Source organism: Ornithodoros turicata, unplaced genomic scaffold (genome assembly GCF_037126465.1).
Source record: "Ornithodoros turicata isolate Travis unplaced genomic scaffold, ASM3712646v1 ctg00001048.1, whole genome shotgun sequence".
Lineage (NCBI taxonomy): Eukaryota > Metazoa > Arthropoda > Arachnida > Ixodida > Argasidae > Ornithodoros > Ornithodoros turicata.
The window spans coordinates 62,475-134,318 of NW_026999447.1; the positions used below are offsets into that span (position 1 = coordinate 62,475).

At 45.9% G+C, this 71,844-nt stretch overlaps 3 protein-coding genes and 1 pseudogene across 3 annotated transcripts; 1 reads left to right on the forward strand and 3 right to left on the reverse strand.

The window, feature by feature from the left end:
- Positions 1-3,185: 3,185 nt before the first annotated feature.
- On the forward strand, positions 3,186-5,667 carry LOC135376160 (zinc finger protein 501-like). The gene is made up of 4 exons (XM_064608757.1): positions 3,186-3,247; positions 3,553-3,769; positions 4,624-5,300; positions 5,457-5,667. The coding sequence occupies exons 1-4, from the start codon at positions 3,186-3,188 to the stop codon at positions 5,665-5,667; spliced, it is 1,167 nt and encodes a 388-aa protein (XP_064464827.1).
- Positions 5,668-27,370: 21,703 nt separating this feature from the next.
- Positions 27,371-28,543, reverse strand: LOC135376161 (uncharacterized). The gene has a single exon (XM_064608758.1). The coding sequence runs from the start codon at positions 28,541-28,543 to the stop codon at positions 27,371-27,373; it is 1,173 nt and encodes a 390-aa protein (XP_064464828.1).
- A 5,731-nt stretch (positions 28,544-34,274) lies between these two features.
- Positions 34,275-38,409, reverse strand: LOC135376162 (putative nuclease HARBI1; annotated as a pseudogene).
- Positions 38,410-49,992: 11,583 nt separating this feature from the next.
- On the reverse strand, positions 49,993-51,231 carry LOC135376163 (uncharacterized). The gene has a single exon (XM_064608759.1). It carries the CDS (start codon positions 51,229-51,231, stop codon positions 49,993-49,995), a length of 1,239 nt encoding a protein of 412 aa, XP_064464829.1.
- Between the last annotated feature and the right edge of the window lie 20,613 nt (positions 51,232-71,844).

Here is a 71,844-nt window from a genome sequence, read left to right on the forward strand (position 1 = left end):
CGGTAAGACAAGTTTGATTACTTTTTTGTGACCGAAGGAAGTAATGCAGGTTTATCACGCTAAGTTTATTACGTACAACATTTACGAGTCACTCGGTACGTTAGCGGCGTTTCATTGTGCAGTGCATTGCCGTAACTTGTACGTCTCTGATATGCCGCTAATCAAATTATGTGTGGTTATGCTAGTTGCTCCTCATGTACGTCGCAGCCGTTCATTCACTGTGATCTACGAACATTCGTGACATATGCGCTTTGGTGTTCAAATACGAAATCAAGATCGATTGCCTATCATAGCAGTGATTTTCGTGCAGAGTTACGGATCATCAATAATTTTTTTTTTGTTTTAGTTCTCCCGCAGCCATCGGCAACGATGACGCACATAGCTCAGCATTGGCTTCTGAACTGCCCTTCGATGTCGAAGCACCTAAAGCTCCAGTGAAGCCTGTTACAAGACGTAAAAAGATATGTACTACAGCTTTTTTGAGGCAGTTCCCGAGGACAAATAAACTTGATTTGTCATACACCATTGCTTCTTGATTGTCTGCTTTGGGACAGCATGATCGTTGCTCTACAGCAATCGCCGAAGACAAACGGACGAGGCTGGGGGGTAGGGGGGACGAGAGGAGAGGCGAAAAACCAGAGGAGAGAAGGGGGAGGAGGTTGAGAAAGGAGGTCGGTCTGCGCATGCGCACTGGGCCCCAGCTTTTTTCCCGCGCTGCAGCTCGGGGACGCTGTGAGTGGCTCCTGGAGATCACGTGGTTTGGGCGCCCGCCATTTTCCCTGTACCATTGCGTAAACGGGAGCTTCCGGCGGATGGCCCGATGGCGTACCACTCGAAAGTGGAGTCACAGTGCAAGGCCGCTGGGTTCACCCTACTAAAAATGGTGCAGCATATATTTGCAGCTGCATGTAAGGGTACGTTGCCTTTCAGTAACCCCAAACTTATTCGAATAACGAGAGGATAGAGAGGTAGCAAGCGAGCTGGTGGTATAGATCCATAACTTAAAAACCCGAGACTAGGGGACAAAAAACGACAAACAGAGACAAGGTCTCAAACATAGCTGAAAGTTTACTTAACAGCACAAACATGAACAAGTGGGTGAGCATGAAGGGTGAGGAGAACCTAAGAACGTCCCCAAAACAAAACGGGAAGGTCAGGGAAGGCTTGCTGACACAGTTCCCAGCAGAGATAATGGACAGCATTTCCTTCATAAGCCTTTTGTTGAGGTCACTTTCACTGGACATTACAAAGGTCCATCTGGGCGCACAACCTCTACAGAGTTGCAGGTGTTTACCAATTCGGAAGAACAATCGTTATTTTTTACTTTGAGGGCATACTCCCGCAAGCGATCATTTAGGCAGCGTTTACTTTGGCCGATATAACAAAAACCACATTCCAGAGGTATCTGATATACAATATTCGAACGACAGTTCACATACACAGTTCTGTGGGTTTTACACGAAGTTTCAACTTTTTCAAAAGGTGTCAACGAGTCTAAACGAAAATCATTTCTAAATACAAGGTTCACATCGAATTTCTTCGCAATAAAAAGCAGGTTATGAGAAATTTTATGAAAATAAATGCCTAAATGATCGCTTGCGGGAGCGTGCCCTCAAAGTAAAAAATAACGATTGTTCTTCCGAATTGGTAAAACACCTGCAAGTCTGTAGAGGTTGTGCGCACAGATGGCATGAAACCTTTGTAATGTTCAGTGAAAGTGACCTCAACAAAAGGCTTATGAAGGAAACGCTGTCCATTATCTCTGCTGGGAACTGTGTCAGCAAGCCTTCCCTGACCTTCCCGTTGGTTTTGGGGACGTTCTTACGTTCTCCTCACCCTTCATTCTCACCCACTTGAACCCTTATACGTTTGTGCTGTTAAGTAAACTTTCAGCTGTGTTTGAGACCTTGTCTGTGTTTGTCGTTTTTTGTCCCCTAGTCTCGGGTTTTTAAGTTATGTATTTATTCGAATAAGTATTGCAGCGGCCCTGCTATGCCATACCGAACATGGGCAATTTTCTGTTCTCACCTAACTTTACTGACATACGGCACCCGCAGGTGACAACGCTGACAATGAAAATGGTGCAATCGAAACTGCGCCGAGGATGACGGGGACACAGAGTGCGAGGAGGAAAATGCATGGAAGGAGGTTACGGCTTGTGATTGGCCGCTTAGCAGATGTCAGTTACTGGGAGAGGGAAGGGGGCAGAACGCGTGTCACCCGAGGCTCATGAATGGTGGATATTTCCGCGGGAAACCTTGGAATTAAGCGAGTTCGAATTATCAAGGTTCTACTGCACAAGCCTTTGTTAATCGGCACCTGTGGAGATGCTGTCCTCCTTTGCGAATCCGATTGTGCGGCCGAACAGAAGATGCCAGAAGTCTTTCGAGAGACTTCTAATATTAAAATCGCCATAATAACGAAACAAATGAATGCTATTGTTCCTTGCTGATTTCTTGTTATCATCATTGTTATTTCTGTAATTCCAGATGACATCTTCACAGTATTTGATGGTAGTAGTTGTGGTATTTAAATACTGCATTTATATTTTGTATTTAAGTACTCATGTCGAAAAGTATTTATGAGGACTATTTAAATACCCCTTTCAACAAAGTATTTTGTATTTATATTTTTTGTATGTATAAAACAAATGTATTTATGCCCGTCCCTGGTTGTCACACATAGCTTTCTTTGCTACACTATGATTCACTTTTCCAATGGCTCACCTTGAACGACAAGTTGAAGGACTTCAAGGATTTCTGGTAGATATCGCGTTTTACCCCAACTCTTGAAAACTTCTTTGGGGGAGGGGGGGGGAGGGACTCGCGTGAAAAATCGGGTTTAACCCAAAAAGGAAGAACCCTACGTACCCTTCAGGGCCAAATAGTTCAATACTTCCTTTGAGCCGAAAACATAACACGTTCCCTCGGGAGCATAAAATTATGTTTCCGTTTTCGCTCCGTTTCGCCCGGGTTTGCCCAAAAGTGATGTTTCTTTTTGGTTCGCTCGGTTTTCAGAACCGTACTCGTAGCTCCGGTACCTTAGGAAGTCCTTCGGTGGCTGCGGCAGTTGCATCACCTCAGGTGGCAGCTTTTGAGCGGCTTCTTCAAGACACATAAGAAAGCCAAGAAATAAATCTGTTGGGTAACATAGACCACCTCGATCAATTCCCACCATCAGCTGAGATGTTGAACATCCACTTTCCAGATGCTCTATGCAACCATCACCAAGATGGTCATGTGCCAGGGTAAGGCCATGCACGCTTAGACTGCCAGGCAGTGGCCCCAATACTTGGGCCTCAATACAACTTTGGGCCTCAATAGTGCACAAGGTGGATTATTTGTGTAGTCGTAAACGAACAGCGTGACAGCGAACGTGGTGTCACCAAGGTTTTTTGAAAAATCGTCAATCAAAGATGCGACTGTACTGGTATGCCCTCTTAATGTCCGATTTCTGAAATTTCAGGAGTAAGAGAAATCACTCGTTCGATCCACGTAAAGGACCAGCCCAGAGGCATTTGTGATCCAGAATCTTCAGGTTTCACTTCTTCAGAGGCACAATAACCGCTGAACCACAATTGGACAACACTTCACTAGTCACTACAAACAGTCGAACCACAGAGCAGCCTCCAGATCAGAGCAACCCATGTGCACTTGCGTACACGTCGAAAGAAAGCCTGAAACACCACTTGCTTGCACAGTGTCACAATGAGTCTGAAATGTGTCCAGCTACTCCATCGGATGCTCAGATGGGAGAGGAGGGTTTTGAGGTGCGACATCTGTTCCTCTGCATTCTTGCCATCTGGGAATGACGTGTCAAAGCGTACTGACGAGAAGTCGTACAAGTACGACCCCTGTTCTGCACAGTTCCACCAGAGGAGGAGCCTGCGGTGTCACAGGCGAACACATATGAATGAGAAGTTGCACAAGAGAGATACCTGCCCTGCGAAGTTCAGCCGGATTGCGCACCGCCGGCTTCACAAGCGAGCACACACTCGCGAAAAATTATACAAGTGCGATGCCTGCCCAGCAGAGTTCAGCCAGGTCTGGCACCTACAGCGTCACAAGCGGAAACACGGGGCGAGGAACCGTACAAGTGCGATCACTGCCCTGCTGAGTTCAGCCAGAGGAGCCTGTTGGATCACAAACTGACGCACGCGGGCGAGAAAACATACAAGTGCAACACCACGTAATGGTTAGCGGTTCCCCACGTAACCACTAACCTCCTTATCTTTCGCTATGATTGCCAATTCTTGCCTATTGTCCTATTTCGTCCACGTGTTGGTGAACCCCCATTTTTCTGTAACCGGTCAGGAGCCTAGATGACTTCGTTCACATAATCCCCTGCACACTCTAACAAAGCGGCCATTCACTCCGGCCGTAAAAACCCGTACGGACCCTTTCTTCCCTCCGGGCTGTTGACCCACAATTCGCATGAACCTTTAAACACGTCACACCTAACCCTTTAAATACCATGCCAATGATGAGGACGGTGCCCAGAAGAAGAACAGTCTCTGTTCGAAATATCGGCGGCTTCTGTCCTGAGGCAACTCCCTTCCTACATTCTACCGGTTCGCTGGATTTCTACCCATCTACATACAAGTGCAATGTTTGTCTTGCGGAGTTTGGTCAGAGAGGGAGCTTTCAGCAGCACAAGCGGACACATACGTGCGAGAAGCCATACAAGTGCCATTCCTGCCCGGCGGAATTCAGCCAGAACGGGCTCCTCCAGCGTGACAAGCGGACACACACTGGCAAGAAACCACACAAGTGCGATGTTTGCCCTGCTAAGTTCAGCAGAAGTGCGACCCTACAACAGCACAAACGGGCACATACGGGCGAGAAGCCACACAAGTGCAATGTCTGCTCTGCAGAGTTCGGCCGTAGCGATAGCCTACTGGATCACAAGCGGACGCATACGGGCGAGAAGCCATACAAGTGCGATGCCTGCCCGGCAGAGTTCAGTGAGAGCAGGAGTCTGCAGCAGCACAAGCGGGGACACACAGGCGAGAAGCCATTCAAGTACGAAGTCTGCCCTACTAAGTTCAGCAAACGTGTGACCCTACAACAGCACAAACGGACACATACGGGTGAGAAGTCACACAAGTGCAATGTCTGCCGTGCTAAGTTCAGAAAAAGTCGGACCCTAAAACGGCACAAACTGACACACATGGGTGAGAAACCATACAAGTGCAATCTTTGCCCTGCGGAGTTCAGTCAGGGAGGGAACTTACAGCAGCACAAGCGGATACATACGGGTGAGAAGCCATACAAGTGCCTGCCTGGCGGAGTTCAGCAAAAGTGTGACTCTACAACAGCACAAACGAGCACATACGGGCGAGAAGCCACACAAGTGCAATGTCTGCTCTGCAGAGTTCGGCCGTAGCAATAGCCTAATGGATCACAATCGGACACACATGGGCGAGAAGCCATAAAACTACGATGTCTGTCCTGCAGAGTTCAGCCAGAGCAGACACCAGACAAGACAGACAGACTCGAAGCCGTACAGGAGCATTCCCTGTTCTGCAAAGTTGAGGTATTGCCAAACCTGGAGCATTACAAGTGGACGTACGTGGGTGTGAAGCCCTACAAATGCAACTTGTGTTATGCAGAGATCAGTCACGGGACCAACAGGCGCCAGCCAGACGACCGAATAGCTGCTGGCTGAGCACGAGCTAGTTCAGCCAGAGCAGGAACCTGTGGCTTCACACGTCGCCACGAGACACGTGAGATTGAAACAGTGCATGTACAGCTGCCATGTACTCGTACGCGTGAAAGAATCCGTCCAATTGAGTTCTGTGCCAGAGGCGGAGAGTTTTCATTTTCCCGGAGGGGGCAAGGGCGCACCGCGAAGTAAGTACTCTGGCGGGGTGGGGGGGGGATATGTTTATTAAGACAAAAAAAGAAAGGAAAGGTAAGCCAGATGGATGTCGGCTTGTTATTAAAAAAAAGTGAAAGGGGGAAGCCAAAAAAGGCAAAGAAAATAAGAAAACAAAGAGAAGGAAAGAAAAGTAAGAGAAAAATCAAGAATACGAAACTAAAGCTGAAGAATCACACACTCTGGCGGGATCCTATGATGTATGCAGAACTGGTATAGAAATAAGAGGAAGGAAGACAGAAAAACAAAACAAAAGAAAAAAACAGAGAGAACGTAAACAGTGAACATGTGCACAACTGAAGGCATTACGCCTTTGAAAACTGAGTGCAAAAAGAACAAAATGAATCCTCGGTGTCTAACCCGAAATGCGCGCAATATAATGAATATGGTCAATGAAATGGAGCAGCAGGAGTTGAGCCCGCTCCCAACGAATATGCGTTCCGAAGATCCTACCGTTATACCTCACTGGCAGCTGCTGGTACCTTTTCAACTGCTTCGTTTCATTAATCTGATTGCTTTGGGCGAAATTCAGGCTATGTGTTGGGTCATCCTCTGTGTTTCTTCGCCTCACCTTCTACTGTGATAATGAGTATGGTGGGCGGATACATATTTTACAAATTGCAAGATGCATTTTTGGGTTGGTGCCTCTTCGCTCTTTTGACCCGGGCGCGCCGAGCCCCAAAGGTTGGTGTCAGCCTCTTAGCGGGACTTCCCGGGGGAGGCGGCCCCCCCCCTCCTAGTTCATGTTCCGGGGGGGGGGCAAGGGCCCCCCCCCCCGCAGTCGGCGCCTATGCCTGGAACGACTTCTCGGCGCCAGCTTCGTCAGCTTCGAAGGAAATAATTCATTTAATGCAACGAGTTCTCTTTATATAAAAGTGTTCCAGCTACGCTCCAAACACGCGCGTTGCGTTTCAATGAAATTCTAGTCACCGTTTTCATCGGAATAAATAAGACAGAGAGTGTTTTTGCTGGTGCAGAGGAACAGCTTCAATGGCTTATAGTTTCACGTTCTGTCTAACTTGCACCAAATGAATGACGCCTTATCGGCACAATGAATTCCAGCTATAGCACGTACGAGAAGTATACTTAACGCAGACTAACGGAGAATTGGGGTGGAACCTTATATTTGGGGTGGAATATTCTAATTTTTCAAATATCGAGGCGAACACATAAAATTTCGTTTCGAAATCTGAACCGAATACGAATTTCGGTATCCGAATAGCGAATCGAATGCCTCTTTCTTACGGAATACCTTCGAATAGTTACCCCCAAAAAAGGGCAAGAACAAACAACTGACGTGCCCAAGAATTCGGGACAAAACATAAAGCGGGCTTCACCTGCTGATACACCCGATAGATCCCAGGTATTAGGAATCTAAAAGCGCGTATACAACACATTCCGCTGACAGCGCTGTGCATTGGTGCGCTAGTGGTACGTAGCCAGTGGTACGGCGAACCTTCTAATGCCACTTATTTGGGTGAATATTGGGATCTTGAAGGTTCCATTTAGGTTCTATACTTTCAACCTGTAAAGAAGGCTTTATTTGCTGTACCGAAGCTGTGGGGTGAAGCCCACCAGTATCGCATGTGCCGTGTATTCGAAGCGCATAGTTCGTGAGAAGTTTGAGACTCCTACGAGCAGTCGGAATGTTACGTCATATTACGTGACAAAGTCTATGACTTGGCAAAATTAAAGCGTGCCCTAGTAACTGGCCATTGTCTTACTCCATGTGCCGTATCGTGAAATGCTCCAAACACGCGTTCAACGTGTAAACGAACCCTTCAATTAATTTCGTTTAGTTTTCTGGGTGTGTGTAAGTAGTGCATCGTCTACGTGCGTCAACTTTCCGTTTTATGAAAATTTGTTGCAGATAAAAGGGAACACTCTGTATATACAAGGTGTTTCATTTAACAGTGACCCGTAATTATTAAAAGATATGTAGTTGAGATAAAAATTAGAAACCTTCTGCGTGATACCTGTGAAGGTTTTTACCGCCCAAGCAGCTGCTTTCCATCAGTGTACCTACCCTGTGTGAATGTACCTATCATGAAGCGTACCCATCAGTCTGAATTTGTCTAATTAGCGTAACTGGACTAAAAAAATTCCAAGGGAAAGGTAACTTTTTCGTAGTAATTAGAAAGCTTATTTCAGCATCTTTCACGATCTTTCCACAAAAAATATTGTGGAATGTTGAGTGTGGAGTGCGGAGAAAAAGTGGAGTGTTGTGGCCATGGGGTTTCTAAGTAGCGCAAGAAAGAAAAAAAAAACGTCAGCTTTCTCTGGGAATTTTTTGAGTTCAATTAAGCTAATTAGGAAAATTGATTAGGTACAGTAATGGAAGTAGTGAATAGATTAACCCTGGAGCCAGGAAATGACGTCAAACAGGAAATGACGTCATCAAGGACGTATGACGTCACTCCAGGCCGCAGCCGCTCCGCCCTCATATCAGTGAGGTCAGTGGATAAGATAGTTAATCAGTGACGTCACATAGTTAATCTTAGTGATATGATATCAATGATAAGATTAAGTAACAATAATGACGTCATGGTGAAACCCACTAGGAATCGAACTTGGGTCCTTTAGGTTGTCAGACGAGCGTCTTAAGCCACTGGGCCACGGGCTCTTCATGTTTACTTTCGTCGCTAATCAGGATGGAATTGTGTGGGGTGGAGAGGTTGTTTGATTTCTTTTACGCCAGGTGGCGTCATGCGGAGTTGAGTTCGTTCATCTAGAGATGGCAGCACTTCCAGCAAATTTACCGCCGTTCAACAGATGGCGCTACCTGCGCCCCCAAATTTTAAATTTCGCGCCCATTTGACTTCGCTCTTGGTTTAAAAGAACTCCTCACGATCATGTTGTTTTCATTTTAGAAAAAGAAAAACAATGGCGAGCCAGTTCTATGTCAACTTACTGTCAAACGCCTCGAGTGATGTATTTCCTAGTAACACAATGAGCAAGTTCAGAGTTAAACTAGCTCAGCCAGTGCAATTAGATGGAAAGTGGGAGGTTGCTCTGGCGGAGGTGAATATCCCATTTGCAATTAATAATGTCACAGATATCGTTAATGGTATATCGGAGACTAGCCTCTTCGGTGGCGTAACCACGACAGAGCAAGTTAAGTTTCTTGCGGGAGAAACCATTATTGTACCTTTTCGTCAACTTCTAACGAAACACTTCAAAAACCAAGCCAAGATAATACGAGTCAGTGGTCATTATGAAATACAACTTCCACTAAATACTGGTGTGGAATTAAGTTCAACTCTCTCTGCTAAGCTTGGCCTTCCTGAAAAGATTATCGGTTCTTCGGAATTGGATGAAGGCCAGCCAGTAAAAGTATTGAAATATCAGGTGGACACTGAAGAGAAAGTCACCCTAATCACGTATCGTTCACGTACAACCAAATACGAAGTTCCAGAAGGGTATTATGAGTCAGGGAAGGACCTCGCCGATGCGATAAATCACGCATATCGAGCAAACTTACACCTACCAGAAGATGCTCGTCTCATATTTTACAATCCCTATAATGGAGTTTGTCAACTGGAACGTCGCAATGAGGGTTACGTTACATTTCACCCATATTTAGCTCTGATGCTTGGATTTGGAAAACGAACAACCTTCTCCAGTTTCACAGTTGCTCAGCGTGATGTCTGCCTCTTCCCAGCGCAAAATTACATTTTCGTTTACAGCGATATCATCGAAAGTGAAGCTGTAGGTGATATAACCGCACCCCTTCTTCGACTTCTCCCATTTAGACTGCAGAGTCGGAATGAGGTTATGTCCTACTCTTTCACAAATCTTTACTATAAATATGTGACTGTCAAGGAGCTGACTAGCATTCAAATCGAACTGGCAAACGAGATAGGTGATTTCATTCCCTTCATTGCTGGTTCTGGTCGTGTGGGAGTAACATTACATTTTCGAAAATGCATATAACTCAGACACCCTGTTGTATATCGCATTTCGGCAGCGGTAAACGAGGTCAACCATTGCCACATTACTCAGCTCCTCTTTATCAAGTTGGATCTGGCTTTTTTTCTGAGTTGGTAGCGCCCTATGTAGGTCGGAAACTTCTTGACACAGGACGTCACATAGCGGAGGAAGTGAAACAGGGAACAACGTTTGGAGAGGCACTAAGGAAAGGGGTTGGTCGCACCATCCATTCAACTCGTGACGAGTTGCTGCATAGACTCAGAGGGAAGGGTAGGAAACGTAATAAAAGCAAGGGCAACAGAATTGATCGATCAGTAAAACCAACGAAGAAACGAAGAAAGGTTGACTTTTTCACCTGAGGAAAAAAGATGTCTACCATCGCCTTAGTACATAAAAATTCTTGCTTCTGCACAACGAATCAGTTGGACCTGTTTTCTGTTCCACCGACAAACTTTTCTCTGGAGAAGTCAGAATATGTGGAGTTTTTCCCCATTTCTGCACCTACCTCGAGCGGTGTGATTGAATATAATGTTCCAGGTCTCGGTGGCGGCTTCTTTGATCTCCAGTCGAGTTTCTTACACATTCAATGTAGAGTTGTGCATAAAAATGGAGACGCAGCATTGACTACAACTGGCAGTACAGTGACAAATGACAACGTTATTCCTGTACAAGCATTTGCACCTTCTCTCTTTCATCATGTCCACATTTATCTTAATTCGACTCTGGTATCTAATTTCGAACATTATGCCTATCGTTCTTACTTGGACATTGTTACAAATGCAAACAATGTTACTCAAACTCACACCTTGTCTGCAATGCTTTACGAACCAGATCCAGTGGGAGAATCTGAAAATTTTGCTATCCCCAACGAAGCAAAAGGACTTTTCGCACGCTATAAACGCACCAAAGGATCTACTCTCTGTGATCTTTATTCTCCTATCTTTAGCGACATCTGTCAGCAAGAAAAATTTGTCCTTAATAACACCGATATTCGAGTGGTGTTGAGACAATGTACTGACGAATTTAGACTCCTCTCTGGTCCCAGCGAGACTGAAAAGCATACAATAGAGTTTTCTCGAATTGTGCTCTACCTCCGACGTGTGCAGGTTTCTCCAAGCGTGCTCGTTGCCATTGAAAGAAGACTTCAAACGACACCCGCCACATACCTTCTTCGAGGTTTAGAGATTAAGTATAGGACAATCGCTCCAAACCAATCTCAGGTGATATTTGATGATCTCTATAGTGAACGAGTTCCTTCTAAGTTGACCGTATTGATGGTCAAGAGTGAAGCATATCAGGGTCATAGAGAACGGAACCCTTTTAAGCTTGAAAATTTTAAACTCAAAAGAGCAGTGCTCGACGTTGGCGGTCAACACTACACCGACAACTTCGACTTTCAACGAGACATCTATGCAAAGGGATACATGAATTTGCTTCACAAACTTAAGAGCAAGGATATACCTCTAGCTCCGGCTGCATATGCAAAAGAGACATTTATGCTTTATTATCACCTCACACCGGATGTGGAACTGCAGTCACTAAGTCCAGTGCTTCAAGCTAATGTTCGTCTCACATTGACATTTGCTGCTAACCTTACAGAAGCTGTCATGGTGCTCTTTGTTTCCGAGACACCTCGTGTTCTGGAAATAAACAAAGACAGACGCGTTAAATTCGTATAAACGAATCAAAATGGAAGAATGGGAATTTTATGCAGCTTTTGCTCGGAACCATTGCACAAGGACATGCTTTCGTGGAACTTTCGCTCGCGATGAAATTGCATTGCAAAAAGCTGGACCGGGTCTTTATGTTGATTGATTGATTATGTGTTCTTTATGTGGTGAATACAGCTCCAAGATCTTCCCCGGGAGAACACTGGACTCTATTCCATATCTCTAACGATAGGAGCATTTCTTATTTCGATAGCTACGGAATGCGACCACTATACAAGGAGTTCTACAAATTCATACACCCAGCATCTTCATTTCACTACAACAGGAAACGACTTCAGGGATACGGCTCAGCCACATGTGGACTTTATTGTCTCTATGTAGGTAGTCTTCTCTGCTGTGGGTTTCTACTTGAAGAGTGTACTCGGAGGTTCTCACACACCAACTTTAAACTCAATGATAGGTTGATAGCAATACTTGTGCGTAAACAGATACCACGAAAAACAGATAACATGTCATGTTGTAGTGTACTCTAAAAGTGAATAAATTTGTTTTTGAAAAGAAAAGATCCTTTATTTAGTCATCTTATCAAGAAAAGTAGGATACATTACATCAGACAGCTCACAAAAATGGCGAAAGTATTATACAGTCACAATTTCATCATCACTTTGAAAACAAGAGAACTGAAACAAGCTGTTTTGCAAACTACATACTCCACTTTTTTTTTTTTGCAAACACTTTGAAAAAGTTTCATTATTTAAGGAAGTGACAACTCTCTCAATCACATAAAAAACTTAGGAAAAAAGGGGCACTGAATAAGTCAAATGAAGATATGTACAATCAACACTCCTTTAGTGTTAAACACTTGTTAGAAAAAAACACAAGAATAAAGAAAGGGTAACATCTATATTGATGGTAATTGGCTTTTCCATCATTTACCATCCTGTTGCTTCCATCTTTGTTTACACCTGTCCGATGCATACATATGATTAGGTGTGAAAACCAAAAGGGAACGTTTCAATTCCATCTGCACAAATGTAACGCTTTGTATCCAAAGGGTTGAGAGCAATCTTTGTCACTGAGACACTTTTGTTTACATTGTCTTTGCGCACGATCAGGTTCGGTTTAATAGAGTGTATTCTGCCATACTCAAGAGCGTCGGTGTACAGGGAATAAAGAAGCTTCTGTGCTTCAGAATGTTTCACACCTTTCGCACGGTTGTACTGCTTTTTGCTACTCAGTTCGAGAGCGTACAGTTTTGGTTTTAGACAACAGAAACCGAGAAACAAGGCATCTCGTTTTTAAACATTCCCAGTACCATCATATTTTTCGCGGAATATAACGGATGATCGGGGTCATAGCTAGAGTTATTCAGATGCTTGTCAGCTAGTTCGAGAAGCGCTTTCTCTTCACTCAACTTTATGATGAAGGAATCTGTGTCCATATACAACAGTCTAGTATCTGGAGCTACACGAAGAAGGTGGTTGTGGTAAAAATCAAACATCTTCAGCTTGGACAGTTCCAGTATCGCGAATCCTAGGTACAGTGGCTGTCTCATGCGGAGCACAGATTGAGAGAATTGGAAGAGGATAACATGAGAGCTCAGCGGTCGGAACTCCTTTAGGTTTGGTTTGCGTAGGAGTCTGAGCACTTGTTCATCGGTTACTGTGAGACGACAGTTTACAAACTTTCTAACCTGCATACACGAACGTCCGTACACGCTATTAATTGCAATCTTAGCTTGGAAGCTTTCGAAGGCATTCGTAGCTCGTTTTCGAAGATCGTGATTGAAGTCCACATAGGATCGGAGAAAGGGCTTTTGATTGAACTTTAGAACCCTGTGAACTTTGGTGAGACGCAAGCCCAAATGCATATACAACTGCAGATTGCGATAGTGTAGAAAATATCTCTCTTTGTCGAATAATGTCAACAGTAATTTTGCATCGGTAGCTTTCTCAGGAAGGTGAAACTTCTTCATCAATTCCTTTTGATACTCTGACAGCAGATCATAGGGAACTGACATTTTCTCGGGGGCAACTGGCAGATCTCTGTGACGTTGGCGGATTTCTTTGTCATATGCTAGATCTACCTCGAGGAAGTAACCCATAGGTGCGTCATCTGGGAGGTGTGTTATATCCAAGTTCGTGATTTCATCCTCTGTGAGCCACTCGAAACCTCCGTAAGGTAGTGGTTCTCTCATTACTGAACCGTAAAGCCCATTAACGTCTATGTAGTGGATCAAGCTACTTGGGCTTTTGGGGTCAAACTGCTCTGTTCCTGGTACATTTGCAGTCGGTTTCCTCAGCGAACACTGTGTAATACCTCCTCGTATGCCATTTTCAATCAGCAGGTACGCGTCAGGGTCGTGAATCAACTCTAGCTCTACCTTACTCATTTTTAGAGCGCAAGACATGCTTAATCCGGGCAGAGACACAAAGTGAAAAGGTTCGATCTTGTGAAAGTCAAGTGTCCACTTACGAAAGCCCTGAAACACGTCTTCTAAAAGCAGTGCGTCTGTGAGTAAATATAGGTCTGAATACTCTCCCAGATTACGGAGTTGAAATTTTTCAAAGACCCTCTGTGCATGACAATAATCTTCTTCACTTACTTCTGTCCCATTCAAAGTGTTGAAGAATAGATCCCGAGGAGGTAGAGAAAGCTCATTGTAGGCTTCGAAAGTGGTGACAAAATTGTAACAAAACACTCCTTTGCGAACAACTAGTTGAAAGTGTTCTTCGTTTGGAAAAAATTGACGAAGACAACGAAAGTTGTGTTCACCTTTCTCACGTAGATTTTTCACTAATGTTTCGAGACTTGCATTCAAGAAGTTTAAACTATCTAGGAATCGATAAGAGCCAACGTCTATAGCCTTGAATTTTTGGGAGCTACTGGCAATCACCTTTATGTCTACTTTCTTAAGCAAATGCAAGTGAGACAAAAGAAAACTCAAGTCATAGTTGGCATTGTGTGCAATGATTGGAATCTTAGGAGGCACTCTCAGTTTCAAGTTACAGGTGTTACACAAAGTTTGTCGAAATTTTCCACTTACATGGTCATGGTCACGAACTTTTTGCTTCTTTGCAAAAGATTCCTGGCAAACGTTGCAGTGACTTGCTGTGGCATGCTGCTGCTCGTTTTCTGCGGTCATTTCTAGAGGGGCAATTGTACGTATCCATTCCAAAATGTCGTCATGGAGTCTGTGCAGTAGCTCCATAAAGACAGTGACACAATTAGGTCCACGATACAGATGCTTTTGGAGGACATATGAGTCGGATGCGCGTATCACTAACAGACAAAATGAAGAGGGGATGTGATCTTCATACACATTTCCTGAATCCAGACACGGTGACAGCACACTTTCAAAGTCATACACACAGTAGAAGGGAACTTCTGACATGAGATGTTCCCCTGCAAATGCTAATGTCTCTCCCTTCTTTGGGTAAATGGTCTTGGCTACTTTCTGTTGCTTACACATACTTAAATGACACTTCAGACTTCCCTCTGAGCAGAAGCCCATTGTACATCTTTTACAATGAAATTGTCCACGTGGAACAAACAATCCATTAAAATTTGCGATGAGCACAAAATGAGAGTCAACTAGTAACAAGTCCACATGTTTCTGACGCTCCTCATCAACAACTTTGATGGGGTAAATGTAGTTTTCTTCCTTTTCGTACGCGTACACATTAATGCTAATTTCATTACGTTTCTCAAATATCTCTACATCTTTTGGGAAAGCTACGGGAAATGTATCAGGAAATACATACTGTGTTATGTATGGTCTGTAGGAAGATGCCCTCCGCCTGTGATGCGAGGCAGGATGTAGTCCAGCAATCACGGAGAAGACAAAACACATGTTCTCTTCATCTTCATGTAGTCCGTAATCCACATTCAACAGGGAACGATACTTTCGTTTCAATTCACTCGGTAACTCAAATTGGGAACATCCAATTAGTTGAGGAGCCAAACGTCCAATGTTTAGAATACAAGCAAGAATGCGAAAGAGAAAAAAACCGGAGCCTTGAATTTCTAAGTTTTCTAATGTTTGTGCTATCTCACTACTCGTCTGTGCAATCGAAGGCAGTACATCTCCCTCTGACCAAACAGTTCTCACTTTAGAAGGTACAAAATGAATCTCAAGTCGTAACTCCTCATCGGGCGTATGTCGCCCAAGTTCTACTTTAAGAAATGTGAAGTAGCGCAGTGGGAATCCAAAGTGTCGCAATACATTAGCAAGATAGTGTTCATACTCATGAAAAAACGTTGTCACTTCATGCCCCGCCTCGTCTCTGTCATGTAGATGCAACTCGAAGCGTTTCGTGTAGTTCCGTAGTGTGCAGAGAGTCTCACAAAATGGTATGCAGGGTGTCTGGAGTTCGTGAACGTTTGCCAGATGAATTTGGAGTCCCTCTATTGATGCATAGTACTGACGTTCGTGTTGAGGACATAAGTGACAGGTCACCATGATGTGGAGAGAAGTGTCTCAGGATGGGAGCTGCCGATATGCCGATGTATCATCACTTTTTCTTCCCATGAGTGAATAGAATGTCGGGCGAAGCAACTCTCTTGCCATCTTTGAATCTCTCCTTTTTCTCAATTTTAAGATTTGGCAGTTGTCTCATCTCCTCTAGATCATCCGCTGTCAAACGCTTAAAGCGACTAGGAAGGTAGAACTTTACACGTTTGTCATTCTCCATCAACACTTCTACATAGACCGCTTCGCCGTACACCGTGTCAATCTTTCGCAAATCCAAGACCTCCAGCTTTTCATTCTTCGGTAGGGTACTCATTTTCTGAATATCTCCATCTCCAGGTTTCTTGAGTTTATCGAGCTTATCCAAAATAGATGTCATACCTTTCTCTTGTGGTGACTTCTCACTCTGGCTCACTTATTCTTTTCTACACACAGAGTGAAGCTGAAAATAAGAATAAATATAAGCACACTTTCCCACATATCGGAGCGAAAGGAAAAAAGTGTAACGTACCCTTCCTCCTGTGAGGATCTGTGCGAAGAATCGTCATGGAGGGCAGTCTTATATAGCGCTTTGCGAACAGTGCATGCATAGACATGTTTGACTTTGTTGGTTACCTTCTCTGACGTAACCAATCACGTGCTCATCACATGTCTAGACAAGTTTGAACAGGAAAAAGTAAGAAAAAAAAAGCCGTCTAGAACAGACTTGTTCCGAAAAAAAGATACAGTCACAGACTCATATTGCATGTTTGCACAAACTGAAAGTGCTAGAACTTGAGAATTCTACACTGACTTGCTGCACAAGATATACAGATATGAGTTTCTCACCTCCCATATCCAACATTGACAAACTAAAGGAGTGCATAAAGGTTAAGTGTTGTTTGCCATTTATCGTTTTCATAAAAAAACACACATGCTTGAAGAAAAAAAGAGTAAAAGTCTTATGTAATGTGCTATTTATACCAGTCTTCATTTACTTGGAAGAGATGACTGAGGTTAGACCTTATATGTTTATCACTCCTGTCTCAATGACTATATCTGGACAAAGTCAAAGTGGAAAGACGACACTCGTTACACGTTTGATCAAGCATAGAGCCACTGTCTTCGATAAACCTTTCGATCGTATACTATACATATACTTGTACAAGCAACCTATTTTTGACGATTTTCCCGAGGTAACTTTCAGTCAAGATATTCCCACTAACCTGGAGGATGTTAGAAATTCTTTAATCATATTTGACGATTGCTTGGCTGACAAGAAAAGGCTAAAAGAAATCTGTAACTTCTATGTAGCTGGATGCCACCATCTCAACTGTTCGGCCATCTTCATTACTCAATATTTATTTGTTAATGATCCTCTGTATAGATGTATTCAGTTCAATAGCAGTGCTCTCATTCTATGTCGTTCTGCTCGAACTGTGGATCAATTACAAATACTTTCACGACAATTGTTTGGACGGAACAAAAGCGACTTATTGACAAGCATATATAAGGATGCTTGTAAGAAACCGTATTCATACATCGTAATTGACTTGTCTCAAAATTGTTCAGACCACTATCGAGTGTGGACGAACATATTTCCCGACGATCATCGCCAAATAGTATATAAAACATGAAACGTGTAAAGAAGAATATTCATTTTCTTCACTTGCTCGCAGAAACTACGTCACCCGAGCAACGTTATTATCTTTTGGGGCATGCTACAAAGGATCAGTTGAATACGATCAGAGAAATTTGTATGAACCTTTGTGAAGGAAACGTCACAGTAACTCCGAGAGTAAGAAAGCAATTAAAACCTTACGCAGCATCAATTCGCATTTTGGCAAAACGAGACGCAACGGGGGTCAAGAAAGCTAAAAAGGTCTTGCAACAATCAGGTGGTTTTCTGCAGTTTTTATTGCCACCTTTGTTGGGTCTCATCTCCTCATTGGGTGGAAGAGCGATTGCAAAAGCAATCGGAGTATAATCGATGCAGAAATACGAACTTGTACCTTACCGAGAAGATCACATCCCAAATATATTGAAGAAAGATGCTTTGCTACATTCAAGTAGAGCTGCAAAACAACATACAAGCGAAACACTTCCTGGATCGCGAGAAGAAGGAACACAGACCGAGGAGGGGGAGAAAAGTGACACAATTGTTGGTTTTATGAGTAGTGGTTATAAGGTCAGAGCAAACCAACTTCTGCAACTTCTACAACCAACAATCTCCTGGAATGCGCAAACCTTCGAAGTAATCGTTGACGGTCAAACGTTGGAGAATAGTAATACAATCGATCTCGTTTATTATCTTGTCTCAAGAGCGAGAAATGTTCCAACTCCTCCTTACTTCGATCGCATCTTGCCGCTATTGGTCAAACTGAATCTACCAACACTTATTGTGCATCCAAATCGTTTAAAAAAACACAGAGTAACGGGAGCATCGAGCAGTCGAGCATCGCCTGTTACAAGTGAAGCAAGCACACCTGAAGGTGCCTCGCCAGCAATCACACGTGCTGCAAAGCGTGCCCGCCGAAACCTAACATGAAGCCCATATTGAAGCCTGTGCAGGAGGAACAGAAAGACTATTTTCAAGATGAAACCATATTGTCGCACTTCCCTCCAAGGCATCATAAAAAGGTATTAGCAATACTCAAACTGATAACAACTGTTCTAGCTTACGACGAGTACGGAAGAGTTATATGTCACGGGAAGGTAGTGCCACACTCGTCCATTGTCGAATTGCTGAAGTATGAACTTCACAACAGACAACCTTCCTGGATGAGAGGAGACGTGTCAGCTACAATAAATGCCTATCTATCCCTTGACGCTCTTCGAGTTCGCAGCAGAAGAAAGCACTAATGGCCGCCTATTACGACCCAGAACATGCCGGCAGTTTTGGTGGAGTGCAGAGACTCGCTCAAGCCATCGGTGAAAAGAAGGGCAGAGTTGCTAAATATCTGGAGACAAGTGATGTTTACAGCTTACATAAGGAGTACAAGCGACCCAAGACCTTTCGGAAAATAATTGCACTCGGAAAGCAGGAAATGTTCCAAATCGACCTAAAGGACATGCAGTCTCTAAAAGGGCAAAATGATGGTTTTCGCTATTTGTTCTTCTGTATAGATGCTTTTTCCCGGCTCCTCGCTGTTGTACCCATTCGCAATAAAAAATCTCCTGAGATTCTTCGAGCACTTAAAGTTGCATTTAAGAGGATCGGTACTCCCCGGCTGATACATAGTGATCGAGGAACAGAGTTTACGAACAAGGTAGTGCGAGAGTTCTTGAAAAGAAAAGGCATAACGTTATATCATTCTATGTCTATTTATAAATGTGCGATAGTTGAGAGATGTCAGCGAAGTATTGTGTCTACACTTTACCGTATCTTTACCTATCAGGGTCATAAACGTTATGTGAAGATTCTACCTCAAGTAATCAAAGCGTACAACAATCGAGTGCACAGGACTCTCTCTGCGAGACCTGTGGATGTAACCAAAGAAAACGAGCACATTTTCCGAGAAAGACTTTATCCCACCCCAACTGAACCCCCAAAGAAGCCAGTTTACAATCTTGGTAATCTCGTTAGAATTGCCAAATATAGACACCAGTTAACAAAGAGATATTTACAGTCATTTACGAAAGAGATTTTTTCGGTGAGAGCAATCAAAATAGGTTATCCTAATACATACCTACTGCGTGAAGATATCATTGGTAGTTTTTACGAGAGTGAAATGGTAAGAGTGAGAGAAGTACCGAAAGTAGAAAAGATTATAAAAAGACGAGTTAGAAATGGAAAGCTCCAGTATTTAGTTAGATTCAGTGGAACTGCGGACAAGCAGTGGATAGCAGAAAATTACCTCGGTTGAAAAAAAAATGACCAGTACAGCATGGTCCGACGTTGAAACCCAGCCTGGCGATTCATGGTCCACAGACGACGAAACAGAGCAATCGGAAAAAGGAGAAGATGAATGCGGTAAATGGAATAGGAGGTCCCACATATTTCAACTCCATCTGCCATGTAATGAGAAACATACCTCTTGGAAGCAGCTATCAAATTGTGGGTTAACAACGGTCAAGAGGACGCCATTAGCGGAAGCTTTTCAAATTGTGACGAACATTGTGCTGTTTCGAGCTCTACCGAATAATCCTCCAAATCAAGTCATTTGGGAAACTGCATCATTCGTTTTACTACCCGAATGGTCACGGCAAATGAGTGAGCTATTTGACTATTCGACTCGTTTCGATGCCATGCAACTTGCTACAAAGAGTCTGTGTTTTATCGACACTGCCATAAAGCATGGATTCCATTCAACTGCCAAGTACATAACTTTATTTACTCTGGACCTTTTGAAAAATCGACTTGTTTGTGAATAAGAAAAATGTATCGTCAATAAGAAATAAATTCATCCTCAATACTAAGACCTTCTCACTTCATCATAAAAGAGCGAAATGGATAGGGTGTGTTTTCTATTTTGTCTTCTGTGTCACATATTCTTTCTCGTCATAGTAACTTTTGAGTTAACGAAGTCATCATCTTCACTTCGACAAGGTAACTGTAGCAAAGAAGTTGAGCTGGAAGAATACGTTTATGCCCATACGTGTCCTCCTAATGCATCACTGCTGGCGTTACGACTTTGGGACAAGACTGGTCTTCCAACACGCTATGGAGTTACTCTCACACGCAATGAAACACAACAGCTACAGATGTGCTTGAGATTGGTGAATGTCAGTCATAGCTTTTACGATCAGGAATGTGTAGAAGTATGTTGTTTGTGTGAGGATCGGGAGCTAAAAGTTCACCGCTGCCCACAAAATGTATACACACTCGGTCGAACACATGGCCAACATCATTCTGGATATGGAATTACGCTGTCGAAGAGGGCTGTTATATTGTTGTTAAAGTATCTCAATATTTAATCGGAGAATCACTAGTTTATTTTATTTCGTTTTTAAGTGAGTAGAAATATGTACATAATAATCAAGCACACTTTGAAGACATTACTATTTCGTTTCAACTTCTTTTTTGTTTTAGTTCTTAACATGTGTCGCTATCATTCCATGCTCGCCTCTCTTCAGAAAAGTGATGAAAAGCAGACGACAGTGGATCTCTTCCTTTGCGAAAGCAGATTTCGAAAGTGCTACCCACACTCTACTTGCAAAGGAAAAAAGAAAAAAAAAGGTTAACGAAGAGTTTGCGGACCGTGAGTAACGAGGATGTTGACTGCAACGATGTAACACGAAGACATGTGCATGGAGCGATCACGTGGAAGGAAAAGATGTAACACGATGTCGAATGCGCAAAAGTTGTCAAGCGGAACGAAGTGAGATTAGGCTAGCGATGAGTTTGCGGAAAGAGGTGATTAGTGTCTATGACGTCTACAAGGCACGCTGTTGTCACGTGGAAGTTGTCAATAAAAGTATGGGAAAGAAAACCTTGACATAAAGATGGCTGAAACATTCAACAGAACTCCTAGCACAGCGTAGAATCCAGAGAGGGGGGCAGTCATGTGGCCTGCCTGTCAAATCACCTTTTCACCGTCGCTGCGAGCCCCTCTCTGGTGAGACTGAGCTTCGCTCAATGTTCATAGCATCCGAGTTCATTGTAGCATTCACGGAAATGCAGTACGAACGGTTCATGATTGTCTCCGTCACTTCCCCATACCGTCTGGCTCACTGTAGAAACTTCAGCGGCTCGTCGGCATCATGTGTAGAGCGACTTTGCTCCTCATCGGAGCGAGACAGCCTTTCTAAGACTCTCTCATGCAACGGGAAAGTTGTCCTACAACTTCATCAGTCAAGACTTGAGTGCGATGACCTCCTTTTGTCGGAAAATCTCCGCAAAGAGACCAGTGATCTGACTAGGCAATGTTGATTTTGTGTTGGTGATATCCAAAGCGAACAGAAAGTCCAACACAAAATCAACATTGCCTCATCGTCGTCCTCACACGGTATGTGGATCGACTTAATTTAAATGTCGATTCGATGCCGTGTTAGGTTGGCTGTGTCATGTAACGTCAATAGAAGGAATATTTATCCCTACAGCGAGAAATGTGTGTAATTGTCTTACAATATGTCCGTTACTTACTTTGCATAACACAGTGAATTAGAGTATGAAAATCCAAATGTCAACGAAGCTCAACTGTTTTGTAAACTAGAGTAGCACTATGCCTTGCTCATTCTTTGAAATGACTATAGACTGTTATAATAAAAATAAGTCATGAAAAAGCGAATGAATGTGTTCTTTTTTTTATACTCGTTATTTTTTACTGTTTCGTTAGGGAAGGGGAAAAATTTACAATAATGTTTTCTCCCACATTTTGCTTGCTCTCTCATGCTTACAGTATCGAGGAGCGGCTCTCCTCGTGTTATTCTTAATTGCAAATGGAATATTCATCTCAGTCAGAGCAACCTGCAACTTTCGATCTAATTGCACTGAGTGAGCGAGTTTCATTCTAAACTTGCTCCTTGTGTTATTAAGAAATACATCACTCGAGCCGTTTGACAGTAAACTGACGTAGAAGTGCTTCGTATTTTTTTTTTAACGAAATCATCGTGAGGAGACTAATGGACTAATGGCGGGAATTTTTTAAATTCGTCATAGCTTCATCTGTTGAGGCAAAAGTGAATTCGCCATCTGTTTAAAATGTCAGAAAAGGCGGGCAAATTTAAAATATGCTGTAAGCTGTTCAACATGACACAAAAATCTGCAGGCGCGAAGGGGGCGCGAGTAGCGCCATCTGTTGAAGGGTGGTAAATTTGCTGGAAGTGCTGCCATCTCTAGATGAACGAACTCAACTCCCCATGACGCCACCTGGCGTAAAAGAAATCAAACGACCTCTCCACCCCACACGATTCTATTCTGATTAGCGACGCAAGTAAACATGTAGAGCCCGTGGCCCAGTGGCTTAAGATGCTCGTCTGACAACCTAAAGGACCCAAGTTCGATTCCTAGTGTGTTTCACCATGATGTCATTATTGTTACTTAATCTTATCATTGATATCATATCACTAAGATTAACTATGTGACGTCACTGATTAACTATCTTATCCACTGACCTCACTGATATGAGGGCGGAGCGGCTGCGGCCTGGAGTGACGTCATACGTCCCTGATGACGTCATTTCCTGTTTGACGTCATTTCCTGGCTGCAGAGTTAATCTATAGTACTACTAACGATCTTCAAAGATTTTCAAGGTATGCTCTTTCTGATACAGAAGTGCAAGCTCCGTTGACCTTCCCCCCTGAAAACCGAATTGCTCGGGAGCAATAAGGCCGAATTTTTTAAAGACGGGTGTGAATTATTCTTTCTAGGACCTTAGAAAAGATAGGAAGTACTGAAATGGGTCTGTAGTCTGGGACTTTGGTAGTCTGCATTAACTTCGGAAACACGCCTGTACTTAGTGATAAGTTACAAGTTAATGATAAAGGGTAAGCGAGATAAGCACTAGCATACTTAACAGGACGTGCCTGCATGTTATAGGCGCTTGTACTCTTTGAAAGTTTTAGTTGCATAAGTATAGACCGCATTCCGGAAGCATCTGTCGGGCAAAAAAATATAGTATTAATGATGATGATGATGATGATGATTGGGATTTTTTTGGCGCAGCGACAACGAAGGTCATAATGCGCCAAGCTTGGTGATGTAATGTAACTTAAGTTAAAACTGTAATGATGTACTTAAAACCACAAGGCAGCATAGATAAAATAACGGAATTAGAATAAGAACAAAGGGGATTAAAAATTTACAACTTGTCGAGAATACCTATGTCTCTAAAAAACTTAAAAACGTTCTCAAATTGAACAAGAGGTTCATCACCCAGTAAAAGAGCTGGGTGAAGAGGAATAAAGTTCTTATAGAAGTGTTGAAAGTACCGTTGGCGATGAGTGTTGTACAATGGCATTCTATGAGAATGTGTATGATGGAAAGTTGTGTGTCGCAGTTCATACAATGTGGTGGCTCCTCTCCCTGAAGTAGGAACCCATGTGTAATATGTGTGTGTCCTATCCTTAGCCGGCAGCGTGTTCTCTCTTGAAGCCGGTTTTCAAGAGGATAAATACACCTCCCAATTTTACCTTTTATGATTGATTGATTGATTGATTGATTACCTTTTACCTTTACCTTTACCTTTACCTTTTATGAGACGGAGTTTATTATTGTCTTGAGTTCCCCAAAATTGCTGCCACTTTGCCTTCATTTTGTATTTTAGCACGCGAACTAAATCCTCAAACGGCACATCAAAAGGAGTAACATCATCGGACTGCAGGATGGCAGCTGCAGCCCGGTCAGCACATTCATTTCCTGCAATGCCCACATGGCTGGGCACCCAGCAAATGGTTAACTTGTATCCTTTGCTAGTGATCAATGATGCTAAGTGTCTTGCACGTTGAATAAGGAAGTTTTTTGTTTTGTGGAAACTACATATCGCTTGCAAGGCACTAAGAGAGTCAGTGTAGATGACTGATGATGTGATATGGTTCTGCAAGATAAAGTTAAGCGCCAAAATAATAGCATAAACTTCAGCGCTGAATATCGACATCACTAGATTTAGACGATGTGCCCTTGTCGATGTCGTCGTTACCATTGCGCACGATACGCCTGTGCTTGTTTTTGATCCGTCTGTGTAAAGGTCCACATGATCACCAAAACTGTTCCTCAGTTGTTGAAATTCTTGTTGTAGCACAACTGAGGAAGTATCGGTTTTCCTGTACTTGGTTAATGAGCAGTTGGACTGTGTTGGTGCTGACCATGGAGGAAGATCTTTGCCAGATTCGGATACCAAGGAATTGTATTCATTGAAATCATAACATTGAACCTGGTGTGCAATACGCATGGACAAGGGACATGTAGCAGAGGGTCTGTTAAGAAACAGCTGTCTAAGACGTGTACTTTTGACACATGGAAGCGCCGCATTTTGAGGGTAACTTTTCGTCCTCAACGCATAACGGATAGCGAGATAAGTGCGTCGCCTCTCGAGGGACATGTCATCACATTCAACATATAGGCTTTGCACTGGTGAAGTCCGGAAGGCCCCGAGGACTAGTCGTAGCCCTTGGTGGTGTATGGGGTCCAGACGTTTCAATGTGGCCGGGCCAGGGCCGTGCCGATCCGTAGATGATGCTTCCATAGTCTAGCCTTGATCGGACAACAGAGATGAAAATACGGTGAAGAGTGTGTTGATCTGCTCCCCAAGATCTGTGTGAGAGGACTTTTAACAGAGCCAAAGATTTTGTACATTTCACTTTCACGCTACTTATAGTTTCCTATCAAAAATCAGGCCTAAGAATCAGGCCTAAGAATCAGGCACACACACAGTTTTGTCTGCTGAAAACTTGAAGCCGTTCTCAGTGGACCATTTACTCAGTTTGTTAATGGCAAGTTGCAACTGTCTTTCGCATGTGGCTAAGTTCGAGGATGAACATGAAATCTGTAAATCGTCGACATAGAGTGAGTATGTGATAGTCGCGGGTATAGCTTTGGCAACAGAGTTCATTTTGAGAAGAAACAGGGTGACACTCAGCACACATCCCTGCGGAACGCCATTCTCTTGTACAAACAGGCGGGAAAGGGTTGTACCAAGTCGCACCCTAAACATTCTTCCACTGAGGAAGTCTGAAATGCACTGGAAGAGGCGGCCGCGTATTCCACACGATTTGAGATCAAGCAATATACCGTATCGCCACGTTGTGTCATATGCCTTTTCTAGGTCAAAAAAGATTGATACACAGAGTTGTCTTTTAACGAAGGCTTCTCGAATAGTGGTTTCCAGGCGAACAAGATGATCAGTGGTAGAACAGCCAGCCCGGAATCCACACTGGTATCTGTCAAGCAGGTTGTGCTGTTCTAGGTAATAAACAAGGCGGCTGTTGACCATTCGTTCGAATGTCTTTCCTAAGCAACTCGTGAGTGCTACAGGCCTGTAGCTTGTTGGGTTTGAAGCTTCTTTCCCTGGCTTCAAAAGCGGTATGATTGTTGCAGTCTTCCAATTGGAAGGAAGGTGCCCATCTTGCCAAATTAAATTGAAGAAATATAGTAGTGCTTCTTGGGAAGTTTTAGACAAATGCTGGAGCATGGAATATGTTATACGATCTGGTCCAGGTGATGTTTGCTTTGTTATTGACAGAGCTTTCAAGAGTTCAATCATTGTGAAAGGCATGTCGTAGAGGCACCTGTCACCTCCACTCCATTTTTATGAAGTCTCTACTGTAATGTGACGAACTGGAGACGTTTTGGAAGTGCTCGCCAAGGACATCGGCCTGTTCACTCATGTTTTTGCAAGGTACTCCATTAACATGTAAGAGTGGTATTGTGAATCCTGTGTAATCGCCCTTAATTTTTCTAACTCTGTCCCAAACCACTTTAGAAGAAGTGTTGCTGTTCAAAGATGACAAGAAGCTCTTCCACGATGCACATTTAGCTTCTTTTCTTGTCCACTTGGCTTTCGCTCGAGCTCTCTTAAATTGGATCAGGTTGTCTGGAGTCGGGTACCTAGGAAAGATACCCCACGCTCGATTTTGATCTTTCCGCGTTTTCCCGCATTCATCTGTCCACCAAGGTTTAGGACGCTTGGGGAGACGGCCAGATGTCTGCGGGATAGATCGCTCAGCAGCATTTATAATTATCCCGGTGACAAAACGGTTTGCATCTTCAACAGACCTACCAGCTAAGAATGATGCCACAAGACTGGCTTCCTTTTGGAACAAGTTCCAGTCAGCCTTGGACAGTTTCCATCGTGGTGGTCGTGTAAGAAAAGTGTTTGTGGAACCACGAATTGTCAGGACTACGGGGAAGTGGTCACTCCCACGAGGGTTCTGTTCAACGGTCCAGTCAATACAATTATAAATGGAAGGACTACTAAGAGATATGTCTAAGGATGAAAAACTTTGTGTTGAGGAGTTTATATATGTATGTAATCCTGTGTTTAGTAGACAGACTGGTCGTGAAAGGAATAACCTTTCTACCATTTTTCCCCGGCTATCTACCTTTGAACTGCCCCACAAGGGATTGTGGGCATTCAGGTCACCTAGAATTAGGTATGGTCACAGAGCTGTTCCAAATCTCTCTGTTCTATTACCACTGAAGGGGGCAGGTACAGTGAACATATCGTAATGACCCTGTCCAGGCATACCTGGACAGCTACTGCTTCCAAATGTGTCACGAGTGGGATCTGTTTTGCAGGTGTGGATAGTGGAAGGACCACAGCCACACCTCCAGATGTACGTGTGGTGTTAATACGATCCTTTCTGAAAACATTGTGTCTGCGAAATGGGTTTACACTTTGTTCATTCAGATATGTCTCTTGTAAGCAAAAACAGACTGCATTGTATTTTTCAAAAAGGTCGCGAATGTCATTTATATTTGAAAAGAGGCCTCGACAATTCCACTGAAGGATTACCTGTCCCATAAAGAAAGTAGTGATAAATAGCAACAAAGAGAGACTGTACATTATGTGGGAGGTGTAACCCTTGGGGGCTTATGTTTCCGTAGGGACGTACTACCCCTGCCTCGGCCTCCTTTTTTCGTTCTCTGTTCCTTCCATGGGGAAGGATTGGGGGGAAGGCTTGACGATGATTTCTGCGACATGCAGTCATCATCGTCAACATCCATCGTGTGTGTGGCAGCCTGGGATGAGCCCCCTGTGAGCCCGTCCCAAACTGACAGCTCGCCATCAACCTCCGTAGAGGTTGTGGCCGCTACTTCCCGGCTGCCCACCTGAGCAGCTGGTGCCAGCGGAAGCAAGCTCTCCGCAGGCTTTTCTTGTGTGGGGGGAGTGTGGGGTGGAGACCCAGAAGTCTGCGTCTCCACAGATTTCCGCAGTGGTGCCACTCCCCGGCGCACCACTTCGGAGAACGTGCCTTTTCTGGCAAATTCTACCTGTGTCTTTGCTTCTCTGTATGAGATATTCTGTGTTACTTTAATTTTGAGTATTTCTTTCTCTTCCTGCCAACGGGGGCAGGACCTGGAGTAGACTGGGTGGTTCCCTTTACAGCTTGCACAGCGGACTTCGTTTGCACAGGACTCTGCAGAGTGGTCATTGCCAGCACATTTTGGACAGATCGCGTGTCCTCGACAGACCTGCGAACCATGTCCAAAACGCTGGCACTTGAAACAGCGTCGCGGATTCGGGATATACGGACGTACATGGCAGTTAAGATAGCCTGCTTTGATGGTCTGAGGAAGCCTGTGCAATTGAAAGGAAAGGACAATGTGCCTCGTCGGGATGTCTTTACCATCCTGACGCATCACAATTCTCCTCGCCGTCACAACGCCTTGGTCTTTAAGCCCTTCCTCGATCTCAGTGTCTGAGCAGTCAAGGAGTTGAGACTCTGGGATGACGCCCTTCACGATGTTAAGTGTTCGGTGTGTGGTCACAGTGACTGATATATCGGCAATTTTGTCAAGTGAAAGGAGAGCGGAGCTTTGTTGCCTTGTGGTTACTTCAATTTGGAGATCTCCTGTGGTCAGCTTTCGAGCATTATAAGACTTCCCTATTGTCCTTTCTAAGTCTCTTGCAATAGTGAATGGGGATACCTTAGCCATGGGTTTGGTCCCATCTTCCGAGTGGACTATGAGGAACTTCGCAAACCAAGGTTCAGGAGTCAAGTCGAGGATTTGCATAGCTGGTGCATCGGTGCAGCGCCTCTTTTGGCGCTGATCATGTTTTTTTATACGAGATGAATCCATAAAAGAGAAGACTGATTCAGTGCAGGAGGTGTGTCGCCCACCATCGAGCCCAACGAGGGAACGTGTCCCACACGCTAACACTTGCCTCTGCACTATACCCAAGTGCAGCTTCTGGAGAGTGAAAGACTGCCCAAGGTTGACCCTTGCCGCCAAAGAAGGTGAAAAGAGGAAAAGGAGAGAAAGAAGGAGACCAAGGAAGAGAAAGTGATGAAAAGGGAGATGGCGACTAGCTGAATAATCCTGGCCGGGTCTTCCAGGACCACCCGACTATGGGAAGCAGGGGCCAAAGCGGTGTGTTGCTTTCCCGGAGGGGCCCTAAACAACCTCCGGGTCCACTCAACCGCCAGGATCCCCCTTTCCCCAGACACGGGAAAGCCACGCACAGCTATACGTGGGGGTCTCCCTCCTGCAGCGACCCAACCGTTGGTGCAAGAGGGGGCTACTGCGGCTGCTGCCGGGCGATGGGGGCGCCAAGTTCCCGACGCCGGGTTATATATAGTATTAATCCTATAATATATTTTATATATATTATATAGTATTATAGTTATATTAAAAGTGATGTTTTGTGAAGAGCATATTCCTCCAGCGTACACTCCAATATTTACAAAGTGTTTGTTTAAGACGTCAGCAAGCTTATCAGCAGGAATAAGATTATACGATTATTAATTTCATTGGAGTTTCCTGTGCTGCCTAGTATAGACTTCAGGCCTTTCCATGCCACCTCAGAGTTTTTGCACTGTAAATCGTCAAATAGTTTCTGGTAATAATTTTGTTTTGCCTGCCTTAGTTCATTATTTACAGAGTTTCGAAACTCACTTAGTTAAATTCTTGGTTTTTAAGAAATCAGTGTATAGTGCATACTTCTTCCGGATAAGTGATGACATTTAAATGAAGGAACAGGTATGATAGCGCAGCATCATTGAACAAAGAGCTTTTTACGTCATTTGGAAGGTGTGCATTTTGCATGTCTAGGTGATAGGCGTAACATTTTAAGCAACATTGTCGTGAACATGGCTGATGCGAAATGGTTTATCTGACTCATTTTGTTCATGAACACTGTTCCCTGCTTGTGCCAAACGAACTTAAAGTGAAGTTGTCTGCCGAGCATTCTAGCTTTGTAGAAAGTATCCCTATTTGTCGTCGTTAGGTTTTCATTTACGTACACATTCTCACAGTTGATTTTCCTTCCTCGAAGTGTCCCTCTATTCGCGAGCCATTGTTCACAAATACTTCGATTTGTAAAACGAACTAGGATAGTTGGTATTCTGTCAGGTTTAGAAGGCAGTCTATGTATTGCTTCGATGACACTGATGTCTGGTTTTGGTACCTCAAGGGCGGCAGCAAAGTCGGAGAGTTTGTCCAGCAGATTTTCTTTCTCAGTATAACAAATACCGTGTATCTCCAGGTTGTTCCTTCCGTTATACTGCTCTAAGCGGTTTAATTCCTGCTTGATAGCATTCACAGCATCCGTGTGAACAGATGGAATGCGAACCTTTAAAACTCCTTTATTTAATATGTAAGCTGTTTCCCGAAGAGAAATTTCGCCAAATTGACTCTGAAGCGGTGGCGAACATTCAATTATCGGTTTCATACCTACGTTCCCGGATGCGATAGTCCCTTTAACATATGTAACACTTTGCAGGGAACAGTGAACTCAACCCTAAATAGACGTTTAAGAAGTATACGAATGGGAACAATGCTTGTTAGTGAAGTACATTGCAATTATTATCGCATGAAGTATCGTTACATAAGGTGCACTTGCCGCTGCTATTTTTCGCGAATCATGACTCGTGCTAAGTGCTAATTTGCCACTCGACTAGCATGTCACAAGAACAGCATAATACAGTATAATCGACGCTTTTGTGCAGTCTTGGAAGCACAATAGCCGTTAATTCTGTAGCAGTTACGATCTTATGTTTTCAATCAAATTACTCCCAATAAAAGTGGTTTACTTCTTTGCCCAACGCGGCAAGGCAAACGATTTCAACGCGTCCAATAAAAACACGAGTGATGCACACACACACTATATAGAGGAAATACAAGCGGGCATTAAAAGCGATGCACAAACGATTAATTCATTCATGCATTAACTGGGTGCAAATGCTGAAACTATAGGTTGTACCATTGAGGGAGTACAGATGCCAGTGCGATGACCCAGTTGTACACTGTAGTGTGAACCCCGCTCTGGAGCGACTCTTCCTTGCAAAGCCCTCTGTTGTACCCTCGTTTCCACTTCGCGTGCAGGCGGCGAGTTCCCGTCTGGGATTCAGTCCCTTTGGCGTTCCCCTGCAGCAGGCAGTCCTCGATACTGCGCCTTGGCAGAGACATCTCATACAATCCAATTTTAAAATGACACAGTTTGACAAACAATCCCCTGCACACACTGTCATTCTCCAGGAATTCCTGGAGATTCACCGTAACTTCGGGAACCACCATGCAATCTACACTGATGGGACCAAAGTAAGCAATGGTGTGGCGGCCGTTGCCCTTGAAGGTGATTCTATATGACGGCACGCCTGAACACGAACGCCACAGTTTTCACCGCAGAGCTTTACGCGATTCTCCTGGCTCTGCGGCACATTCAACAAAACGACCTTCAAAATTCAGTAATTTATTCCGATTCGCTAAGCTCTGTGCTTGCGCTGCTTTCATTCTATGACAGCAAGAATCACCTCGTCAAGCGAGTACGAGCGCTTGCGACCCAACTTTGTTCCCGAGGCTTTTCAATCTGGGATCTCGGGTAATGAACGAGCCGACCGTGAGGCTCGGCGAGCGTTGGCACAAGAGGAGTCAGCTCTAGGGCTACCCTACCAAGACATCCTGCCAGTGTTAAAGAGAGCTGTCTACACACAGTGGCAGCAGGAGTGGGACATGGAAGAAAATAACAACCTACACCTCACACAGCCACACGTCCCCCCCCCCCCCCCGCATTGGACTGAACACATCAACAGATCATCCGAAGTTCTTTACGCGAGATTGAGGATTGGGCACACATGGCTCACACATCAGGCTACTCAGAGGTCAGGATCCGCCAGCTTGTGCGCACTGCGGTGACAGCTTGACTGTCTTGCACGTACTGGCATCCTGCCCTCACTTCGAACACCAACGCCAACAGTATTTCGCCGCATTCTACGGATACCATGTCCCACTCCACCCAGCCCTTCTACTGGGTGACACCCCTCTTGTGCCGTTTGATAATGTCATCCAATTTTTGACCATGTGTGGATTACATAGTCAGATGTAGATGTTAAGTATTGCTCCGCTTTTATCTAATATCACCGAACTCCTCATGTAAATATCACCTGGATCGCGCACATTTGTAGATACTCACTTGTTATCGTCCGCCAAGCACGTTAGCCTGTTCACCCTCCTCTCTTTCTTATCCTGGTCCATCTCATCGCTCATACCTGTAGATAGCTTTTAACTACCACATACTCTCACATCATCTCTCCCATAAGCATCTCTTACACACTCACCGTAGTTTTGGCGCTCTATGGCCTTAGTTGCCTTTGTGCCATTATACTCATAATCTCTCTCTCTCCCCCCTTGATAAAAGTCAGTCAAAGGCGCAGTCAATAGGTGCCAAGAGGCAAGCCACCGCTTCGTTTTATTCTGTGCTATGTATAAATAAACCCGCAATCCATAGCGTTCCTGTTTTAATAGACAGCTGTCTCAAATCAAACTCAAGACTGCTGTCTATCTTCCCACTGATCAAGCTGAAGAGCCCGCCGCGCCTGCGAGATCACATGGTATGTGCTGTTCGCGCCTCTTTTCCTGGCAGCGCAGGCTAGGTAACGTAAGAGGCTCGGGTGTCACGCGGCTTGAGTACAAATACGTGCTCGGCGACGAGAAAAAGTAATGTAAAACAGTTTATTATCCAGGCAAGCAGGCTGCATTTCCAAAACATTTTACTTTGAAAATGGCTACACACCTGAATATTGAGCTGATTGTTGTAGTTCAACGAGAACCCGCAATGTCCACCGTGCGCTCCCTCGAGCAAGTCGGACCCCCAGGCCACAACGTAATCGAAGGACAATGAACGATTGAAAAATATTGGGATATCTCGGGCGTGTGCGAGACTATTATGCGTAGCCGTCACTTTCTTCGTGATGTCGGTCTGTATCAAAATGTGATGTTCACTTATATGCCCCCGAAATATTTTTACAATGGCGCGGAACAGAGGAAGCCTTTCTTGGGCATGACACTGCCGGTTGCCCAATGCTTCCAACGCCGACTGCAGTAGTCGACGGGCTTCACCGTTCACAAGAACCTAAAATGTTCTGCACGGCCCCCATTTCATTATGGACGTCTAGCGTTATGATAACAAAACAAAGCAAAGATAACCGCAACTCGTTTCAAATAGAATATGGGACGTACAACATAGAGCTTTATGCTACATGCTTCGGCAATGCCTTTTCATATCCTTTCGTAAACTAAGTATGTACATTTCTACGTGTCTTGACGACGACAGGCCTCTCAAGGGGACCACGATCGACTAATGTAATGTGATCACATATACATCTTATCACTCCTTCCGACTGCAATGGTGCAGTTGTGGGCCTTGATGGCGGACAACATGCCTACATCACCATCACCGCTGTGTGTATGAGTGTGTGTGTGCATGTCTGTGTGCATGTGACCGCCTTCAAACACAAAATCGCGAATTGACAACAACAATGTACATACACACATTCGCAAGAGCAGTCATCACTGAACCCTATTGAATTTATTTGAATGGGGCGTAAAAAGAGGGTGAAATGAAATCCGTCACTCGACAAATTCTACTATTCCCATGACGGGCCCCCTCCCGCATCCACAATAGAAAAAGGAAAAAATCACTGGACGACTACGATAGCCGGCAATCCGAAATTTGAGCGCAGCTGTTGTGGTTGAGTTATACACCACTGTTTTTATTTTCCACACAGAGGACTTTCTTCGTAATCGACTTTCTTCCACCTATCCTAGTTCTTGATGGTCATGACGATCATGAGAGAGAGAAAGAGATATTATGGGTTTAAGCGATCATGAGCGTGCTGTGTTTTCTGCGTATATAGGCAGAAGCCGCAGACCGAGCGTGGCTCATTCGACTGCTCTCGTCGCACCCTCCTCCTTCACTTTCCTCCTCTCTCCCACTTCGCTTTCGCCGTGCCCTCCTTCTTCGCTTTCCTCCTCGCGCCCTCATCACTCTTACAGTACGCTCCCCCACAGCTTTCCTCCTCACGCTCTCCCGTACTCTCATTCTTCGCTTCGCCCGCTCTGCCGGTTACAACGACGACGCTAAGGAACGAGCGCCTAAGAGCTGCGCTCTAAAAATATACCACGCCAGCGTACATCACCCCGCCACACAACCTGTACCCCGCTGAACTGACAGTGACATGGGTTGTCTCAGAGATGAGATGCACCACCCTATCCCATCTGACTTGAGACATTAGACGAACGATACGAGGATCTATTGAATGAGTTAAGTCGTTCACAAAACAACGAGGGCTCTTCGAGTGACTGTGCAGAAACGCGATAATGTAGCAATCGCCAAACAAGCAGCAATGAGATCGATAACACACATCTAGCAGACGACACTCCGGTGTCCATAGCGCAACTCACTATGAAGTTTACAAATGCGAACTCTCTCTTGTTGGCTTCGCAAACTGTCGGGGGCTGTACGATATCAAAGTTTCTCTGCATAGACAATCTCCCTTGCACGTGTGCCAGTCATGAAGTCCTGTACAGCATCCACAGGAGGCAGGTGTGCAGGCTGCCTAGTTCTGCGAGTCCTGGAGCTGCGTGTTCGGCGGAGACCTGCTGAACAGGGAGGGTCTGGCTCCTTCCTGAGGCGTCCCAGGTTGTGTAATGCAGCACAAGCTGTAATGATGCGGATGGCACGACGAGGCTTGTGCTGAAAAAGCATGTCGAGGCAGGGGAAGCGGCGCTTCCAAACGCCAAATGCCCTTTACACGCTGTTGCGCGTCTTTATATCAGCTTTGTTGTACCTGAAGAAGTGAAGAGATATTACCTGTCATTGCTGTAATGACATCAGCAGTGAGTAGTGAGCTGGAGTTCCTATGTGCTGATATGAAAGTACTTGTATTTGAATGCTCCAAACGTCGATAACTAAAAATTACATTTCTTTGCTGCACATGTTTCGCAGTGGTTTCTAAAATCCAAAGTTTTCGCCAACACGAATGCCAGTCAAGTTATGTTAGCTCAGTTACCTGCCTCGTGGTGTGTCTTTTGTTCCAGGGTCTGCTAGGGGGGTCATGAGAAGGGGGGAACAGGCATAGCCCATGTCCCCTAGCAGCAGTCCAGGCGCCCGGTGCTCTTCGTACAAAACTCGTGCGCGAGAGTTGTCAAAGATGCGGCTGTCATGGACAGACCCTGGCCAGCTCGGCACCAGATTGAAAAACTCGAGTTGGGGACCGGTGATCTCTTGCATTCATATAGTATTGACGTGATATAAAATGCTTCATGGCAGTTACAAATGTTGTGATTGAGATTGATTGATTGATTGATTGATGTGTTTAATGGCACAAAGGCAACAAAGGCCATAGAGCGCCAAAACTACGGTGAGTGTATGAGCGATGCTTATGGGAGAGATGATGTGAGAGTGTGTGGTAGTGGCTAACGTGCTTGGCGGACGATAACAAGTGAGTATCTACACGTGTGAGCGATGATTGATTGATTGATTGATTGATTGATTGATTATGTCGGAGACGATTATGGGAAAGATGATGTGAGAGAGAGTGTGGTAGTTAGGTTCTATCTACAGGTATGAGCGATGAGCGATGATTGATTGACCAGGATAAGAGAGAGGGGGATGACGATAGCAAGCGAGCATGGCAGTTAAAAGCTATCTACAAGTGTGACAATGAGATATTTACATGAGGAGTACGGTGATAATGGATAAAAGCGGAGCAATGGTTATCATCTACATCTGACTAAGAAACCCACACGTGGTCAAAAATTTGATTACGTTATCAAACGGCACAAGAGGGGTGTCACCCAGTAGAAGGGCTGGGTGGAGTGGGACATGGTATCTGTAGAATGCGGTGAAATACTGTTGGCGTTGGTGTTCGAAGTGAGGGCAGGATGCCAGTACGTGCAAGACAGTCAAGCTGTCACCGCAGTGCGCACAAGCTGGCGGATCCTGACCTCTGAGTAGGTGGTGATGCGTGAGCCATGTGTGTCCAATCCTCAATCTCGCGTAAAGAACTTCGGATGATCTGTTGATGAGTTCAGTCCGATGCGGGGGAGAAACGTGTGGCTGTGTGAGGTGTAGCTTGTTATTTTCTTCCATGTCCCACTCCTGCTGCCACTGTGTGCTGACAGCTCTCTTTAACACTGGCAGGATGTCTTGGTAGGGTAGTCCTAGAGCTGACTCCTCTTGTGCCAACGCTCGCCGAGCCTCACGGTCGGCTCGTTCATTCCCCGGGATCCCAGTGTGGCTGGGGACCCAGCAGAGACAGATTGAAAAGCCTCGGGAACAAAGTTGGGTCGCAAGCGCTCGTACTCGCTTGACGAGGTGATTCTTGCTGTCATAGCATGAAAGCAGCGCACGCACAGAGCTTAGCGAATCGGAATAAATCACTGAATTTTGAAGGTCGTTTTGTTGAATGTGCCGCAGAGCCAGGAGAATCGCGTAAAGCTCTGCGGTGAAAACTGTGGCGTTCGTGTTCAGGCGTGCCGTCATAATAGAATCACCTTCAAGGGCAACGGCCGCCACACCATTGCTTACTTTAGTCCCATCAGTGTAGATTGCATGGTGGTTCCCGAAGTTATGGTGAATCTCCAGGAATTCCTGGAGAATGACAGTGTGTGCAGTGGATTGTTTGTCAAACTGTGTCATTTTTAAATTGGATTGTATTAGATGTCTCTGCCAAGGCGCAGCATCGAGGACTGCCTGCTGCAAGGGAACGCCAGAGGGGCTGAATCCCACACGGGAACTCGCCGCCTCCACACGAAGCGGGAACGAGGGTACAACAGAGGGCTTTGCAAGGAAGAGTCGCTCCAGAGCGGGGTTCACACTAGAGTGTACAACTGGGTCATCGCCCTGGCATCTGTACCTTAGCGCAGCCTTCACATGTTCAAATTGTCTCCGTCTCTCGAGCGACCATTCATTGCCCTCAACATACAAACTCTTCACAGGGGACGTCCGGAAGGCACCGGTGGCGAGTCGGATGCCTTCGTGGTGGATGGGGTCCAACACCTTCAATGCCGAAGGCCGCGCCGAGCCATACACGACACTCCCGTACTCAATTACTGATCGCACAACCGAGTCATAGACCCGCAACAGTGTGACTTTGTCGGCTCCCCACGATCGATGGGATAAAACTTTGAGTATGTTGGAGGATTTCAGGCACTTCTGTTTTATATAGTTTATGTGTGGCACAAAAGACAGCTTCTTGTCAAACACCACCCCCAGAAATTTTTGCTCATCAGAAACTGGTAGTGTGTTGCCACCGAGGAGCAGCGAGGGCTCAGCAAATGTGCCTCGCTTCCTAGTAAAGACAACACACGCTGTCTTTTGCGCGGAAAACCTGAAGCCGTTTTCATCAGCCCACTTAGATAGACGGTTGATCGTGAGCTGCACCTGCCTCTCAGCTGTTGAAAGATTTGATGCCGAGTAGGAAACCAGGTGAGGTGATCCAGGATGAGATACTGGGTTTAATGGCACAATGGCAAATGTTGTGATTGAATTATTATACGCATTATGATATTACTGTATGAGATGTATCGTAATATATTTATAGCTATGTTATAGGCGTGCAAACCTTTAAAAAATCGTTAGATCCATGACGACAGCTGTACGTTATTAGGAATTATTTTCAATCATATCTCAAGATGCTACAGCCAGTAGCTTGGATTGGACACCTTGATTGTGATTCGAATACATGTTTGACACCAGTTCAATGCTCTTTCATATTTATTTACTTTCCACAAACGTAAACACACTTTACACAGTCATCATCTCATAATAAAGGTGATTGTTTTTGTTTCAAGAAATTATTCATGCGACACGCAGTCTATATAAAAATAAAGAAAAACCCTACCTGCACATCGATTGAGAAAACACCTTTTCGGTTTCGATACACTTCTGCGTCGTCACCGCCGGAGCTTTTAATTCTCATATGTGTACAGTCGATGCACCCGGTCACTCAAAAAAAACTTTGTGATCTCATAAAAGTCCTTCATAACCTCACCGTATTCAGAGACCCGCGGGAAATGAACCAGGTCTCGGAAGAGGTGTCTGGCGATCAGCCGCCTCACAGCATCGACGGTACGAAACACTGTGGGCTGTACCGCCCTCGGTGGCTCAGTCGGTAGCGTGTTCGCCTTCTGATCCCGAGATCGCGGGTTCGAACCCGGCCGAGGACGCCAGCAACTTGGTGGCAGGGTACAAGTTGCTTAGACACGCCGTCTTCCGCGACGGACGTTAAAATACGGGGTGCCGTGTGGTGCCGTGTGTGAGCTTTCATCGCACGTTAAAGAACCCTCAGGTGGGCAAAAGCAATCCACAGACCGACCGCTGTGGCGTCGCTCATGATCTCAGTTGTCTCGCGACGTAAACACCCAATTATTACACTGTGGGCTGTGACATTTGACGTGATCCTCAGCAACAACCCGGAACGTCCCGGGTCCGTAAAACCGCAGCGTGATAAGCAGCTGCAGCATAGGAGGGAGCGGCAATCCCCTGTTGTCGCTGCTTGCATGAAGAGGCACCATTGCGAGCAGCTCTCGCACGGTCTGGTGAAGCGGTACCGTACAAGGAATTGCGCGTCGCTGCAGGCCTCCATTGGATTTCCGCGCTCACGGACAGGTGGTCGTGGAACTTTCGGCATAGTATGCGTCACCAAACACGAGATCACAGGCGCGAGTCGCAAACTCGAACGTTGTGTCGTTTCTCGAAGCCGCCATCTTGGAATGAGCTTCAAGTCCGCTTCAAGGTTGGTACGTCCCTGACTTTCTCCCTGGTACGTCCTGGTACGGACTGGTACGTCCCTGACGAATTCAAGTTCTCGAGATTTTGACGAAGTCAAGTTCGCCGCGAGCGCGCGCTTCAAGTCGAGGAGGACTTATGAAGCGCGTTGCCACCGACTCAAGTTCGAGTTAAGGCGCATCTACGAATTCGGGGGTTTTACAAAATAATATGTTCTAGTAGGCGTCAGACGGGTGGCTCTCAACGTTCTGGTCCCGGAGGAGGTAGTCCTCTCGGCGACTAAGCAAAAAAATCACAAAATGGAATAAGCAAAAAATCGCAAAATGAAAAAGCAAAAAAATCACAAAATGGAACAGCAAGAACAGTTCATTTGTTACTGTTCTCTTTTAATTACATAGTCTTATGTTGAAGTTCTTCATAGCAATATCGCTACGAAGTTTGTTGAACATGTACTCCATATGGTTTGCATTGTATTGCATTCTATGAGTGAGTTTGTTTAATGTTCTGTTCTTATTACCTATTATTTATACCTTATACCTATTATTAAAAAAACGAAAAAGGAAGATGTGACGCCTCTGAGGAAGAAAAGTGCAATCGGGTACCGACATTTTCGGAATGTAGTGCCATGCCGAATATTATAATTGTGAGGTTTTTGGGACACGCCGAATTTGGAAAAGTATTGCATCTTAACCAGCTGGGCCTTTGTCCCCCTCTGTCAATCTCAAAGAGTAAGCATAGAACGCGACGCTAGTAAATGAAAAAGCTGTCATCATCACACGGCGCGGCCCAAATGAATGCGCGGCCAATAAAACGGTCGTCGGGGCTGTATCGCTTTCGGTGCTGTTCCGGGAAGATCTTCTCTTAGATCACACGCACCACACGGAAGGTCTGGACACGCAACGTCTTGGAAAGTATTTTGGTGGGCCAAATGTTCGCAATGAGTCGGGTCGTGCACCAAAAGCCTGGGGGCTGGTTTTGCACCTACGGGAATTGCGGGTATACCCGCTTAATCCGAGGAGGCAGTGCTGGTCAACCCGCACATTACCCACAATCCGCGATGACGCAGAAATGTGTACCCGGAGAGAACCTTGCGCGGGTACCTACGGGTATACCCGCACCGATCGTGTGGGTGCATGGGGTCCTGAGCCCAGGAACTTTCACATGGAGGGACCTGCCCCCTAAGAGAAGTATACCCTGCTGAGAGCAAAGAGGAACGGTATGAGAGATATCCGAGAAATCCTACGCTTCATGCGAATGGGAACATAAAAAAAGGCCTCATGACACGGAATCCCGTAAACCCCACTCCACCCCCGTGCATGAAGTGGGGCCTATGCTTATAGTCGCTATGCTATTCATGGCTTACCTCATTCGGTGAAACCCATATTTTGTCTTGATTTGTCCTTTACGTGTATCCTGTACGGTAGATAATCCAGGATTTTCTGAGGGCTGTGCTCAAAGTTGGACAACAGGCTATAGCATGGGCTGCCTAAGGCCAATTGAAGCGCTATTTATCGAGAGAAATTGAGGGAGACCAGACCATGCCCCTCCCCCGTACGACCACGCCCGATTTATGCACGAACCAATTCAGAAATATCGACCCTATGTAGCATTATTTCTTGATACAGTTGTTCTAGGTGCTTGTTCCTGACAACCAGAAAATTTCTTATTTTCTCATTTTCTTATAACACCTAATGCAATACCATACTTTCCTGGAATCTGCCATTCGCGTTTCTCTCACTGCAGCGCGTGACGAACTCAGACGCTGCAAACCTTCTCGTACGAATACGATGATAGCGATGTTCATTGTATGATAGAGTTGCCTCTCGATGTGAAGAGCTTTCTTTTTTTCTGACAACGTAGGGGATCTGTGCGAGTTCATCTTCAGACTTGGTATGGCTAACTTCACCTAACCTAAGCCAACCCAGCCCAACCCAACCTAGCCTAGCCTAGCCTCAGCTCTCCGCTGCTGACAGAGACTTGGTCGAGTATCTCTGAGTGCCAGTTTTGGTTAGCGCACTTGCGTTTTGAGTAGGGCTCGGGATCTAACACGTTTTTTCGATTTTCGTTTAAAATGTTTCCGTTGAAACGTTTTATACGCCGTTTAGATTTACGTATAGTCTCGAGAACGTTTGCTTATGAAACGTTTAAACGTTTTGTTTAATTCGAAACGTTTAAACATGTCGTTAATGTGAAACGTTTAAGCGTTTTGTTAAAATGAACGTTATGTCAAGGTCGTTTAAACGTTTTGTTAATACGAAACGCAACGCCTTTCGAAACGGATAGCTATTTAAAGGAGCATGGAAATGATCGGAATAAAATATGGCGGGAGAAGTAGAAATTACGATTCTGAGCCTTGTGATACATATTCGCACAAAAAGTTTGAGCGTAGCGCGCAATCCTGGAGCGCGAGGGAGCTTTGAATCTCACGGCAGAAATGCCCCCTCACTCGGCTGCCAGCCGCTGACGTCATATGGCAGCGCCGTCTTTTTCTTCCTTTTTTGCGATTTCTCCGGCGTCGCGGCGTCGGCAAGCCGACCGAGCAGGGAGCGTTGTTGTTCTTCGAACGTCGTGGAAAGGACAGGTGATGAACTGAACACTCTCTAGGCGACACGTCTGCTCTTCTTGACGAAACGTTTTATGGAGTTGGAGCCTATAAGCTCCACCTGCTTCGATTTCGCCACACGAATGTACCGGAAGCTGGTAGGTGATGCTGCTAAGTGTGAACGGACATTCGGATTGAAATATAATGCAGTGACCGGTGTTTTCACTTGAAGAGGCCGTCGATCATCATGACTTCTCCGTGTTGTGGTCAACACTATGGGCTCTGAATCGCAAGGACACTGGCATTTCTGAGGCGAAAGCGCGGACAGATGAATGCTAGCTGTGTAACATTGCGCTTACCATATGTTACTGATACCAGGAGCGCAACGTCTCCTCAAGCACAACAACATGGATACCAAAATAAAGTCAGTAGAGTTCATCTGCTAGCGATCTGTGGGAAACCCAAAACACATGGCCAAATAAGCATTTTATTTTTTGAATGGTCATACGCAGCATACAACAATGGCACGTGGAATAAATCTCCAACTCACAGGAATGTATTTAGTCGTATCATATGTATGCTGCACACACAGGCACAATACTGTTCACTAATTAACGACACCTCAGCACAAACGGAACAGAAACCACAACCGCGTACGATCCACATCAACCGGCAACCTCACGGCAACACAGAGGCCTAGCCACACCTTTTACACTGCCCGCAATCTTCTTTTATGCAAAACGTACGCGACAAATCATGTAAGAACGCAAGTCAAACGCAAATAAATAGCAACAGCGTCTCAACCGGTAAGTCGCCACGATCTGGCGAGGAGCGGACGCTTCCGGCAGACGCCAGACTCGGCTTGGGGGAGACTGTCGCCCCGGAGCGCATTCTTGCAAAGTAATTTTCTCAGGAAATTCTCGCTTTTCGAGGGGAACTAAAATGGAAAAACAACTTGTTCTCAAATGAAAGTCTATGTTTCAATGCATAATTCAAGCAAAATTAGTTCACACAATGCTTCCAGTCGTCTTTGGCGGCAACGAATGGGATCCCCAGGGCGCAAAGATTGGTGGTATCCAATGAGACAGCAGGAGAAGCGCGCGTGTATGTGCGGCATGATGCGAACTGCTGAATTTTTCAATACCGATTCACTGAACAGTTCTCGCGAATGTTCTACTGACAGCATTTAACTTCACGTTCTTCTAGTTACGCCAGTCTGCTTCGCAATCGCGTAGTATGTTTGTCGTACTATGTGTCCATGGTGTGGCACGCGCATTATGGACTAACAACATTGATGCACGAGCTGAAATGACATTCACTGCTTAGAGCCGAAGCAAAAAAGTGCCAAGTATAATTTTGATTGTAGCCGCATAACAGAATCAAAGTTCTGAATTATGATAAAAGAGAGATAGAGATTATGGGTTTAATGGCACAAAGGCAGCAAAGGCCATATAGAGCGCCAAAACTATGGTGAGTGTGTGGTGGTGCGAGATAATTATGGGAAAGATGATGTGAGAGAAAGTGAGAGAGAGAGATTATGGGTTTCATGGCACAAAGGCAACAAAGGCCATAGAGCGCCAAAACTACGGTGAGTGTGTGAGAGATGCTTATGGGAGAGATGATGTGAGAGTGTGTGGTAGTTAAAATCTATCTACAGGGTTGAGCGATGAGATGGACCAGGATAGGATGCTTATGGGAGAGATGATGTGAGTGTGTGTGGTAGTTAAAAGCTCCCTACAGGTTTGGGGGGGGGGGAAGCGATGAGATGGACCAGGATAGGATAGGATCTAAAAGAGTGGGCGATGAGGTGACCCAGGATGAGGTGATAAGGATGGTAAGGGATTATAAGAACAAAAGTAACATAACGTGTAACGTAATTGAAGTGAACTTGGCTTTGCATTTTAGTGCCCCTTTAAGTTGCTTCCAATACAAAGTACATGTGGGAAGGATGATATGAGCAAAAATTCAAGCTGTCACTTGGTTAGCGATGCCTTTTTTAAACAGTCCTGGCTTCAAGTTGATTAAAACACAGAACATGCATAATCTTATCCATGTATGGGGTCAACTCCTGCGGAATTCGGTGATTCAGAATGTCATAGACGTGTATGGCCCGTTCTACGTGTGTGCGAACACTTGCAGTGTCATAGCAGGCATCTGATTCCGACTCCGAGAACTGAGGGGAACTTGCAAACGGTGGCATTGCGAAGGTTGCATTTCGGGTACCCACGCCTGTTCCCGGGAATCCCTTATCTGCGAGGACCACATCTTCCGCTTCCAACTTGAGAAGAAGCTGTGATTCCACTGTCAACGTTGCATCTGACACTCTTCCGCCCATACCTCTAGAAAGAAAAATGAGCCCACTAGGCGCAATTCCGATTAAGTCCGTCCGTCCGTCCGTCCGTCCGTTTTGTTCAACTGATGAAGGCCTCTCAATCTGCAGCTCAGTGCAGTCGATTATTACTCTGCACATAAGATACAATTCACGGAAAGACCGTGGCATTGCTGCTTGCACGGCTCTACCCCCGGCTTGGCCAGTAGATCCAGTCTCTTGTCGCACCACATAACTGACTTGAATATTCTGGATGTGGTTGTACGATCCACAGAAAATATTGTTGCTAAGAATGAGAAGGGCACTCCGTGCTTTATCTTGTTTAAAAAAGCAACAGCTTGTCCTTCACTGAAAGCTCATTTCGCGTCCTGTCTGTATCTGGAATGATACCGTGCAGGAGCGCGAATACATCTAAAGGAACGGCAGCTACTGACATGAGCTTCTGCTGTCGACTGAACCGTCGACTGAGCTGAAGCCAAGAAAACAGCACTCCTTGTAACTTTGTCCGACACACACATCAATCAGAACTAGTGGTGTCACCAATGAGGGTCCTAGGTCACTCATACCATTTTCACAAGCTTGTGCAGGTGGCTGGCTGCTGACTCCTACCTGAGAAGACTCTGGAACCACCTAACTGCTGTTGACAACTCCAAAGATGCCTGCAGAGCTGAGGACTGCATTTTCTCCTCCATCAGTGTCTAGATCCTGGATATATCAGTACATCAGTCATCCTCTATTATCAAAGCGATCCATAGAGTCACCAGGAAGCAAATCGAGTCATGAGATGTTTACTCGTGCTCCTCCAGCATCTTCGGTGGCCGCCTTCGTCGCGCGCCTTTTGTGATCTGCCAACGTACATGGGTTGATCATAGGATACGGTGCGAATGAATGCCTTGGACATTCACCTGAGGTACCGTGCCTCGTCATTTACCGGAGCCCGCCTCTTGTACACTTCGTCAAATATGCTCGGGTTGTAGCTCGGGTGTCCCTCCTCGTTGCTTTTGCAATTGTTCACGAAACGTCGACAGCATATTCTCGAATGCTTTGTCGGCTCCCAGCTGCTGCCATCATCGCTGGTAAAACAAATAATTATCGACGAATGAGAATGGGCCGCTAGCAGGCAACCGCAGAACCTACTTTTGACGACGAACAATCTGGATCCAGAAGTTCCGACGGTCCTTTTCATACGGCTTCGATGGGAATGAATACAAAATTATCTCAGCATCGTTTCTGTATGTCCTGCTGTAATTTGCAACGCAGCAAACGTTCTTACTTTTCGCCATTGTCGCTAAGGGCCCAGAGACACTACGTCGAACTGTGGCCCCGCAAGATCTGAAGGCGCCTCCACTGCGGGGGGCCACTAGTACGGAAGGAATTACATCCGCACGGAGCTTCGCGGAAGAAGAAGAAGACTGTGCTGACGTGCCCCGTCCCTAGACTGATCGAAATGTCCAGCGAGGTTCGTAGCTCTGCCAATGTGATTAGCAGTAGACACCTGTGGGAGCTTGAAGACGGCGCGGACATATTAGAGGCTCAAGACGGTGAAGTAGCTGGCCCATTTTATAATGAAAGTGAAGAAACCCAGTGGCAGCTCTTGGTGAGAAAAACATCCACTTTGAGCATTAGCGAATTGTCGATTTTTCTCCAACTAGAGAAGCCAACGAAGTACGCGCCAGGTACAGCGTATGAGGACAGCCACGTAGATACTTCGTCCAGCTCATCCTTTGTGAATTTCGGGACGTTGCGTCCCGTTATGATATCCAAATTATCGTTCAAAAAGAAGCATCTTAGAGCCAAAACACTTCCAAGACATCCTTACATCTTATTTGGGCGTAATTCATCAGTGTAAGAGGATCAAAAGTAACAAAAAGAATATAATTGATGGATTGCGGGATCTTTGCCTCTCTGGGGACCTTCTGGATTTCAATATTCATGTTGGAAATCAAACTTTCTCGGCGCAAAAGATCCTTTAAGTGAATCATGCACACACACACATGCAGTACACATTGCAAGGAGTCAGTCCGGATCAAAAGATTTGTGAACTTTCTGTATTGTGACAATATTCAAGATGCAGGAGTCAATGAATGTATCGAACTCCTCTATTTGGGGCATTTGTTTCAAGTGGAGCTACTGAAACAACAGGTCTCCGAGTATTTAGAAGAGCACATCACACATAATAATATATGCGAAATTATGCATGCGGCGTGCCTCAGCCAATGTGACGATCTACGCAGGAGTGCAAGGCAATTTTTAGCCGAAAATAAATCAGTCCGAGAAAGTGCAGCTTGGAAAGCAATGGTCAGGAAATATGAAGAGGCGGGGACTGGGCACCTCTTACAATAACTTTTTGTAAGACGCTATAAAACTTTTCTGTAAAAGTAAGTAAAACAAAGTAAGTAAAAGTAAAAAAATTCTAAGAAAGGTTGGCGATTTAATTATGTTAAAAAAAAGGTATGACACAAAGAAGTTGGACATTTTACATTTTGGTTGTGTACCGCATATTTCGAAATAGACGCATAGGTAGATTGTCACAACATATGGTGATGATGATGATGATGATGATTGGGATTTTTTTGGCGCAGCGACAACGAAGGTCATAATGCGCCAAGCTTGGTGATGTAATGTAACTTAAGTTAAAACTGTAATGATTTACTTAAAACCACAAGGTAGCATAGATAAAATAACGGAATTAGAATAAGAACAAAGGGGATTAAAAATTTACAACTTGTCGAGAATACCTACGTCTCTAAAAAACTTAAAAACGTTCTCAAATTGAACAAGAGGTTCATCACCCAGTAAAAGAGCTGGGTGAAGAGGAATAAAGTTCTTATAGAAGTGTTGAAAGTACCGTTGGCGATGAGTGTTGTACAATGGGCATTCTATGAGAATGTGTATGATGGAAAGTTGTGTGTCGCAGTTCATACAATGCGGCGGCTCCTCTCCCTCAAGTAGGAACCCATGTGTAATATGTGTGTGTCCTATCCTTAGCCGGCAGCGTGTTCTCTCTTGAAGCCGGTTTTCAAGAGGATAAATACACCTCCCAATTTTACCTTTTATGAGACGGAGTTTATTATTGTCTTGAGTTCCCCAAAATTGCTGCCACTTTGCCTTCATTTTGTATTTCAGCACGCGAACTAAATCCTCAAACGGCACATCAAAAGGAGTAACATCATCGGACTGCAGGATGGCAGCTGCAGCCCGGTCAGCACATTCATTTCCTGCAATGCCCACATGGCTGGGCACCCAGCAAATGGTTAACTTGTATCCTTTGCTAGTGATCAATGATGCTAAGTGTCTCGCACGTTGAATAAGGAAGTTTTTTGTTTTGTGGAAGCTACATATCGCTTGCAAGGCACTAAGAGAGTCAGTGTAGATGACTGATGATGTGATATGGTTCTGCAAGATAAAGTTAAGCGCCAAAATAATAGCATAAACTTCAGCGCTGAATATCGACATCACCAGATTTAGACGATGTGCCCTTGTCGATGTCGTCGTTACCATTGCGCACGATACGCCTGTGCTTGTTTTTGATCCGTCTGTGTAAAGGTCCACATGATCACCAAAACTGTTCCTCAGGTGTTGAAATTCTTGTTGTAGCACAACTGAGGAAGTATCGGTTTTCCTGTACTTGGTTAATGAGCAGTTGGACTGTGTTGGTGCTGACCATGGAGGAAGATCTTTGCCAGATTCGGATACCAAGGAATTGTATTCATTGAAATCATAACATTGAACCTGGTGTGCAATACGCATGGACAAGGGACATGTAGCAGAGGGTCTGTTAAGAAACAGCTGTCTAAGACGTGTACTTTTGACGCATGGAAGCGCCGCATGTTGAGGGTAACTTTTCGTCCTCAACGCATAACGGATAGCGAGATAAGTGCGTCGCCTCTCGAGGGACATCTCATCACATTCAACATATAGGCTTTGTACTGGTGAAGTCCGGAAGGCCCCGAGGACTAGTCGTAGCCCTTGGTGGTGTATGGGGTCCAGACGTTTCAATGTGGAGGGGCGTGCCGATCCGTAGACGATGCTTCCATAGTCTAGCCTTGATCGGACAACAGAGGTGAAAATGATTGATTGATTGATTGATTGATGTGTTTAATGGCACAAAGGCAACAAAGGCCATAGAGCGCCAAAACCATGGTGAGCGTGTCGGAGATGATTATGGGAAAGATGGGAAGAAAATACGGTGAAGAGTCTGTTGATCTGCTCCCCAAGACCTGTGCGAGAGGACTTTTAACAGATCCAAAGATTTTGTACATTTCACTTTCAGGTTACTTATATGTGGCAAGAAAGTGAGTTTCCTATCAAAAATGAGACCCAAGAATTTGTGTTCCGGCCTGACTGCAAGAGATATCCCGTTCATATGAAGAGATGGATCAGGAAGCACCCCTCTCCGCCTTGAAAAGGGCACGCACACAGTTTTGTCTCCTGAAAACTTGAAGCCGTTCTCAGTGGACCATTTACTCAGTTTGTTAATGGCAAGTTGCAACTGTCTTTCGCATGTGGCTAAGTTAGAGGATGAACATGAAATCTGTAAATCGTCGACATAGAGTGAGTATGTGATAGTCGCGGGTAACGCTTTGGCAACAGAGTTCATTTTGAGAAGAAACAGGGTGACACTCAGCACACATCCCTGCGGTACGCCATTCTCTTGTACAAACGGGCGGGAAAGAGTTGTACCGAGTCGCACCCTAAACGTTCTTCCAGTGAGGAAGTCCGAAATACACTGGAAAAGGCGCCCGCGTATTCCGCACGATTTGAGATCAAGCAATATGCCGTATCGCCAAGTCGTGTCATATGCCTTTTCTAGGTCAAAAAAGATTGATACACAGAGTTGTTTTTTAACGAAGGCTTCGCGAATAGTAGTTTCCAGACGAACAAGATGATCAGTGGTAGAACAGCCAGCCCGGAATCCACACTGGTATCTGTCAAGCAGGTTATGTTGTTCTAGGTAATACACGAGGCGGCTGTTCACCATTCGTTCGAATGTCTTTCCTAAGCAACTCGTGAGTGCTACAGGCCTGTAGCTTGTTGGGTTTGAAGCTTCTTTCCCTGGCTTCAAAAGCGGTATGATTGTTGCAGTCTTCCAATTGGAAGGAAGGTGCCCTTCTTGCCAAATTAAATTGAAGAAGTATAGTAGTGCTTCTTGGGAAGTTTTAGACAAATGCTGGAGCATGGAATATGTTATACGATCTGGTCCAGGTGATGTTTGCTTTGTTATTGACAGAGCTTTCAAGAGTTCAATCATTGTGAAAGGCATGTTGTAGAGGCACCTGTCACCTCCACTGCTTTGAATTGTTGCTTTTTCAGCACTTTTCTTAATTTTTATGAAGTCTTTACTGTAATGTGACGAACTGGAGACGTTTTGGAAGTGCTCGCCAAGGACATTGGCCTGTTCACTCATGTTTTTGCAAGGTACTCCATTAACTTGTAAGAGTGGTATTGTGAATCCTGTGTAATCGCCCTTAATTCTTCTAACTCTGTCCCAAACCACTTTAGAAGAAGTGTTGCTGTTCAAAGATGACAAGAAGCTCTTCCACGATGCACGTTTAGCTTCTTTTCTTGTCCACTTAGCTTTCGCTCGAGCTCTCTTAAATTGGATCAGGTTGTCTGGAGTCGGGTACCTACGAAAGATACCCCACGCTCGATTTTGATCTTTCCGCGTTTTCCCGCATTCATCTGTCCACCAAGGTTTGGGACGCTTGGGGAGACGGCCAGATGTCTGCGGGATAGATCGCTCAGCAGCATTTATAATTATCCCGGTGACAAAACGGTTTGCATCTTCAACAGACCTACCAGCTAAGGATGATGCCACAAGACTGGCTTCCTTTTGGAACAAGTTCCATTCAGCCTTGGACAGTTTCCATCGTGGTGGTCGTGTAAGAAAAGTGTTTGTGGAACCACGAATTGTCAGGACTACGGGGAAGTGGTCACTCCCACGAGGGTTCTGTTCAACGGTCCAGTCAATACAATTATAAATGGAAGGACTACTAAGAGATATGTCTAAGGATGAAAAACTTTGTGTTGAGGAGTTTATATATGTATGTAATCCTGTGTTTAGTAGACAGACTGGTCGTGAAAGGAATAATCTTTCTACCATTTTTCCCCGGCTATCTACCTTTGAACTGCCCCACAAGGGATTGTGGGCATTCAGGTCACCTAGAATTAGGTATGGCTGAGCTGTTCCAAATCTCTCTGTTCTATTACCACTGAAGGGGGCAGGTACAGTGAACATATCGTAATGACCCTGTCCAGGCATACCTGGACAGCTACTGCTTCCAAATGTGTCACGAGTGGGATCTGTTTTGCAGGTGTGGATAGTGGAAGGACCACAGCCACACCTCCAGATGTACGTGTGGTGTTAATACGATCCTTTCTGAAAACATTGTGTCTGCGAAATGGGTTTACACTTTGTTCATTCAGATATGTCTCTTGTAAGCAAAAACAGACTGCATTGTATTTTTCAAAAAGGTCGTGAATGTCATTTATATTTGAAAAGAGGCCTCGACAATTCCACTGAAGGATTACCTGTCCCATAATGAAAGTAGTGATAAATAGCAACAAATAGAGACTGTACATTATGTGGGAGGTGTAACCCTTGGGGGCTTATGTTTCCCTAGGGACGTACTACCCCTGCCTCGGCCTCCTTTTTTCGTTCTCTGTTCCTTCCATGGGGAAGGATTGGGGGGAAGGCTTGACGATGATTTCTGCGACATGCAGTCATCATCGTCAACATCCATCGTGTGTGTGGCAGCCTGGGATGAGCCCCCTGTGAGCCCGTCCCAAACTGACAGCTCGCCATCAACCTCCGTAGAGGTTGTGGCCGCCACTTCCCGGCTGCCCCCCTGAGCAGCTGGTACCAGCGGAAGCAAGCTCTCCGCAGGCTTTTCTTGTGTGGGGGGAGTGTGGGGTAGAGACCCAGAAGTCTGGGTCTCTACAGATTTCCTCAGTGGTGCTACTCCCCTGCGCACCACTTCGGAGAAGGTTCCCTTTTTTGAAAACTCAACCTGCGCTTTTGCATCTCTGTACGAAAGATTCTGTGTCACTTTGACCTTCAGTATGTCTTTCTCTTCCTTCCACCGTGGACAGGAGCGAGAGTAGACAGGATGATTACCTTTACAGTTTGCACATCTGACATCCTTCTCACAGGTCTCTGCAGCGTGATCCGTGCCTGCGCATTTCGGGCAGGTGGCCTGTCCACGACAGACCTGCGAGCCGTGGCCAAAACGTTGGCACTTAAAGCACCTCCGCGGATTTGGGATATATGGCCGGACGTGACAGTTGATGTACCCTGCTTTAATGGTAGTGGGAAGCTTATGTAATTGAAATGAAAGGACAATGTGTTTAGTGGAAATCTCCTTACCGTCTCGACGCATAGTTATTCGCCGCGCTGTCACAACACCTTCATCCTTTAGACCTTCTTCGATTTCAGCATCTGAACAATCAAGAAGTTCATGCTCAGATATCACGCCCTTCACTATGTTCAGCGTACGATGCCTCGAAACTGTAACAGGTACGTCAGCAATTCTGTTCAGGGAAAGCAGAGTCGAGCTTTGCTGTCGTGTCTGGACATCGATCTGCAAGTCTCCTGTAGTCAACTTTTTCGCGGAGTAGGACTTCCCTATGGCTTTTTCCAGTTCCTTCGCGATCACAAATGGTGATACTTTGCTCAGGGGCTTAGACTCGTTTTCTCCATGGATGATCAGGACCTTTGCAAACCATGGTTCTGGTGTGAGGTCCAGTGATTGTGTTGCTAGTACATCGGTGCGGTGCCGCTTTCGGTACCGATCATGTTTTTTTGAGTTTGAAGAATCCATAAAAGAAATGTTGTGGTTCAGTGCAGTGGTGCGTCGCCCACCATGGAGCCCAACAAGGGAACGTGTCCCACACGCTAACGCCTGCCTCTGCACTATACCCTAGTGCAGCTTCTGGAGAGTGAAAGGACTGCCCAAGGTTGACCCTTGCCGCCAAAGAAGGTGAAAAGAGGAAAAGGAAGATAGTGAAGGAGTGGAGAAAGAAAAAGTAATGAAGGGGGAGATGGCGACTAGCTGAATAATCCTGGCCGGGCCTTCCAGGACCACCCGACTATGGGAAGCAGGGGCCAAAGCGGTGTGTTGCTTTCCCGGAGGGGCCCCGAAGGGTCCTAAACAACCTCCGGGTCCACTCAACCGCCAGGATCCCCCTTTCCCCAGACACGGGAAAGCCACGCACAGCTATACGTGGGGGTCTCCCTCCTGCGGCGACCCAACCGTGAATGCAGGAGGGGGCTACTGCGGCTGCTGCCGGGCGATGGGGGCGCCAATTTCCCGACGCCGGTCCTCTCCAAGTAGTGAAGCCCCGTCCCTAGACTGATCGAAATGTCCAGCGATTAGCTCTGCCAATGTCATTAGCAGTAGACACCTGTGGGAGCTTGAAGACGGCGCGGATATATTAGAGGCTCAAGACGGTCAAGCAGCTTATAATGAAAGTGAAGAAACCCAGTGGCAGCTCTTGGTGAGAAAAACATCCACTTTGAGCATTAGCGGATTGGCGATTTTTCTCCAAGTAGTGAAGCCCCGTCCCTAGACTGATCGAAATGTCCAGCGATTAGCTCTGCCAATGTCATTAGCAGTAGACACCTGTGGGAGCTTGAAGACGGCGCGGATATATTAGAGGCTCAAGACGGTCAAGCAGCTGGCCCATTTTGTAATGAAAGTGAAGAAACCCAGTGGCAGCTCTTGGTGAGGAAAACATCCACTTTGAGCATTAGCGGATTGGCGATTTTTCTCCAAGTAGTGAAGCCCCCTCCCTAGACTGATCGAAATGTCCAGCGATTAGCTCTGCCAATGTCATTAGCAGTAGACACCTGTGGGAGCTTGAAGACGGCGCGGATATATTAGAGGCTCAAGACGGTCAAGCAGCTGGCCCATTTTATAATGAAAGTGAAGAAACCCAGTGGCAGCTCTTGGTGAGAAAAACATCCACTTTGAGCATTAGCGGATTGGCGATTTTTCTCCAAGTAGTGAAGCCCCGTCCCTAGACTGATCGAAATGTCCAGCGATTAGCTCTGCCAATGTCATTACCAGTAGACACCTGTGGGAGCTTGAAGACGGCGCGGATATATTAGAGGCTCAAGACGGTCAAGCAGCTTATAATGAAAGTGAAGAAACCCAGTGGCAGCTCTTGGTGAGAAAAACATCCACTTTGAGCATTAGCGGATTGGCGATTTTTCTCCAAGTAGTGAAGCCCCGTCCCTAGACTGATCGAAATGTCCAGCGATTAGCTCTGCCAATGTCATTAGCAGTAGACACCTGTGGGAGCTTGAAGACGGCGCGGATATATTAGAGGCTCAAGACGGTCAAGCAGCTTATAATGAAAGTGAAGAAACCCAGTGGCAGCTCTTGGGGAGAAAAACATCCACTTTGAGCATTAGCGGATTGGCGATTTTTCTCCAAGTAGTGAAGCCCCGTCCCTAGACTGATCGAAATGTCCAGCGATTAGCTCTGCCAATGTCATTACCAGTAGACACCTGTGGGAGCTTGAAGACGGCGCGGATATATTAGAGGCTCAAGACGGTCAAGCAGCTTATAATGAAAGTGAAGAAACCCAGTGGCAGCTCTTGGTGAGAAAAACATCCACTTTGAGCATTAGCGGATTGGCGATTTTTCTCCAAGTAGTGAAGCCCCGTCCCTAGACTGATCGAAATGTCCAGCCATTAGCTCTGCCAATGTCATTACCAGTAGACACCTGTGGGAGCTTGAAGACGGCGCGGATATATTAGAGGCTCAAGACGGTCAAGCAGCTTATAATGAAAGTGAAGAAATCCAGTGGCAGCTCTTGGTGAGAAAAACATCCACTTTGAGCATTAGCGGATTGGCGATTTTTCTCCAAGTAGTGAAGCCCCGTCCCTAGACTGATCGAAATGTCCAGCGATTAGCTCTGCCAATGTCATTACCAGTAGACACCTGTGGGAGCTTGAAGACGGCGCGGATATATTAGAGGCTCAAGACGGTCAAGCAGCTTATAATGAAAGTGAAGAAACCCAGTGGCAGCTCTTGGTGAGAAAAACATCCACTTTGAGCATTAGCGGATTGGCGATTTTTCTCCAAGTAGTGAAGCCCCGTCCCTAGACTGATCGAAATGTCCAGCGATTAGCTCTGCCAATGTCATTAGCAGTAGACACCTGTGGGAGCTTGAAGACGGCGCGGATATATTAGAGGCTCAAGACGGTCAAGCAGCTGGCCCATTTTATAATGAAAGTGAAGAAACCCAGTGGCAGTTCTTGGTGAGAAAAACATCCACTTTGAGCATTAGCGGATTGGCGATTTTTCTCCAAGTAGTGAAGCCCCGTCCCTACACTGATCGAAATGTCCAGCGATTAGCTCTGCCAATGTCATTAGCAGTAGACACCTGTGGGAGCTTGAAGACGGCGCGGATATATAGAGGCTCAAGACGGTCAAGCAGCTTATAATGAAAGTGAAGAAACCCAGTGGCAGCTCTTGGTGAGAAAAACATCCACTTTGAGCATTAGCGGATTGGCGATTTTTCTCCAAGTAGTGAAGCCCCGTCCCTAGACTGATCGAAATGTCCAGCGATTAGCTCTGCCAATGTCATTAGCAGTAGACACCTGTGGGAGCTTGAAGACGGCGCGGATATATTAGAGGCTCAGGACGGTCAAGCAGCTTATAATGAAAGTGAAGAAACCCAGTGGCAGCTCTTGGTGAGAAAAACATCCACTTTGAGCATTAGCGAATTGGCGATTTTTCTCCAAGTAGTGAAGCCCCGTCCCTAGACTGATCGAAATGTCCAGCGATTAGCTCTGCCAATGTCATTAGCAGTAGACACCTGTGGGAGCTTGAAGACGGCGCGGATATATTAGAGGCTCAAGACGGTAAAGCAGCTTATAATGAAAGTGAAGAAACCCAGTGGCAGCTCTTGGTGAGAAAAACATCCACTTTGAGCATTAGCGGATTGGCGATTTTTCTCCAAGTAGTGAAGCCCCGTCCCTAGACTGATCGAAATGTCCAGCGATTAGCTCTGCCAATGTCATTAGCAGTAGACACCTGTGGGAGCTTGAAGACGGCGCGGATATATTAGAGGCTCAAGACGGTCAAGCAGCTTATAATGAAAGTGAAGAAACCCAGTGGCAGCTCTTGGTGAGAAAAACATCCACTTTGAGCATTAGCGGATTGGCGATTTTTCTCCAAGTAGTGAAGCCCCGTCCCTAGACTGATCGAAATGTCCAGCGATTAGCTCTGCCAATGTCATTAGCAGTAGACACCTGTGGGAGCTTGAAGACGGCGCGGATATATTAGAGGCTCAAGACGGTCAAGCAGCTTATAATGAAAGTGAAGAAACCCAGTGGCAGCTCTTGGTGAGAAAAACATCCACTTTGAGCATTAGCGGATTGGCGATTTTTCTCCAAGTAGTGAAGCCCCGTCCCTAGACTGATCGAAATGTCCAGCGATTAGCTCTGCCAATGTCATTAGCAGTAGACACCTGTGGGAGCTTGAAGACGGCGCGGATATATTAGAGGCTCAAGACGGTCAAGCAGCTGGCCCATTTATAATGAAAGTGAAGAAACCCAGTGGCAGCTCTTGGTCAGAAAAACGTCCACTTTGAGCATTAGCGGATTGGCGATTTTTCTCAAGTAGTGAAGCCCCGTCCCTAGACTGATCGAAATGTCCAGCGATTAGCTCTGCCAATGTCATTAGCAGTAGACACCTGTGGGAGCTTGAAGACGGCGCGGATATATAGAGGCTCAAGACGGTCAAGCAGCTTATAATGAAAGTGAAGAAACCCAGTGGCAGCTCTTGGTGAGAAAAACATCCACTTTGAGCATTAGCGGATTGGCGATTTTTCTCCAAGTAGTGAAGCCCCGTCCCTAGACTGATCGAAATGTCCAGCGATTAGCTCTGCCAATGTCATTAGCAGTAGACACCTGTGGGAGCTTGAAGACGGCGCGATATATTAGAGGCTCAAGACGGTCAAGCAGCTTATAATGAAAGTGAAGAAACCCAGTGGCAGCTCTTGGTGAGAAAAACATCCACTTTGAGCATTAGCGGATTGGCGATTTTTCTCCAAGTAGTGAAGCCCCGTCCCTAGACTGATCGAAATGTCCAGCGATTAGCTCTGCCAATGTCATTAGCAGTAGACACCTGTGGGAGCTTGAAGACGGCGCGGATATATTAGAGGCTCAAGACGGTCAAGCAGCTTATAATGAAAGTGAAGAAACCCAGTGGCAGCTCTTGGTGAGAAAAACATCCACTTTGAGCATTAGCGGATTGGCGATTTTTCTCCAAGTAGTGAAGCCCCGTCCCTAGACTGATCGAAATGTCCAGCGATTAGCTCTGCCAATGTCATTAGCAGTAGACACCTGTGGGAGCTTGAAGACGGCGCGGCTCAAGACGGTCAAGCAGCTTATAATGAAAGTGAAGAAACCCAGTGGCAGCTCTTGGTGAGAAAAACATCCACTTTGAGCATTAGCGGATTGGCGATTTTTCTCCAAGTAGTGAAGCCCCGTCCCTAGACTGATCGAAATGTCCAGCGATTAGCTCTGCCAATGTCATTAGCAGTAGACACCTGTGGGAGCTTGAAGACGGCGCGGATATATTAGAGGCTCAAGACGGTCAAGCAGCTTATAATGAAAGTGAAGAAACCCAGTGGCAGCTCTTGGTGAGAAAAACATCCACTTTGAGCATTAGCGGATTGGCGATTTTTCTCCAAGTAGTGAAGCCCCGTCCCTAGACTGATCGAAATGTCCAGCGATTAGCTCTGCCAATGTCATTAGCAGTAGACACCTGTGGGAGCTTGAAGACGGCGCGGATATATTAGAGGCTCAAGACGGTCAAGCAGCTTATAATGAAAGTGAAGAAACCCAGTGGCAGCTCTTGGTGAGAAAAACATCCACTTTGAGCATTAGCGGATTGGCGATTTTTCTCCAAGTAGTGAAGCCCCGTCCCTAGACTGATCGAAATGTCCAGCGATTAGCTCTGCCAATGTCATTACCAGTAGACACCTGTGGGAGCTTGAAGACGGCGCGGATATATTAGAGGCTCAAGACGGTCAAGCAGCTTATAATGAAAGTGAAGAAACCCAGTGGCAGCTCTTGGTGAGAAAAACATCCACTTTGAGCATTAGCGGATTGGCGATTTTTCTCCAAGTAGTGAAGCCCCGTCCCTAGACTGATCGAAATGTCCAGCGATTAGCTCTGCCAATGTCATTACCAGTAGACACCTGTGGGAGCTTGAAGACGGCGCGGATATATTAGAGGCTCAAGACGGTCAAGCAGCTTATAATGAAAGTGAAGAAACCCAGTGGCAGCTCTTGGTGAGAAAAACATCCACTTTGAGCATTAGCGGATTGGCGATTTTTCTCCAAGTAGTGAAGCCCCGTCCCTAGACTGATCGAAATGTCCAGCCATTAGCTCTGCCAATGTCATTACCAGTAGACACCTGTGGGAGCTTGAAGACGGCGCGGATATATTAGAGGCTCAAGACGGTCAAGCAGCTTATAATGAAAGTGAAGAAACCCAGTGGCAGCTCTTGGTGAGAAAAACATCCACTTTGAGCATTAGCGGATTGGCGATTTTTCTCCAAGTAGTGAAGCCCCGTCCCTAGACTGATCGAAATGTCCAGCGATTAGCTCTGCCAATGTCATTACCAGTAGACACCTGTGGGAGCTTGAAGACGGCGCGGATATATTAGAGGCTCAAGACGGTCAAGCAGCTTATAATGAAAGTGAAGAAACCCAGTGGCAGCTCTTGGTGAGAAAAACATCCACTTTGAGCATTAGCGGATTGGCGATTTTTCTCCAAGTAGTGAAGCCCCGTCCCTAGACTGATCGAAATGTCCAGCCATTAGCTCTGCCAATGTCATTAGCAGTAGACACCTGTGGGAGCTTGAAGACGGCGCGGATATATTAGAGGCTCAAGACGGTCAAGCAGCTTATAATGAAAGTGAAGAAACCCAGTGGCAGCTCTTGGTGAGAAAAACATCCACTTTGAGCATTAGCGGATTGGCGATTTTTCTCCAAGTAGTGAAGCCCCGTCCCTAGACTGATCGAAATGTCCAGCGATTAGCTCTGCCAATGTCATTAGCAGTAGACACCTGTGGGAGCTTGAAGACGGCGCGGATATATTAGAGGCTCAAGACGGTCAAGCAGCTTATAATGAAAGTGAAGAAACCCAGTGGCAGCTCTTGGTGAGAAAAACATCCACTTTGAGCATTAGCGGATTGGCGATTTTTCTCCAAGTAGTGAAGCCCCGTCCCTAGACTGATCGAAATGTCCAGCGATTAGCTCTGCCAATGTCATTAGCAGTAGACACCTGTGGGAGCTTGAAGACGGCGCGGATATATAGAGGCTCAAGACGGTCAAGCAGCTTATAATGAAAGTGAAGAAACCCAGTGGCAGCTCTTGGTGAGAAAAACATCCACTTTGAGCATTAGCGGATTGGCGATTTTTCTCCAAGTAGTGAAGCCCCGTCCCTAGACTGATCGAAATGTCCAGCGATTAGCTCTGCCAATGTCATTAGCAGTAGACACCTGTGGGAGCTTGAAGACGGCGCGGATATATTAGAGGCTCAAGACGGTCAAGCAGCTTATAATGAAAGTGAAGAAACCCAGTGGCAGCTCTTGGTGAGAAAAACATCCACTTTGAGCATTAGCGGATTGGCGATTTTTCTCCAAGTAGTGAAGCCCCGTCCCTAGACTGATCGAAATGTCCAGCGATTAGCTCTGCCAATGTCATTAGCAGTAGACACCTGTGGGAGCTTGAAGACGGCGCGGATATATTAGAGGCTCAAGACGGTCAAGCAGCTTATAATGAAAGTGAAGAAACCCAGTGGCAGCTCTTGGTGAGAAAAACATCCACTTTGAGCATTAGCGGATTGGCGATTTTTCTCCAAGTAGTGAAGCCCCGTCCCTAGACTGATCGAAATGTCCAGCGATTAGCTCTGCCAATGTCATTAGCAGTAGACACCTGTGGGAGCTTGAAGACGGCGCGGATATATAGAGGCTCAAGACGGTCAAGCAGCTTATAATGAAAGTGAAGAAACCCAGTGGCAGCTCTTGGTGAGAAAAACATCCACTTTGAGCATTAGCGGATTGGCGATTTTTCTCCAAGTAGTGAAGCCCCGTCCCTAGACTGATCGAAATGTCCAGCGATTAGCTCTGCCAATGTCATTACCAGTAGACACCTGTGGGAGCTTGAAGACGGCGCGGATATATTAGAGGCTCAAGACGGTCAAGCAGCTTATAATGAAAGTGAAGAAACCCAGTGGCAGCTCTTGGTGAGAAAAACATCCACTTTGAGCATTAGCGGATTGGCGATTTTTCTCCAAGTAGTGAAGCCCCGTCCCTAGACTGATCGAAATGTCCAGCGATTAGCTCTGCCAATGTCATTACCAGTAGACACCTGTGGGAGCTTGAAGACGGCGCGGATATATTAGAGGCTCAAGACGGTCAAGCAGCTTATAATGAAAGTGAAGAAACCCAGTGGCAGCTCTTGGTGAGAAAAACATCCACTTTGAGCATTAGCGGATTGGCGATTTTTCTCCAAGTAGTGAAGCCCCGTCCCTAGACTGATCGAAATGTCCAGCGATTAGCTCTGCCAATGTCATTACCAGTAGACACCTGTGGGAGCTTGAAGACGGCGCGGATATATTAGAGGCTCAAGACGGTCAAGCAGCTTATAATGAAAGTGAAGAAACCCAGTGGCAGCTCTTGGTGAGAAAAACATCCACTTTGAGCATTAGCGGATTGGCGATTTTTCTCCAAGTAGTGAAGCCCCGTCCCTAGACTGATCGAAATGTCCAGCGATTAGCTCTGCCAATGTCATTACCAGTAGACACCTGTGGGAGCTTGAAGACGGCGCGGATATATTAGAGGCTCAAGACGGTCAAGCAGCTTATAATGAAAGTGAAGAAACCCAGTGGCAGCTCTTGGTGAGAAAAACATCCACTTTGAGCATTAGCGGATTGGCGATTTTTCTCCAAGTAGTGAAGCCCCGTCCCTAGACTGATCGAAATGTCCAGCGATTAGCTCTGCCAATGTCATTACCAGTAGACACCTGTGGGAGCTTGAAGACGGCGCGGATATATTAGAGGCTCAAGACGGTCAAGCAGCTTATAATGAAAGTGAAGAAACCCAGTGGCAGCTCTTGGTGAGAAAAACATCCACTTTGAGCATTAGCGGATTGGCGATTTTTCTCCAAGTAGTGAAGCCCCGTCCCTAGACTGATCGAAATGTCCAGCGATTAGCTCTGCCAATGTCATTACCAGTAGACACCTGTGGGAGCTTGAAGACGGCGCGGATATATTAGAGGCTCAAGACGGTCAAGCAGCTTATAATGAAAGTGAAGAAACCCAGTGGCAGCTCTTGGTGAGAAAAACATCCACTTTGAGCATTAGCGGATTGGCGATTTTTCTCCAAGTAGTGAAGCCCCGTCCCTAGACTGATCGAAATGTCCAGCGATTAGCTCTGCCAATGTCATTACCAGTAGACACCTGTGGGAGCTTGAAGACGGCGCGGATATATTAGAGGCTCAAGACGGTCAAGCAGCTTATAATGAAAGTGAAGAAACCCAGTGGCAGCTCTTGGTGAGAAAAACATCCACTTTGAGCATTAGCGGATTGGCGATTTTTCTCCAAGTAGTGAAGCCCCGTCCCTAGACTGATCGAAATGTCCAGCGATTAGCTCTGCCAATGTCATTACCAGTAGACACCTGTGGGAGCTTGAAGACGGCGCGGATATATTAGAGGCTCAAGACGGTCAAGCAGCTTATAATGAAAGTGAAGAAACCCAGTGGCAGCTCTTGGTGAGAAAAACATCCACTTTGAGCATTAGCGGATTGGCGATTTTTCTCCAAGTAGTGAAGCCCCGTCCCTAGACTGATCGAAATGTCCAGCCATTAGCTCTGCCAATGTCATTACCAGTAGACACCTGTGGGAGCTTGAAGACGGCGCGGATATATTAGAGGCTCAAGACGGTCAAGCAGCTTATAATGAAAGTGAAGAAACCCAGTGGCAGCTCTTGGTGAGAAAAACATCCACTTTGAGCATTAGCGGATTGGCGATTTTTCTCCAAGTAGTGAAGCCCCGTCCCTAGACTGATCGAAATGTCCAGCGATTAGCTCTGCCAATGTCATTACCAGTAGACACCTGTGGGAGCTTGAAGACGGCGCGGATATATTAGAGGCTCAAGACGGTCAAGCAGCTTATAATGAAAGTGAAGAAACCCAGTGGCAGCTCTTGGTGAGAAAAACATCCACTTTGAGCATTAGCGGATTGGCGATTTTTCTCCAAGTAGTGAAGCCCCGTCCCTAGACTGATCGAAATGTCCAGCGATTAGCTCTGCCAATGTCATTACCAGTAGACACCTGTGGGAGCTTGAAGACGGCGCGGATATATTAGAGGCTCAAGACGGTCAAGCAGCTTATAATGAAAGTGAAGAAACCCAGTGGCAGCTCTTGGTGAGAAAAACATCCACTTTGAGCATTAGCGGATTGGCGATTTTTCTCCAAGTAGTGAAGCCCCGTCCCTAGACTGATCGAAATGTCCAGCGATTAGCTCTGCCAATGTCATTACCAGTAGACACCTGTGGGAGCTTGAAGACGGCGCGGATATATTAGAGGCTCAAGACGGTCAAGCAGCTTATAATGAAAGTGAAGAAACCCAGTGGCAGCTCTTGGTGAGAAAAACATCCACTTTGAGCATTAGCGGATTGGCGATTTTTCTCCAAGTAGTGAAGCCCCGTCCCTAGACTGATCGAAATGTCCAGCCATTAGCTCTGCCAATGTCATTACCAGTAGACACCTGTGGGAGCTTGAAGACGGCGCGGATATATTAGAGGCTCAAGACGGTCAAGCAGCTTATAATGAAAGTGAAGAAACCCAGTGGCAGCTCTTGGTGAGAAAAACATCCACTTTGAGCATTAGCGGATTGGCGATTTTTCTCCAAGTAGTGAAGCCCCGTCCCTAGACTGATCGAAATGTCCAGCCATTAGCTCTGCCAATGTCATTACCAGTAGACACCTGTGGGAGCTTGAAGACGGCGCGGATATATTAGAGGCTCAAGACGGTCAAGCAGCTTATAATGAAAGTGAAGAAACCCAGTGGCAGCTCTTGGTGAGAAAAACATCCACTTTGAGCATTAGCGGATTGGCGATTTTTCTCCAAGTAGTGAAGCCCCGTCCCTAGACTGATCGAAATGTCCAGCCGATTAGCTCTGCCAATGTCATTACCAGTAGACACCTGTGGGAGCTTGAAGACGGCGCGGATATATTAGAGGCTCAAGACGGTCAAGCAGCTTATAATGAAAGTGAAGAAACCCAGTGGCAGCTCTTGGTGAGAAAAACATCCACTTTGAGCATTAGCGGATTGGCGATTTTTCTCCAAGTAGTGAAGCCCCGTCCCTAGACTGATCGAAATGTCCAGCCATTAGCTCTGCCAATGTCATTACCAGTAGACACCTGTGGGAGCTTGAAGACGGCGCGGATATATTAGAGGCTCAAGACGGTCAAGCAGCTTATAATGAAAGTGAAGAAACCCAGTGGCAGCTCTTGGTGAGAAAAACATCCACTTTGAGCATTAGCGGATTGGCGATTTTTCTCCAAGTAGTGAAGCCCCGTCCCTAGACTGATCGAAATGTCCAGCCGATTAGCTCTGCCAATGTCATTACCAGTAGACACCTGTGGGAGCTTGAAGACGGCGCGGATATATTAGAGGCTCAAGACGGTCAAGCAGCTTATAATGAAAGTGAAGAAACCCAGTGGCAGCTCTTGGTGAGAAAAACATCCACTTTGAGCATTAGCGGATTGGCGATTTTTCTCCAAGTAGTGAAGCCCCGTCCCTAGACTGATCGAAATGTCCAGCCATTAGCTCTGCCAATGTCATTACCAGTAGACACCTGTGGGAGCTTGAAGACGGCGCGGATATATTAGAGGCTCAAGACGGTCAAGCAGCTTATAATGAAAGTGAAGAAACCCAGTGGCAGCTCTTGGTGAGAAAAACATCCACTTTGAGCATTAGCGGATTGGCGATTTTTCTCCAAGTAGTGAAGCCCCGTCCCTAGACTGATCGAAATGTCCAGCGATTAGCTCTGCCAATGTCATTACCAGTAGACACCTGTGGGAGCTTGAAGACGGCGCGGATATATTAGAGGCTCAAGACGGTCAAGCAGCTTATAATGAAAGTGAAGAAACCCAGTGGCAGCTCTTGGTGAGAAAAACATCCACTTTGAGCATTAGCGGATTGGCGATTTTTCTCCAAGTAGTGAAGCCCCGTCCCTAGACTGATCGAAATGTCCAGCCATTAGCTCTGCCAATGTCATTACCAGTAGACACCTGTGGGAGCTTGAAGACGGCGCGGATATATTAGAGGCTCAAGACGGTCAAGCAGCTTATAATGAAAGTGAAGAAACCCAGTGGCAGCTCTTGGTGAGAAAAACATCCACTTTGAGCATTAGCGGATTGGCGATTTTTCTCCAAGTAGTGAAGCCCCGTCCCTAGACTGATCGAAATGTCCAGCGATTAGCTCTGCCAATGTCATTACCAGTAGACACCTGTGGGAGCTTGAAGACGGCGCGGATATATTAGAGGCTCAAGACGGTCAAGCAGCTTATAATGAAAGTGAAGAAACCCAGTGGCAGCTCTTGGTGAGAAAAACATCCACTTTGAGCATTAGCGGATTGGCGATTTTTCTCCAAGTAGTGAAGCCCCGTCCCTAGACTGATCGAAATGTCCAGCGATTAGCTCTGCCAATGTCATTACCAGTAGACACCTGTGGGAGCTTGAAGACGGCGCGGATATATTAGAGGCTCAAGACGGTCAAGCAGCTTATAATGAAAGTGAAGAAACCCAGTGGCAGCTCTTGGTGAGAAAAACATCCACTTTGAGCATTAGCGGATTGGCGATTTTTCTCCAAGTAGTGAAGCCCCGTCCCTAGACTGATCGAAATGTCCAGCGATTAGCTCTGCCAATGTCATTACCAGTAGACACCTGTGGGAGCTTGAAGACGGCGCGGATATATTAGAGGCTCAAGACGGTCAAGCAGCTTATAATGAAAGTGAAGAAACCCAGTGGCAGCTCTTGGTGAGAAAAACATCCACTTTGAGCATTAGCGGATTGGCGATTTTTCTCCAAGTAGTGAAGCCCCGTCCCTAGACTGATCGAAATGTCCAGCGATTAGCTCTGCCAATGTCATTACCAGTAGACACCTGTGGGAGCTTGAAGACGGCGCGGATATATTAGAGGCTCAAGACGGTCAAGCAGCTTATAATGAAAGTGAAGAAACCCAGTGGCAGCTCTTGGTGAGAAAAACATCCACTTTGAGCATTAGCGGATTGGCGATTTTTCTCCAAGTAGTGAAGCCCCGTCCCTAGACTGATCGAAATGTCCAGCGATTAGCTCTGCCAATGTCATTACCAGTAGACACCTGTGGGAGCTTGAAGACGGCGCGGATATATTAGAGGCTCAAGACGGTCAAGCAGCTTATAATGAAAGTGAAGAAACCCAGTGGCAGCTCTTGGTGAGAAAAACATCCACTTTGAGCATTAGCGGATTGGCGATTTTTCTCCAAGTAGTGAAGCCCCGTCCCTAGACTGATCGAAATGTCCAGCGATTAGCTCTGCCAATGTCATTAGCAGTAGACACCTGTGGGAGCTTGAAGACGGCGCGGATATATTAGAGGCTCAAGACGGTCAAGCAGCTTATAATGAAAGTGAAGAAACCCAGTGGCAGCTCTTGGTGAGAAAAACATCCACTTTGAGCATTAGCGGATTGGCGATTTTTCTCCAAGTAGTGAAGCCCCGTCCCTAGACTGATCGAAATGTCCAGCGATTAGCTCTGCCAATGTCATTACCAGTAGACACCTGTGGGAGCTTGAAGACGGCGCGGATATATTAGAGGCTCAAGACGGTCAAGCAGCTTATAATGAAAGTGAAGAAACCCAGTGGCAGCTCTTGGTGAGAAAAACATCCACTTTGAGCATTAGCGGATTGGCGATTTTTCTCCAAGTAGTGAAGCCCCGTCCCTAGACTGATCGAAATGTCCAGCGATTAGCTCTGCCAATGTCATTAGCAGTAGACACCTGTGGGAGCTTGAAGACGGCGCGGATATATTAGAGGCTCAAGACGGTCAAGCAGCTTATAATGAAAGTGAAGAAACCCAGTGGCAGCTCTTGGTGAGAAAAACATCCACTTTGAGCATTAGCGGATTGGCGATTTTTCTCCAAGTAGTGAAGCCCCGTCCCTAGACTGATCGAAATGTCCAGCGATTAGCTCTGCCAATGTCATTAGCAGTAGACACCTGTGGGAGCTTGAAGACGGCGCGGATATATTAGAGGCTCAAGACGGTCAAGCAGCTTATAATGAAAGTGAAGAAACCCAGTGGCAGCTCTTGGTGAGAAAAACATCCACTTTGAGCATTAGCGGATTGGCGATTTTTCTCCAAGTAGTGAAGCCCCGTCCCTAGACTGATCGAAATGTCCAGCGATTAGCTCTGCCAATGTCATTAGCAGTAGACACCTGTGGGAGCTTGAAGACGGCGCGGATATATTAGAGGCTCAAGACGGTCAAGCAGCTTATAATGAAAGTGAAGAAACCCAGTGGCAGCTCTTGGTGAGAAAAACATCCACTTTGAGCATTAGCGGATTGGCGATTTTTCTCCAAGTAGTGAAGCCCCGTCCCTAGACTGATCGAAATGTCCAGCGATTAGCTCTGCCAATGTCATTAGCAGTAGACACCTGTGGGAGCTTGAAGACGGCGCGGATATATTAGAGGCTCAAGACGGTCAAGCAGCTTATAATGAAAGTGAAGAAACCCAGTGGCAGCTCTTGGTGAGAAAAACATCCACTTTGAGCATTAGCGGATTGGCGATTTTTCTCCAAGTAGTGAAGCCCCGTCCCTAGACTGATCGAAATGTCCAGCGATTAGCTCTGCCAATGTCATTAGCAGTAGACACCTGTGGGAGCTTGAAGACGGCGCGGATATATTAGAGGCTCAAGACGGTCAAGCAGCTTATAATGAAAGTGAAGAAACCCAGTGGCAGCTCTTGGTGAGAAAAACATCCACTTTGAGCATTAGCGGATTGGCGATTTTTCTCCAAGTAGTGAAGCCCCGTCCCTAGACTGATCGAAATGTCCAGCGATTAGCTCTGCCAATGTCATTAGCAGTAGACACCTGTGGGAGCTTGAAGACGGCGCGGATATATTAGAGGCTCAAGACGGTCAAGCAGCTTATAATGAAAGTGAAGAAACCCAGTGGCAGCTCTTGGTGAGAAAAACATCCACTTTGAGCATTAGCGGATTGGCGATTTTTCTCCAAGTAGTGAAGCCCCGTCCCTAGACTGATCGAAATGTCCAGCGATTAGCTCTGCCAATGTCATTAGCAGTAGACACCTGTGGGAGCTTGAAGACGGCGCGGATATATTAGAGGCTCAAGACGGTCAAGCAGCTGGCCCATTTTATAATGAAAGTGAAGAAACCCAGTGGCAGCTCTTGGTGAGAAAAACATCCACTTTGAGCATTAGCGGATTGGCGATTTTTCTCCAAGTAGTGAAGCCCCGTCCCTAGACTGATCGAAATGTCCAGCGATTAGCTCTGCCAATGTCATTAGCAGTAGACACCTGTGGGAGCTTGAAGACGGCGCGGATATATTAGAGGCTCAAGACGGTCAAGCAGCTGGCCCATTTATAATGAAAGTGAAGAAACCCAGTGGCAGCTCTTGGTGAGAAAAACATCCACTTTGAGCATTAGCGGATTGGCGATTTTTCTCCAAGTAGTGAAGCCCCGTCCCTAGACTGATCGAAATGTCCAGCGATTAGCTCTGCCAATGTCATTAGCAGTAGACACCTGTGGGAGCTTGAAGACGGCGCGGATATATTAGAGGCTCAAGACGGTCAAGCAGCTGGCCCATTTATAATGAAAGTGAAGAAACCCAGTGGCAGCTCTTGGTGAGAAAAACATCCACTTTGAGCATTAGCGGATTGGCGATTTTTCTCCAAGTAGTGAAGCCCCGTCCCTAGACTGATCGAAATGTCCAGCGATTAGCTCTGCCAATGTCATTAGCAGTAGACACCTGTGGGAGCTTGAAGACGGCGCGGATATATTAGAGGCTCAAGACGGTCAAGCAGCTGGCCCATTTATAATGAAAGTGAAGAAACCCAGTGGCAGCTCTTGGTGAGAAAAACATCCACTTTGAGCATTAGCGGATTGGCGATTTTTCTCCAAGTAGTGAAGCCCCGTCCCTAGACTGATCGAAATGTCCAGCGATTAGCTCTGCCAATGTCATTAGCAGTAGACACCTGTGGGAGCTTGAAGACGGCGCGGATATATAGAGGCTCAAGACGGTCAAGCAGCTTATAATGAAAGTGAAGAAACCCAGTGGCAGCTCTTGGTGAGAAAAACATCCACTTTGAGCATTAGCGGATTGGCGATTTTTCTCCAAGTAGTGAAGCCCCGTCCCTAGACTGATCGAAATGTCCAGCGATTAGCTCTGCCAATGTCATTAGCAGTAGACACCTGTGGGAGCTTGAAGACGGCGCGGATATATAGAGGCTCAAGACGGTCAAGCAGCTTATAATGAAAGTGAAGAAACCCAGTGGCAGCTCTTGGTGAGAAAAACATCCACTTTGAGCATTAGCGGATTGGCGATTTTTCTCCAAGTAGTGAAGCCCCGTCCCTAGACTGATCGAAATGTCCAGCGATTAGCTCTGCCAATGTCATTAGCAGTAGACACCTGTGGGAGCTTGAAGACGGCGCGGATATATTAGAGGCTCAAGACGGTCAAGCAGCTTATAATGAAAGTGAAGAAACCCAGTGGCAGCTCTTGGTGAGAAAAACATCCACTTTGAGCATTAGCGGATTGGCGATTTTTCTCCAAGTAGTGAAGCCCCGTCCCTAGACTGATCGAAATGTCCAGCGATTAGCTCTGCCAATGTCATTAGCAGTAGACACCTGTGGGAGCTTGAAGACGGCGCGGATATATTAGAGGCTCAAGACGGTCAAGCAGCTTATAATGAAAGTGAAGAAACCCAGTGGCAGCTCTTGGTGAGAAAAACATCCACTTTGAGCATTAGCGGATTGGCGATTTTTCTCCAAGTAGTGAAGCCCCGTCCCTAGACTGATCGAAATGTCCAGCGATTAGCTCTGCCAATGTCATTAGCAGTAGACACCTGTGGGAGCTTGAAGACGGCGCGGATATATTAGAGGCTCAAGACGGTCAAGCAGCTTATAATGAAAGTGAAGAAACCCAGTGGCAGCTCTTGGTGAGAAAAACATCCACTTTGAGCATTAGCGGATTGGCGATTTTTCTCCAAGTAGTGAAGCCCCGTCCCTAGACTGATCGAAATGTCCAGCGATTAGCTCTGCCAATGTCATTAGCAGTAGACACCTGTGGGAGCTTGAAGACGGCGCGGATATATTAGAGGCTCAAGACGGTCAAGCAGCTTATAATGAAAGTGAAGAAACCCAGTGGCAGCTCTTGGTGAGAAAAACATCCACTTTGAGCATTAGCGGATTGGCGATTTTTCTCCAAGTAGTGAAGCCCCCTCCCTAGACTGATCGAAATGTCCAGCGATTAGCTCTGCCAATGTCATTAGCAGTAGACACCTGTGGGAGCTTGAAGACGGCGCGGATATATTAGAGGCTCAAGACGGTCAAGCAGCTTATAATGAAAGTGAAGAAACCCAGTGGCAGCTCTTGGTGAGAAAAACATCCACTTTGAGCATTAGCGGATTGGCGATTTTTCTCCAAGTAGTGAAGCCCCCTCCCTAGACTGATCGAAATGTCCAGCGATTAGCTCTGCCAATGTCATTAGCAGTAGACACCTGTGGGAGCTTGAAGACGGCGCGGATATATTAGAGGCTCAAGACGGTCAAGCAGCTTATAATGAAAGTGAAGAAACCCAGTGGCAGCTCTTGGTGAGAAAAACATCCACTTTGAGCATTAGCGGATTGGCGATTTTTCTCCAAGTAGTGAAGCCCCCTCCCTAGACTGATCGAAATGTCCAGCGATTAGCTCTGCCAATGTCATTAGCAGTAGACACCTGTGGGAGCTTGAAGACGGCGCGGATATATTAGAGGCTCAAGACGGTCAAGCAGCTTATAATGAAAGTGAAGAAACCCAGTGGCAGCTCTTGGTGAGAAAAACATCCACTTTGAGCATTAGCGGATTGGCGATTTTTCTCCAAGTAGTGAAGCCCCGTCCCTAGACTGATCGAAATGTCCAGCGATTAGCTCTGCCAATGTCATTAGCAGTAGGCACCTGTGGGAGCTTGAAGACGGCGCGGATATATTAGAGGCTCAAGACGGTCAAGCAGCTTATAATGAAAGTGAAGAAACCCAGTGGCAGCTCTTGGTGAGAAAAACATCCACTTTGAGCATTAGCGGATTGGCGATTTTTCTCCAAGTAGTGAAGCCCCGTCCCTAGACTGATCGAAATGTCCAGTGATTAGCTCTGCCAATGTCATTAGCAGTAGACACCTGTGGGAGCTTGAAGACGGCGCGGATATATTAGAGGCTCAAGACGGTCAAGCAGCTGGCCCATTTTATAATGAAAGTGAAGAAACCCAGTGGCAGCTCTTGGTGAGAAAAACATCCACTTTGAGCATTAGCGGATTGGCGATTTTTCTCCAAGTAGTGAAGCCCCGTCCCTAGACTGATCGAAATGTCCAGCGATTAGCTCTGCCAATGTCATTAGCAGTAGACACCTGTGGGAGCTTGAAGACGGCGCGGATATATAGAGGCTCAAGACGGTCAAGCAGCTTATAATGAAAGTGAAGAAACCCAGTGGCAGTTCTTGGTGAGAAAAACATCCACTTTGAGCATTAGCGGATTGGCGATTTTTCTCCAAGTAGTGAAGCCCCGTCCCTAGACTGATCGAAATGTCCAGCGATTAGCTCTGCCAATGTCATTAGCAGTAGACACCTGTGGGAGCTTGAAGACGGCGCGGATATATAGAGGCTCAAGACGGTCAAGCAGCTTATAATGAAAGTGAAGAAACCCAGTGGCAGCTCTTGGTGAGAAAAACATCCACTTTGAGCATTAGCGGATTGGCGATTTTTCTCCAAGTAGTGAAGCCCCGTCCCTAGACTGATCGAAATGTCCAGCGATTAGCTCTGCCAATGTCATTAGCAGTAGACACCTGTGGGAGCTTGAAGACGGCGCGATATATTAGAGGCTCAAGACGGTCAAGCAGCTTATAATGAAAGTGAAGAAACCCAGTGGCAGCTCTTGGTGAGAAAAACATCCACTTTGAGCATTAGCGGATTGGCAATTTTTCTCCAAGTAGTGAAGCCCCGTCCCTAGACTGATCGAAATGTCCAGCGATTAGCTCTGCCAATGTCATTAGCAGTAGACACCTCTGGGAGCTTGAAGACGGCGCGGATATATTAGAGGCTCAAGACGGTCAAGCAGCTTATAATGAAAGTGAAGAAACCCAGTGGCAGCTCTTGGTGAGAAAAACATCCACTTTGAGCATTAGCGGATTGGCGATTTTTCTCCAAGTAGTGAAGCCCCGTCCCTAGACTGATCGAAATGTCCAGCGATTAGCTCTGCCAATGTCATTAGCAGTAGACACCTGTGGGAGCTTGAAGACGGCGCGGATATATTAGAGGCTCAAGACGGTCAAGCAGCTTATAATGAAAGTGAAGAAACCCAGTGGCAGCTCTTGGTGAGAAAAACATCCACTTTGAGCATTAGCGGATTGGCGATTTTTCTCCAAGTAGTGAAGCCCCGTCCCTAGACTGATCGAAATGTCCAGCGATTAGCTCTGCCAATGTCATTAGCAGTAGACACCTGTGGGAGCTTGAAGACGGCGCGGATATATTAGAGGCTCAAGACGGTCAAGCAGCTTATAATGAAAGTGAAGAAACCCAGTGGCAGCTCTTGGTGAGAAAAACATCCACTTTGAGCATTAGCGGATTGGCGATTTTTCTCCAAGTAGTGAAGCCCCGTCCCTAGACTGATCGAAATGTCCAGCGATTAGCTCTGCCAATGTCATTAGCAGTAGGCACCTGTGGGAGCTTGAAGACGGCGCGGATATATTAGAGGCTCAAGACGGTCAAGCAGCTTATAATGAAAGTGAAGAAACCCAGTGGCAGCTCTTGGTGAGAAAAACATCCACTTTGAGCATTAGCGGATTGGCGATTTTTCTCCAAGTAGTGAAGCCCCGTCCCTAGACTGATCGAAATGTCCAGTGATTAGCTCTGCCAATGTCATTAGCAGTAGACACCTGTGGGAGCTTGAAGACGGCGCGGATATATTAGAGGCTCAAGACGGTCAAGCAGCTGGCCCATTTTATAATGAAAGTGAAGAAACCCAGTGGCAGCTCTTGGTGAGAAAAACATCCACTTTGAGCATTAGCGGATTGGCGATTTTTCTCCAAGTAGTGAAGCCCCGTCCCTAGACTGATCGAAATGTCCAGCGATTAGCTCTGCCAATGTCATTAGCAGTAGACACCTGTGGGAGCTTGAAGACGGCGCGGATATATAGAGGCTCAAGACGGTCAAGCAGCTTATAATGAAAGTGAAGAAACCCAGTGGCAGTTCTTGGTGAGAAAAACATCCACTTTGAGCATTAGCGGATTGGCGATTTTTCTCCAAGTAGTGAAGCCCCGTCCCTAGACTGATCGAAATGTCCAGCGATTAGCTCTGCCAATGTCATTAGCAGTAGACACCTGTGGGAGCTTGAAGACGGCGCGGATATATAGAGGCTCAAGACGGTCAAGCAGCTTATAATGAAAGTGAAGAAACCCAGTGGCAGCTCTTGGTGAGAAAAACATCCACTTTGAGCATTAGCGGATTGGCGATTTTTCTCCAAGTAGTGAAGCCCCGTCCCTAGACTGATCGAAATGTCCAGCGATTAGCTCTGCCAATGTCATTAGCAGTAGACACCTGTGGGAGCTTGAAGACGGCGCGATATATTAGAGGCTCAAGACGGTCAAGCAGCTTATAATGAAAGTGAAGAAACCCAGTGGCAGCTCTTGGTGAGAAAAACATCCACTTTGAGCATTAGCGGATTGGCAATTTTTCTCCAAGTAGTGAAGCCCCGTCCCTAGACTGATCGAAATGTCCAGCGATTAGCTCTGCCAATGTCATTAGCAGTAGACACCTCTGGGAGCTTGAAGACGGCGCGGATATATTAGAGGCTCAAGACGGTCAAGCAGCTTATAATGAAAGTGAAGAAACCCAGTGGCAGCTCTTGGTGAGAAAAACATCCACTTTGAGCATTAGCGGATTGGCGATTTTTCTCCAAGTAGTGAAGCCCCGTCCCTAGACTGATCGAAATGTCCAGCGATTAGCTCTGCCAATGTCATTAGCAGTAGACACCTGTGGGAGCTTGAAGACGGCGCGGATATATTAGAGGCTCAAGACGGTCAAGCAGCTTATAATGAAAGTGAAGAAACCCAGTGGCAGCTCTTGGTGAGAAAAACATCCACTTTGAGCATTAGCGGATTGG

Bases quoted from the DNA above. Each gene is read 5' to 3' on its own strand.
- LOC135376163 (XM_064608759.1), bottom strand. From the start codon at position 51,231: ATGGATTCTTCAAACTCAAAAAAACATGATCGGTACCGAAAGCGGCAC.
- LOC135376161 (XM_064608758.1), bottom strand. From the start codon at position 28,543: ATGCAAATCCTCGACTTGACTCCTGAACCTTGGTTTGCGAAGTTCCTC.
- LOC135376160 (XM_064608757.1), top strand. From the start codon at position 3,186: ATGTTGAACATCCACTTTCCAGATGCTCTATGCAACCATCACCAAGAT. The intron at 3,248-3,552 runs GTAAGGCCATGC...TCACTTCTTCAG, and splicing joins CAAGATGGTCATGTGCCAGG to AGGCACAATAACCGCTGAAC. The intron at 3,770-4,623 runs GTGCGACATCTG...TGTCTTGCGGAG, and splicing joins TGGGAGAGGAGGGTTTTGAG to TTTGGTCAGAGAGGGAGCTT.